Source organism: Vitis riparia, chromosome 3 (genome assembly GCF_004353265.1).
Source record: "Vitis riparia cultivar Riparia Gloire de Montpellier isolate 1030 chromosome 3, EGFV_Vit.rip_1.0, whole genome shotgun sequence".
NCBI classification, from domain to species: domain Eukaryota; kingdom Viridiplantae; phylum Streptophyta; class Magnoliopsida; order Vitales; family Vitaceae; genus Vitis; species Vitis riparia.
In genome coordinates this window covers 12893953-12966041 of record NC_048433.1, presented here as the reverse complement: position 1 = coordinate 12966041, position 72089 = coordinate 12893953, and the positions used below count along the sequence as shown (strand labels likewise).

At 33.5% G+C, this 72089-nt stretch overlaps 1 protein-coding gene across 1 annotated transcript; it reads left to right on the top strand.

Annotated features, from left to right (window-relative positions):
- The first annotated feature begins 35604 nt into the window (after positions 1–35604).
- On the top strand, positions 35605–44565 carry LOC117911876. Its single transcript, XM_034826301.1, has 4 exons — positions 35605–36181; positions 37518–37715; positions 38341–38400; positions 44304–44565. Exons 1-3 carry the CDS (start codon positions 35653–35655, stop codon positions 38382–38384), a joined length of 771 nt encoding a protein of 256 aa, XP_034682192.1. The 5' UTR covers positions 35605–35652; the 3' UTR covers positions 38385–38400; positions 44304–44565.
- The last annotated feature ends 27524 nt before the right edge of the window (positions 44566–72089 follow it).

Sequence of the window (72089 nt, the reverse complement as noted above, 5' to 3'; positions counted from 1 at the left end):
AAAACAAGAAGATGCAACATGCTAAGATAGGAACGAGAATCAACCAATATAATCAATAGGTCAAGATCTCAAATGAATATAACAATTGAGCAAGCATCATAGATAATCATCATATCAAAGTTTTTAATGTGTTATCAACACTCAAGTATACAAAAGCGTAAAGTGGGGTATCCACTGATTGAATAACCAAACACCATATTTTCCTCAACTAGAGTTCAAACTTGAACCTTTATGATCCCCAATGGAGTGCCATTTTGTGAACCCATATTTTTCACATGCATCCCCACTCGATAGCAAGACTGCTTTTTAGTGAAAATTTGACTTTTGTAAAAAATTAGAGTTACCACTTATTTTTATTTATTTTTTTAAAAGGAAAATAAAGTAAGAAATAAAACCTTAAAAAATGACTCTTTATTTGAAAAAACATGTCTTTAAAAACTAAGTCTAAATCCAAGGGTCAGGTTACTTATTTGGAAGCTACCATAAGGTAGCATCCCTTTAAGCCTTAAATAAAGGTCTTTACTAATCAAGTTGAGGTAATTATGATAATTGATTTGTAAATTAGTAGATACCAAGAAACAAGAATAAGGTAAAGGTGATAGTAACAAAAGCCTAGTAAAATACTAGTCATACGAGACATGCATATCAAGTGAAATCAAGCATACAAGAAAAGAGAATGAACGTATCTTAATTGCAAGCCAAAGCGTTTCCATAAAACAATAAGGATAGTTCAATAAGCATAATATAACAAATGTCCTATAATACATATTTCCACTCAAATCAAGAATTGAATAAGTGACCAAGGAAGATGTAATCAAGCATAAGAATATATAAAAATAAAAAAAAACAAGGCATACATGTCAATGGAATTAAATAAATAAGGGATAAAGGAAGCAAACCTTAATAGCATATAAATTACTTTCATAAGATCAATAGTTTTAGCTTAATGAATGAAATAGTGAATGAAATATCATAGGCAATGTCTCATATCATATACAATCAAATCCAAAATAAAGAGCAAAGAAATGAAACAAGATGAAATAATACACAACAATCAGATTTAAGAATTCAACCTAGATTCATTCAAAATTTAATTCCAAATAACATGTCAAGAGAAGGATAGAAACATGTCAAGAGAAGGATAGAAACATGAAAAATAACTTAACTAGTACATATAATTTATCTACAATGTATGATAAAAGTCAAACCAACCTATAAAACACGCCTATTGAAGCTAAATTATCAATAAAAAACAAGACCTTTAGCAACATGGCAAAACAAGGGCATTCAAAAACTAAATACTAAAAAAAAATACCTAGAAGGACACTATATAGAATAATCAACATACGATTATAATAGAGAGACTTGCAAAATAAATCCTAAACAAATATCTAGAAAATTAATTTCATTGTGAAAAATATTGGACAACATTTCTTATGTCCAAATTATAACCCCAAAAGACCAAATTATTTAATTATATCTTGATAAATACCAAATTAATTCAAAATAGAGCAAATTTCAATGACATATCAAATTGAATTTATTTGACTAACTTAGAAGCATAATAAAATCAAATAAAAACTTTTACAATACATTCAATATGTCTATTTTACATGAATAATAACAACATGATAAAATTTCACAAATAGCATATTTAAATTAAGCCAATCAACCTCTACTATAGAACGGGGTTTATGCAACAAGTGCAAGAAAAAAAAATCTCCTACTTGAGGAATTCATTTTCAATGAACTAGGGTCCTAAAATTAACTTTGAGAAGTGTAGATTAAGGAAAAAAAATATAAAATTAAATTAAATAAATCAAGAAATAATTTAATTTTTTAGAATCAGTTCAAGTGTTTAGAATAGAGTTAAAATTGAACCTATGTAAAAATTGATTTAGATCTCTCAATTTTAAAAAGATTTTAAGCCCAAATTAATTTTTTTTGACAAGTTTAAGAAATCATGAACATCATATAATTAAAAAAATATTTTTAGAAAAAACCCTAGGTGCCTCATTTCCAATTTTTCATTTCAACTATCAATGAGTCAATCAAAGTGATAGTGGGCTTTCATAAATAATCAATTATCTTCAATAATCATCTAATCAATAGATACCAACAATCGGTATGGCCTATTGATCATTATTCTTTATTATCCAAAATACTAAGCCTTGTACGTAGCAACTCTGGCTAAGAAAAACTAAAGAAAGAGTCACTATGACTTTTATAGTACTCTAGGTATTATTACTACTCAAAAAGTGCTATTTTATAACTTGTAATGAACTCTTTTAAAAACTTTTGAGTAGTAGTTATTACCTTTTAACTCAATTGGCATGTTAAGGACCCTTGCAATCGTTTCTAATCAAATTGTGTTAAGTTTTGGTGTTTTTCACAACTTTTTTATCACCAAAGCAATCCAAGAATGAGGGAGATCTTTGTATAGTTCATGGCAAAGCAAGTTGAAGCTCAAATTCATGAAGAAACTAAGCTTTGGAGCTTCATAACCCTTTGCCAAAGCCAAATGAGGATGCAAGGAAGAAAATCATAGAAGAAATCAACCATCCAGCAATTTCGCAAGTTGTGAAATCCAACTTGTGAAATTTTTGCAACTTGCAAAATAGGAAGAGGAAAGGAATCGCTGCAGGACAAAGAGCTGATTAGTTGTAGGACAATTTCACAACTTGCGAAACCACAATTTCAACTTGCGAAATCTTCGCAAGTTGCGTTTGAACTTGCGAAATCCACCTGTAATCTGAGATATTTGCACACCAACTCCATTTGATATTTATTTTTAGATATTTGTGTGTAAATCCCTATTTTCTCCTTGTAACCCACCAATGACAAGTTTTCTTGGTTGGGAAGTTAGCAGGAGGGGTGAATAGCCTCTTTATATAATATCTATTGTAATTTTCTTTTAAGAGATCTCTCGGGGAGTTTTTCTCAGAGACGGAACTTTGTATAGGTTTTTTTCAGAAAGTAATACACAGAGCTCTGCTCTGCCTTACCTTCTCATTTTGTTTTCTCTTTTATTTTTATTTCTAGCAAATCAAACTCTGAGGATGTTTTCCCAGAGGATGAGTGGCTAGGCTTTTTTGTTTCTCGGAGTGAAGGAAGCTAGGTAAGGTTCCGGATACTTATGTTTTCTTTTAAAGCTAACATTGAAAAGAAAAAGCACCAATTCAGTTTTTGAACTAATATCAGTTGTAATTTGAAAACCTATCCCTATGGACAATCCTAGAGCCACTATGCTATGCTAGCTAATGCTACCCTAGTATATGGTGAAATAGGTTTATAAATTTTGTTGATTACTTCCGTCTGAGGACTGAAATCAAAGTACACCAGTTGATTGAACACCAATCAACAGGGCATACACTAGCTGAGCACGAATCGGTATCATTATCAGAGATTAGCTAATGGGATTTTTCAAACTAGGTCTAAAGGATTACTTTAATTAAATTATTTAAATTAAAAACATTTGAAAATCTATTTGAATAAAAATGAGTTTGCTAAATAAATCTAAATTAAAATGCATGATTATATTGATTTTTGATTCAAATGTTTAAGAATGGGGTTTCCACAATCCAACTTTAGGCTTAAGGCTTTAGGTGAAACAAGGGTATTTATTTGTATAAATCTAGTGATATTAAAAAAAAAAAGGCTAAATAAGATCAACCTAAATAACTTAGAGTTGCATCCATCTCCTTAGTGTAACATTAAATTTTATTTTGAATTATCTATTAGATGAATGAAATTGAGATCCTAGTTTAGGTCTAGGATTTGTAGGCCTTTACCAATTCATATGGGTTTTCCTTAGGGAAGATAACAATGGTTAAACCTTAGATAACTAAAGGTCAAGAATTACCAAGAATCCCTAGTATCATGGAATGGACAATTGTACTTCCCCTAATTCAAACCAATCTTGGAGGGCATCTCCATTCTCATTAATTATGCCTTTAACCAATCATTCATTCCACTATTAAATTCAATTTCCCATTGTTTCCTTACAAGCCTTAACCCTAGGTTTTCATGTTTCACCTTAAGATGGCTTTTTAGCCTCTTATAGGCATGTCCTCACATACATAAGCCATAAAAGAATAAGAAAGAATTATTCTTGATTTCAAAGAAATTAAAAACAATAATTTATTCAATAACAAAAGAAGAAGAAAACAAACTAAGAAAAACCTTCAAGGTCTTATCTCTCCTAACAATGCATCAGAAATTCTTGAAGTGTTGAGGCAAGTGAAGGTCAACATCCCATTGCTAGACATGGTCAAACAAGTGCCGACTTATGCAAAATTCCTTAAGGACTTGTGCCTATCAAAAAAGGATTAATGTGAATAAGAAAGCCTTCTTGACTGAGCAAGTAAGTGCCATCATATAGTGCAAGTCTCTAGTGAAGTACAAAGATCTGGGCTGCCCTACCATCTTAATGATGATTGGAGGGAAGTTATTAGAGAAAGCTTTGTTGGACTTGGGGGCAAGTGTGAATTTGCTACCATACTCTGTCTACAAGCAATTGGGACTTGGTGAATTGAAGCCAAAATCAATCATTCTATCTCTAGTAGATAGATCAGTGAAGATTCCAAGAGGGATGATTGACGATGTCTTAGTTCAAGTTGACAATTTCTACTATCCAGTGGATTTTGTTGTTCTTCCCAAGTGTCAAAGGAACTAATAATGTTCCTATCATACTAGGAAGACCATTCCTAGCTACATCAAATGCAATCATCAATTGTAGGAATGGACTCATGCAACTCACATTTGGCAACATGACAATGGAGCTCAATATCTTCTATATGTGCAAGAAGCCAACCAATCCGGAAGAAGAAGACGGTCCAGAAGAGGTGTGCATCATTGGCACTTTAGTGAAGGAGCATTGTAATCAGAAAATACAATAGGAGTTGAATGAAAGTCTTGGGGATCTTGATGAAGGGTTACCTGAACCCTCAGATTTGCTTGCTACTCTACCACCTTGGAGGAGGATAGAAGAAATTCTATCTTTGTTCAATGATGAGGAGACACAAGAAGCTATTAAAGAGGAGACCCCAAAGCTTATTCTGAAGCCACTACCCATGGAGTTAAAGTATGCATACCTAGAAGAGAATAAGAAGTGCCCTGTTGTTATATCTTCATCTTTTACCACTCCTCAAGAGAAGTGTTTACTTGAAGTTCTCAAGAGATGTAAGAAAGCAATAGGATAGCAAATATCCAACTTGAATGGTATTAGCCCTTTAGTTTGTACACATCATATATACATGGAAGAAGAAGCTAAGCCAGTTTGTCAACCTCAAAGAAGATTGAATCCTCATAAGCAAGAGGTGGTGCGAGCTGAGGTTCTTAAGCTACTTCAGGCTGATATTATCTACAATATATCATATAGCCCATGGGTGAGTCCTACTCAAGTAATGCCAAAGAAATCAAGGATCACAGTGGTGCAAAATGATAAGGGAGAAGAAGTTGCTACACGCCTCACTTCAGGTTGGAGGGTGTGTATTGATTATAGAAAATTGAATGTTGTGACAAGGAAGGATCATTTTCCATTGCCATTTATTGATCAAGTGTTGGAGAGAGTCTCAGGCCATCCTTTCTATTGTTTCTTGGACCGCTACTCCAGGTATTTTGAAATAGAAATTGATGTTGAAGACCAGGAGAAGACCACTTTCACATGTCCATTTGGAGCATATGCCTATAGAAGAATGCCTTTTGGTTTATGCAATGCACCTGTAGCATTCCAACGATGTATGTTAAGCATTTTCAGTGATATGGTGGAGCGTATTATGGAAGTTTTTATGAATGATATCACCATATATGGAAGCGCATTCGAGGAATGCATAGTCAACTTGGAAGCTGTTCTGAACTGATGCATTGAAAATGACTTAGTGCTTAATTGGGAGAAATGCCATTTTGTGGTACATCAAGGAATTGTCCTTGGCCACATCATCTCCAAGAAAGGCATTGAAGTTGATAAAGTAAAAGTGGAACTTATGGTCAAATTGCCATCCCCAACAACCGTAAAAGGAGTAAGGCAATTCCTTGGCTATGTTGGGTTCTACAGGAGGTTTGTTAAAGATTTCTCTAAACTTTCAAAGCCTCTTTGTGAACGATTGGTGAAGGATGCTAAATTTGTATGGGATGAGACATGTCAAAAGAGTTTTGAGCAACTGAAGCAGTTCTTGACAACCGTTCCAATAGTGAGGGCTCCTAACTAGAAACTACCTTTTGAAGTGATGTGGGATGTCAGTGACTTTGCTATAGGAGTTGTTCTTGGTCAAAGAGAAGATGGAAAGCCCTATGTGATCTACTATGCAAGAAAAACCTTGAACGAAGGGCAAAAAAACTACACAACCACAGAAAAAGAATTGTTGGCTGTAGTTTTTGCCTTGGACAAATTTTGTGCTTATCTGGTAGGGTCTTTCATTGTGGTTTTCACTGACCACTCAGCTTTGAAGTACTTATTGACAAGAGTTCAATCTATTAATAATGATAGATGGATTCTCTTACTACAAGAGTTCAATCTCTAAATCAAAGACAAGAAAGGAGTAGAAAATGTGGTAACTGACCACCTTTCAAGGCTGGCTATAACGCATAATTCCCATGGTTTACCTATTAATAATGATTTTCCAGAGAAGTCACTCATGTTGTTTGAAGATGCTTCTTGGTATGCTCATATTGCTAACTATCTAGTTATTGGTGAAGTTCCAAGTGAGTGGAAAGCACAAGATAGGAAACACTTCTTTGCAAAAATTCATGCCTACTATTGGGAAGAACCTTTTCTTTTCAAGTATTGTTCAGATCAAATAATAAGAAAGTGTGTCCCTGAACTACAACAATAGGGGATCCTCAGTCATTGCCATGAAAGTGCATGTGGAGGCCACTTTGCCTCTCAGAAAACAACCATTAAGGTGTTGCAATCAAGTTTCAGTTAGCCCTCACTTTTTAAAAATGCTCACACCATGTATAGAAGCTGTGATAGATGCCAAAGGCTTGGGAAGTTAACACGTAGGAACCAAATGCCTATGAACCCCATTTTAATAGTTGATCTTTTCGATGTTTGGAGCATTGACTTCATGGGACCTTTTCCTATGTCTTTTGTTAACTCTTACATTTTGGTGGGGGTAGACTATGTTTCTAAATGGGTTGAGGCAATCCCGTGTAAACACAATGACCATAGAGTTGTTCTCAAGTTTCTCAAAGAGAACATCTTCTCAAGATTTGGGGTGCCCAAGGCCATAATCAGTGATGGAGGTAATCATTTTTGCAACAAGCCTTTTGAAACTCTCTTAGCCAAGTATGGGGTGAAGCACAAGGCAGCTACACCTTACCACCCTCAGACTTTTGGGCAAGTTGAGTTAGTAAACAGGGAAATCAAGAATATATTGATGAAGGTGGTGAACACGAGCAGAAGAGATTGGTCTGTTAAGCTCCATGATTCACTATGGGTATATAGAACAAATTATAAGACTATTCTTGGCATGTCTCCTTATCGCCTAGTCTATGGAAAAGCATGCCATCTCCCTATGGAAGTTGAATACAAGGCTTGGTGGTGTATACCCTCAATTTTGTCCCTTGACACTTGCATTTATCCTATGAGTGTCACATGCACCCATGTTTTCATATGGCACCACTAGGGCCTCCTTTTAGGCTTAGCCGATTTTTTTGAGCCTTGTTTAGGTTCAAATGTGGTTCATTGTGGTGCGAGTATGGTTCATTTTGGAGTGCCATCGTGGCCATTTTTCCTAGTTGTTGGCATCATGCCATCGGAAGGAAGTGGGGTGATTACTACTCAAAAAGTGCTATTTGATAGCTTGTAATTAACTCTTTTAAACACTTTTGAGTAGTAGTTATTACCTTTTAACCCAATTAACATATTAAGGACCTTTGCAATTATTTCTAATCACTTTGTGTAAGTTTTGGTGTTTTTGTTAGTAATTTGATCACCAAAGCAATCCGCGATTGAGGAGAGTTCTTTGAAATCCATGGCAAAAGATGTCCGAGCAGGGCGTCCGGACACACCATCGGAGGGCAGCGGAACGTGGGCTGTGGCAGGCTGTCGGAATGACGTAGCAAGGCTTGCTCACTTTAGTCAATGATCTGGACAACATATCCGAGTAGGATATGTTATCATCCGGGGTATGATGTTCGCGAGTGCCATGTGTTTCTCCCTGAGGGAGTCCGGATAGGGGAGCGCGCCATGTGTCCTCTTGGGGAATCCGGATGGAGTTGCTCCGGACAGCGATGCGCACTCCGTGTCATCAGGGGGAGGGTCCCTACACCTTGCACATGTAGACGGTCCCCTTTGCGGCGCGCGACATAGCTCATTCCACCCGAGGAAGAATTCTGTCCGACCGACGTTTCACCTTCTCTGGATATTTCACATCTGGCGGCTGACGCCAGATGGGAGAGGAGGGTGTTTCAACTTCCCCGGTCAGACATGTCCGGATCATCTGATAGCGCTTACCCGGTCAGACATGCACAGCTGCAGTGTTCTCCTGAAGCTTCCCGACCGACATTTTGAGATATTTTTCTTTAGATATTTGATGTCTAAATCCCCAAACTCTCCTTGTAACCCACCTATCATAGGATTCCTTAGTCTTTAAGTAAGAACAAAGGGTGAATAACCCCTTATATATAGTTGTAATTTTCTTTAAAAAGAAAAAAAGGGAGAGCTTGTTTTGAGACGCATCATTTGTACAGTTTTGCAAGGAAGTAAAATACAGAGCCTTTGCTCTACCTTACCTACTTGTTTTGATTGTTTATATTCATTTAATTTTTCTTACTAGCCAAACAAGCTCTAAGGAAGTTTCCTCAAAGAATGAGTGGCTAGACTTTTAGTTCCTTGGAGCTAAGGTTGCCGGGAAAGGTTCCAAGTGCAGGAATTGGTAGCTTTGTGGTTTCAGCCATTAATGAAGAGAAAGTGTGATCCTTTAATGATTTCTATGTTTTTAGTTAACTTAAAACACCTTCAATTCACTTGAACCAACACTTGGTAAGGCAAGTGATCTCCGTCCATGGAGATGCACTAGTTTACCCCTTGTGAGTTTTTGGGAAGTGACTTGAAGGTAGGATTTTCTAGAATTGCCAACACTTGGTAAGCTTTTGGACTCCAAGGAGACATCCATTAGTTATCTCTTGCGAGCTTGAGAAGGGAAGTCCAAAGTTAAAGATCACCTTGAGTGGCAAATGCTAGGTGAGAGGCACGAGCCATTGCAAGTTGCATCAGTGAGAGGGAATTAGAGCTGAAATCCATTTAAAGGATACATCTGTACAGCACCGGTTAGAGAATTGACTATATGTTAATTCTCTAATGCGAGGAAATGAACCAAATGACCAAAGCTCTGTTTTTGCATGAGGAACCTCCCCTGTGAACCGAAACCTCCAAGGAATGTTTTTCTTCATAATTAATTTCCATTACTTTCTTTTTAGTTAGCTTGAAACAAAACCTCGTTTAACCAAAGTTTGTGTTTTATTTCTTAAGCTAACCTTGAAATGAAAAAACACCAATTTAACTCTGAATTGGTATCAGTTGTGAGTTGAAAACCCTTCCCAGAGAACGATCCTAGAGCCACTATGCTATATTAGCTAAAGCTATCCTAATGCATGGTGATATAGGTTATAAATTTTGTTGATTATTCTCTCAATCAAAGAGCGCCAGCTGGACATGAATTAGCTGAGACACCAATTGGGAACGAATCATGGGGCTATCCCGAAGTTTTAGCTCAGTTGGAGTTTATTGGAGTGTGTCTGAGCTCGGAGCACTTGGGCCTGTTTTGGCCATATCTCCCTCATCCGAACTTGGAATTGTGCACCATTTTTTTTTCATGGACTCCTTGTTCTTCAGGGAAAATTCTTGCAAAATTTCATAATTTTTCTCAACTGGCTCAACCGGTCCCCAAAGTTTCAGTTTAGGCAGAACGCATGGGCGCAAGTCCGAATTCGGAGCACTTGGGCTTGTTTTGGCCATATCTCCCTCATCTGACCTTGGAATTGTGCAGCATTTTTTTTATGGACTCCTTATTCTTCAGGGAAAATTATATCAAATTTTCATAATTTTTATCAACCGACTCGACTGGTCCCCAAAGTTTCAGTTTAGGTAGAATGCATAGGAGCAAGTCCGAATTCGGAGCACTTGGGCTTGTTTTAGCCATATCTCCTTCATACGACCTCAAAATTGTGCACCATTTTTTTTTCATGGAATCCTTATTCTTCAGGGAAAATTATATCAAAATTTCATGATTTTTATCAACCGGCTCGACCGGTCCCCAAAGTTTCAGTTTAGACAGAATGCATGGGAGCAAGTCCGAATTCGGAGCACTCGGTCTTGTTTTGGACATATCTCCCTCATCCGACCTCGGAATCGTGCACCATTTTTTTTCATGGACTCCTTATTCTTCAGGGAACCTTCTTTCAAAATTTCATAATTTTTCTCAACCGGTTCAACCAGTTGGCGTCTGGTTTAGCCGGTTCATCGAGCTAGCTTGTATGGAGCACTGGTTTTGATGATTTTGAAGCCCAATTCCTACATGGCTTGGGCCCATAAGCTCTAGATCGGTATTGGGCTATATTATGGGTCCATTTTGGGCCTTGGTTTGGGTTCCTTAAAGCCCACCATGAATCCATATGGATCCCTGGTGGTGAAGCAAGCTGAAAACTTAAAGGAGTCAGCTTGCATGGAGAATTGGTGAGGAGAGTTATTGGGGAGTGTGGTTTTGAGGTTGAAGGGCTGTTTTCCAGAGCTGAATGCATGGGAAAATGAATGAAAGCTGGAGAAACAAAGGGGTCTGATATAAAAGCCAAAAAAAGGGAAGAAGAGGTGAGACTTCTCTCTGGATTCTAGGAGGAAACTTTGTCAAAAAGATGAAAGCCAAAGGAGAAGAGGGTGAGAGCTTAAAAAAGAGAGAGAGAGAGTGGGGGAAGAGTTTTGGACCTAAGAAAGTTCTATGTGTTGGGAGAGAAAGGAAAAGAAAGAAGAAAGGAAAAAAATAGAAAAAAGAAATAGAGGAAAGAGTGAAGGAGACGGAGGTTTTGAGAGATTTTATGGTTGTAAAGGGAGTGGTTTCTTGTTCGTGCTGTTGAAGGGGAAGGCCTTGATTTCTGGAAGCAGAACTTGGACATTTGCTACCCCAGTGATTTCATTTCTACCTCGGCATCTTCAACGCATGCATAGGTAACTCTTTGATCCTACTTTTTGCTATTTTATATTCTCATTCTTTCTGAGGTTTGTTGCAATAATCTGTTTAGACAAGAAAATGAGGGCCTTTTCTGATTAGTCTTTGGGTCAAGTTTGTAAGTTGTTTGAGACTATGCATGTCTGATTCAACTGAGAGTGAGTCTGTTATTTTTTTAGCATTCGAAATGGTCATTGGAGGTATATGAAAGATAAGGCTGGGATCCTTGCATTTTCGTTATTGCATGCCTAAGCTCCCATGTATGGTGTGATTTGTTTTGTGAACAAAGCAAGTATTTCTATCATTAGAAACCAGTTTTGATTTGCTTTGAGTAAGCAAAGGTCTCTGGTGCTCGGATTCAGGTTTGGAATGAGGGTTCCTTAGCCCTTAATTTAGGTTTGTTTTGCTTCCTTCATAAGGCCTTTGTGGTTCCCCTTGTCATTGCATCTAGAGGACCTTTAGGGTTTTAATACCCATTTGTGGGTAAGGTTCTGGGTTTTAGAATTAAACTGATCTCTTATATGATTTGGTTGCTACTGGAGATCCTCTGTTTTTTCCTTTATTTCTTTTTTATGCTATTATTTTCTTCTACTGTTACTTGTGTGTGGTTTTCTTGGCTAATTGATCATTGATTGGGTTTGAAAGGCTGTCCAAGTTTAGTTCTTTTTATATTTGCCCCTGAGGCCTTGACCTTAGTAGTTTGCAAATAAAAATGGGGCATTGGTTGACTATTTGATGCATTCGTTTATTTTAAGCCTGAATGTGGAAAGAGAATTAATAGTCCTAATGGCTTATAAGGCAATTGTTTAAAGCTTTGGTCATATCTGATTGCTTATGAAGGCAAAGCTTTTGTGCTCATTAAATGGCATTCTTTGGGATCTTGGTTGCATGTATGTTTGGGGTAAGGACTCCATTGTTTGGTTGCATAGTGAGGATGGAATTTGCATTCTGCTTGTGGCATTCAAGTAAGGTCCTTGTTGCGTTATTGGCTTCAGGTTTGGAAGTGCAATCAATTTTTATTTTTTTGGGTTGCCATTGGGCTTTCATGCTAGGTTCCAAAATACCAAAAAGGGGCTTGCACCTTTAGTTTAGGGAACCATTCCCTTTAGTTTTGATTTGAGAAAAAGTCTCTTTGGACTATTTTGTTTGGAATTTGGGGTAGACCATTTTGGTTTTTCAATTAGGATTAGAGGTTATGGCATATTGGCTGAGCCACTGTGCTCATCATTCAGCCATTGGGGCCTCGTTGGTCCTAGATTTGGCAAGGAAGGGGACATGGTGTTCATTTCCTTTGATTGTAGGAAATATGGTTAATTTATTTGGGAAGTAGGCCCTTTCATTCGTGGCCTTGTCCTTTTAGGCATGCATGCTAAAGTCTTATGGAAAAATTGCATCTACTAAAGCATTGGCTTAGTGGCAAATTTTAAAGAAAACAATGCAATTTGGGTGGCTCGGATTTGGCCTTTTATGGAACACATTGCATTGTTTCGGCCGATTCTCCCTCATCCAGGTCGGAATTGAGTGCCGTTTTTATTGTTGGATTCCTTATTCTCTAAGGAATATTATGGTAAAGTTTCAAATCTTTTCTCAATCAGATGGACTAGTTGGGAAACGGTTCAACAGATGGCTTGGTGGCAGCCCTGTTTTATAAATGCTTTTCATTGTTTCAGCCTGTTCTCCCTCATCCAGGCTCGGAATTGAGTTTCGTTTATTTTTTTAGATTCCTTATTCTCTGAGAAATATTCTAGTAAAGTTTTAGATTTTTTCTCAATTGGTTGTGCCAGTTGGGAACTGGTTCAACCGGTTCTACTAGGTAGTTCCAGTTTCAGCGTGTTTTGACCCCCATTTTTGTTATGGTTTGGGCACTTAGGCTCCAAGGCACTTGTAGGCCACCTTTAGGGTCTGAATCCAGATTTGGTTTGAATTAATGTGGGCCCACGTATGAGTTAAGGGTATTATTGGCTAGGAAGGTCGGGGGGTTTATTGTGAATGTTTGGCTTGGGCACATTTTAATGTTTGTTTAAAAAATGCTTGTCATGTGTTGACTAAGCCCTCATTGCAGTGCTTGGCTAGGGACCCAAGGTACTCACTTTGACCCATGGTTTGAGCTCATTTGTGGGCCTTGGTATTTAGTGATTGATGTTTTGACATGTGATTGCCATGCATGCTTGTTGAGTATTTATTCTTATTGACTGATCTTTTCTGCAGCGCATGGCTAGGGACCTCAAGTACACCATTTATTGATTTATTGAGTACCTATGCATGCTAGATATCAAGTAGGTTTGTGTGATTCGTTTTGTCTATGATTAGCCTAAGAGGCTATTTGATCCTTGACCCATAGACTCCCACATGCCCAATTCAATAGTAGAGACCGAGTTCTAGGCCTAGAGGGATGCTACCTCACATGAGGTACCTTCCCGATAGGTAACCTGATCCCCGGACCCAGACTCAAGTTTCGTAGACCGCTTTTTCCATTCTGTAGTCATCAGGGGTTTTTGTTGTTACTTAATTTTTCCCCTTTAAAAAATAAAAATAAGAAGTAAGTGGCAACTCCAAACAAAACTGTTCCTCATCGGGGACGAATTTTTCAAAACTCAAAAACCACATTTCCATTCCATTCCACACTACTTTTTTTTTAAAAAAAAGATAGCGAATCGCGCCATCCAAGTGGATCGGGTGAGGGTCCACAGGTGGGCAATTAAGAAGGTAAACATGGACTTGAACAGAGCCGAGATGAAGAGGTGCTTAGACCTTAATGAGATGGAGGAATTGAGAAATGATGCCTACATCAATTCCAAAATTGCAAAATAGAGGATGAAGAGGTGACATGATCAGTTAATCTCCAACAAAGAATTTCAAAATGGACAAAGAGTCTTACTCTATGACTTTAGGCTCCACATCTTTCTAGGAAAGCTAAAATCAAGGTGGATAGGCCCTTTCATTATTCACTAAGTGCATTTCAATGGAGTAATGGAACTACTCAATTCCAACAACACAAACACTTTCAAAGTCAATGGCCACCGTCTCAAGCCATTCATGGAGCCTTTCAATCAAGACAAGGGGGAGTTAGTCTCCTTAAGCCACAACAATCTTAACCAAAAAGGGGTAGATGGACTTAGTCTTTCTGGAGACTAACCAAAGTCCATGTTTTTTGTTTCAATTTTGTTGATTTAAAAGCTTTATTATTTGTTTTAATTTTAATTCTAGCTTTAATTTATTTTATTTTGATCTAACTTAGACTTTTTGGATGATCAAAATCAGGAGGAACTTCAAAGGAATTGGAGGAAAGCCTTAAAGAACCAAAGAAGGAGAAAAAGTCTAAAAAATATAGCAATATTTCAACTTTCGAAAATTTCACAAGTTGTGAAATTTCAACTTGCGAAAATGGGGGTCAACTTGCGAAATTCTCAAAGCTCAAATTCGCAAGTCCACTATTCAACTTGCAAAAATTTTCGTAGCTTACGAAAGCATCTCTAGGCACACATGTGCCATTTCGCAAGTTCACTTTCCATTTTCGCAGCCTACAAATCAATTTTTGAATCAAGTTGCGAAATGGGGCAACTTGTGAATCAACTTGTGAATTCCAGGAAACTTGCGAAAATGCCAGCCATTGTTTAAATCCATATTTAAACCCCTAATTTCTTCCATTTTCATTTTGCACAACCATTCCAAGTTATGAAAAAAACCTATCAAATTCCGAAGCCCCAAATTCCAAAGCATCTCCTCCATTGGAAGTCCTGAGGTTGTGTGTCAGAAGAGGAAGCATCTCTGTGCACCTAATACACACCCTATGGAATACAAGCCAAGTAATTCCTCTCCATTTCAGCCATGGCCAAGACAAGAGGAGCCTATGCCGCGTCTCCATCAACTCGTAATCCAAGGCCAAGAGCTTCACCTGCGTGGGATTCCACATCTGAGGCCCCATAGGCCCTTGCCATTCCACTTTTTGAGGGTGGAGTGCCATCTAACCCTCCTCAGCGTAAGTATGAGATAAGGAGACCACCCACTACACCTGGGGTAAGCACTTCGCACCGCAAGAGATTAGTTTGTCGCCCTTCTGTAAAGAAAGCCAAAGTTTCAGGCCCAAGAGAGTCATCTACACCTCCACAGCCTCAGCTGTCTGCTACAGAGTCTCAGATTCCTTCTAAGATGACTCCAGAAGCAATTATCAGGTGACCTATGGTTACACAGCCACCTATTGAGGGAAATTTGGATTATAGAGCCAGGCCATTTCACTCCGAGCTATGTTTTGATATGGAGACTTTTAGACAGCAACCGGAGCTTAGAGATTCATTCTGCCTACTGCAGAGATACCATTTGGAGCACCTGATCACTCCTAGGGACTTCTTCTATCCCAGAGTAGCACTAGATTTCTATCAGTTTATGACTACTCGTCGCATCCGGAATCCTAATGTCATCCACTTTACTAATGATGGATGCCATGGTATACTTGGAGCTAGACACATTGCAGAGGCCCTGCATATTCCATATGAGCTTGTGAGTCTAGCAGATTTCAGAGAGTGGTCCCATTTTTCTCAGAGAGACATGGTTTGCATATTGTCCAGGGGGACCTTTACACACTCATTTCTTATCAGGAAGAAGCTTCCACCTAGGATGCTCCTTGTAGATGTGGTGTTGCGCTCCAACATATTTCCACTTTAGCATATGGTGGAGAGGAGATGAGCTATATTGGGGGCTTTACTCTGGCTATCAGAGGGTTTCTACTTTGGCTCTCATCATTTGATTATGACCTCTCTTCTCCACTTTGAAGAGAAGGTCCACAAGAAAAAGCTTTAGAGAGCATATATATGCCTCATGAGAGCATATTCCATCTGAGGAGGCTACTCCAGCAGAGTAGACTATGCCTCATGAAAAGACTACTATAGCAGAGGTCGAGACTCCTATCCAAAGCACTCAAGAGACCATAGTAGAGCCATTGTCTCCACATGATCCTCCTACCACTACCTGATCATCTATTTACTTTTTGTATTTACTTATTAGAGTAGAATTGTTAATCCCATGTTTTTTATGTTTTATATATTGGGATTGGATGTATTACTTGTGCATATTTCATATTGTACTTTCTTAAAGTAATACATATCCATCATTTTTTAGTATACTTGGCATATTTTTATAAATTTCCCCTACTCATTATTTTTTTTGTTGTTTTTTGAATCATGTGGTTTCTCCTATACAATTCAGACTCTATTCCACTCAGGAGGTACCACTTCCTCTCTTTATTTTCAATTGCTCTTCAAACATTGAGGGCAATGTTCAGAATGGTTGGGGGGAGTTGAGGAAGGAAGTATTGTTTATAATGCTAGGTTATAAATGGTAATTTAGTTACTTTTTGTTTAAATTTAAAATTTTAAAAAAAAATTGAATACTCTTCATGGTTATCAAGGAAAAATTCTCAAAATGAAATGGGAAAATTTGAATTTGTGTCTTTTAACTTGACTTAGAGTTTGTATTATGCTTATTAAAGTTGATGAATTGTTGAAACTTCTATTGAATTCAACCTTATTTCTTCCACTTTAAGCTTACCACACATTGTGCACACTAGGTTCCGATTATAAGATGAAAAACTATTTCACCCCTTGACTTAGGAAATTTTAGACTTGGTACCTTTGACCTCATTTTAATAGTGTTGGGACACCTTAGAAAAGGCCAATGAGCCTTAAAAAAAATGTTTTACTTGCCTTGAAACCCACACAAGGTCTGAGGGGTATATGATGAAAATCTTTAAAACCTAGTGCCCTAAGCCTTCATTGGTTAGGAGTTACCGACCTCAATGCTCGTTACAAGGATGAATAGGTGGAGTTTTAACATACTGTAGGTGCTTGGGTATTGAATTCCAATCTCAAAAGTCCGAGGTAAAATCCGAGGAGTTAGTGGTCAAAAGATCCTTGAAGCTTGATGCCCTAAACCTTAATTGGTTGGGAGTCATCGATGGACCCCCGTTACATGGACAATTTAGAAAAGAATACCTTTAAGCTTTGTACTCCTACAAGAAAAAAAAATGGAAAATAAATGAGGTGCGTTCTTAGCCTATTGGAGGTTGTCAATTTGCTAAGATTTGAAAAAAAGCTAGGTTGGGGGGAGAGATTAGTTCAGCATACTATATTCGGAAACTAATAAGTAACACTTAGATTTTTGTGGAAGAGTAAGGATTAAGCCTTTGGGAGTGGAGATTCTTTTAAAGCTTAAATTTGCATAATGCCTTCTCTTTATGAATTGTGATTAGGCAAGTTATTTGATAACTCTTGTTGAAGTTTGAGTTTTATATCTTTAATGTTCCATGTGAGAGTATGATCATCATGCCACTTGAAATTTTTTGGAGTGATCATCATGATGTTGTAAATTATAGTACTGTTTATTTTTATTTTTCTCTCCTTTATTGCTAAGGGACTAGCAATATGTCGGTTGGGGGGTGATTAATACTCAAAAAGTGCTATTTGATAGCTTGTAATTAACTCTTTTAAACACTTTTGAGTAGTAGTTATTACTTTTTAACTCAATTGGCATGTTAAGGACCCTTACAATTGTTTCTAATCAAATTATGTTAAGTTTTGGTGTTTTTCATAGCTTTTTTATCACCAAAGCAATTCAAGAATGAGGGAGATCTTTGTATAGTTCATGGCAAAGCAAGTTGAAGCTCAAATTCATGAAGAAACTAAGCTTTGGAGCTTTATAACCCTTTGCCAAAGCCAAATGAGGATGTAAGGAAGAAAATCACAGAAGAAATCAACCATCCAGCAATTTCGCAAGTTGTGGAATCCAACTTGTGAAATTTTTGCAACTTGCAAAATAGGAAGAGGAAAGGAATCGTTATAGGACAGAGAGCTGATTAGTTGTAGGATAATTTCGCAACTTGCGAAACCACAATTTCAAATTGTGAAATGGACAATTTCAACTTGCGAAATTTTCGCAACTTGCGTTTGAACTTGTGAAATCCACCTGTAATCTGAGATATTTGCGCACAGACTCCATTTGATATTTATCTTTAGATATTTGTGTGTAAATCCCTATTTTCTCCTTGTAACCCACCAATGACAAGTTTTCTTGGTTGGGAAGTTAGCAGGAGGGGTGAATAGCCTCTCTATATAATATCTATTATAATTTTCTTTTCAGAGATCTCTCGAGGAGTTTTTTTCGGAGACGGAACTTTGTATAGTTTTTTTTCAAAAAGTAGTACATAGAGCTCTGCTCTGCCTTACCTTTTCATTTTGTTTTCTCTTTTATTTTTATTTCTAGCAAATCAAACTCTGAGGATGTTTTCCCAAAGGATGAGTGGCTAGGCTTTTTTGTTTCTCGGAGTGAAGGAAGCTAGGTAAGGTTCCAAATACAAAAATGGAAGTTTCGTTGTTTCAGTTTTTAATGAAGAGAAAGTGTGACCCATTAATGGGTTTTATCTTTTTAGTTAACTTAAAATCCCTTAAAATCACCTGGGCCAACACTTGGTAAGGCAAGTGGACTCTGTCCATTGAGATCTGCTAATTTATCTCTTGCGAGCCTTTGGGAGGTGGTTTAAAGGTAGGATTATCTAGAATAGCCAACACTTGGTAAGCTTTTGGACTCCTATGAGACATCCATTAGTTATCTCTTGCGAGCTTTTGACAGGTAATCCAAGGTTAAGGATCACCTTGAATGGTACCAGGTGAGAGGTATGAAGCATTGCAAAATGATTTAGTGACAGGGATTTACTGTTTGAAACCATTAAGGGGAAGCATCTGTCCCACACCGGTTCGGAAAATAACTATATGTTAAATCCCCAATGCGAGGAAAAGATCTAAGTGACTGAAATTTCCCTTTTTATATAAGGAACCTGAGCTTAGTGATCTAAAACTCCAAGAAGCACTTTTCTTTGTAAGTAATTTCAGTTACTTTATTTTTGGTTTCACTTAAAACCAATCTTTTCACACATACTTATGTTTTCTTTTAAAGCTAGCCTTGAAAAGAAAAAACACCAATTCAATTTTTGAACTAATATCAGTTGTAATTTGAAAACCTATCCCTGTGGACGATCCTAGAGCCACTATGCTATGCTAGCTAATGCTACCCTAGTATATGGTGAAATAGGTTTATAAATTTTGTTGATTACTCCCGTCTAAGGATTGAAATCAAAGTACACTAGTTGATTGAACACCAATAAACAGGGCATACACCAGCTGGGCACGAATCATTATCATTATCAGAGATTGGCCAACGAGATTTTTCAAACTAGGTTTAAAGGATTACTGTAATTAAATTCTTTAAATTAAAAACATTTGAAAATTTATTTGAATAAAAATGAGTTTGCTAAATAAATCTAAATTAAAATGCATGATTATATTGATTTTTGATTCAAATGTTTAAGAATGGGGTTTCCATAATCCAACTTCAGGCTTAGGGCTTTAGGCGAAACAAGGGTATTTATTTGTATAAATCTAGTGATATTTAAAAAAAAGGCTAAATGAGATCAACCTATATAAATTAGAGTTGCATCCATCTCCTTAGTGTAACATTAAATTTTATTTTGAATTATCTATTAGATGAATGAAATTGAGATCCTGGTTTAAGTCTAGGATTTGTAGGCCTTTACCAATTTGTATGGATTTTTCTTAGGGAAGATAACAATGGTTAAACCTTAGATAACTAAAGGTCAAGAATTACCAAGAATCCCTAGTATCATGGAATGGACAATTGTACTTCCCCTAATTCAAACCAATCTTGGAGGGCATCTCCATTCTCATTAATTATGCAGTTGACCAATCATTCATTCCATTATTAAATTCAATTTCCCATTGTTTCCTTGTAAGCCTTAACCCTAGGTTTTCATGTTTCACCTTAAGATGGCTTTTTAGCCTCTTATAGGGATGTCCTCACATACATAAGCCAAAAAAGAATAAGAAAGAATTATTCTTGATTTCAAAGAAATTAAAAACAATAATTTATTCAATAACAAAAGAAGAAGAAAACAAACTAAGAAAAACCTTCAAGGTCTTATCTCTCCTAATAATCATCAAGTCATCTCCAATCCCCTAAAAAAATCAAGAATTACCCAGAAAACCTAAAAATTGGTGTTTTATAGTTTTCACAAAAAACCTAACACATGGTAGTTCCCACTGGCCACTTATGTTACAAATAATTACCTAAAAATGATTTTTAAAAAATAAAATCATGATTTCTAGTCTTGTGGGTTCCACGTAGGGTGGATAAAGTGTCTAGGATGTAATTCCCAAGGTGGAGGAGGTGCAACATCAAAGTGTCAATTTGTAATTTCAAAATTTCGGTTATTTCAAAATGGATTTCAAAATCATAAGTTTAATTTAGATATCATTTTGAAATGGTCCTTCAACTCCATGTAGTTGTCTTCAAATGGTCATAACTTCTTCGTTTTAGCTCCAATTTATACACCATTTAAAGAGTTGGACTCCTAGTTTCTTGAGCATCGAAATGATATATAGCTTGCCCAAAGACTTTGGGAAATGCTCTAGATTTTAGCTCAAATTCAAAGTAAGTATTGTTATTAGATTTTGAGTTCCAAATTTTCATGTGCACTTGATTGCATTTGCTTCAAACCTCCTTCATATGGTTGTTTCTCTCTATCTCACTCCATAACATCCATTGCTAGTATTTCATACTATGAGTTGCTCATCACACCCTTGCTTGGACTCTTCATGGTTCACAAGTCTCAAGTCTCTTAATTATGCTTGTTTAAGCCTTTCTACTTTCTTGGTTGATAATGACTTTTACACTTATCATTTTTTTCATCTCTTAAACTTGAAATTAGACTCAAAATAGAAGTTAGATCCATAATCAGGGTCTTAGAATCAATTTGAGTTAAGTTAGATGATTTGAGTTTTTTATATTGTATAAATCATATCATATATGTGCTATTATTGGAGTACATATTTTGGCTCGAATCACCTATTCATCCACACCAACCAAAGATAATTCCTATATTCAAGCAAGATGCAAGGAGAAAAAAAGGATGAAGATATGATCATTAATAGAATATGCAAAAAATTTAAAAAGAACATGTCTCTCCTCTAAAAAAATAAAGTTTGTTTCTTCTTCTTGTTTCTTCACTATTCCATATTCTCTAACCCTTCAAGACTTCACACCTTTTAAGATACCATCTTTTCTTCTCAAGAGGCCACTTTTTCTTCTCAAGATGTCAACATTTTCTCCCCAAGACTTTACCTTTTCTTTAAGATGTCACTTTTTGTCTCAAGATGTTGCCTTTTCTTCTCAAGATACCACATTTTCTCCCAACTCAAATAGTAGCAGTCCTATTCTTTGACTTTTGATAATCGTGAGTCTTCTATTCTTCAATGGTGTGATCTCTATCCTTTAATGGTCACAAATCCTTTAACTTTCAATGGCTGCAAGTCCTCTAAATCTCAGTAGTTGTGAGTGTCCTCCATGGCATCTTCCAATTCCTTTTCAATATTATGGTAGCCACTTCCTCTCTATCCGAAGTCTCAATGCTCTCTAATGTATGAGTCTCTAAGAGAAGCCCTCTTATGTGTGTTTTATAGACTCCTCCTCTCCCTAAATCTCTAATGTCACTCCCTAAAGAGATATTGCAATCATGTGTGCATCACCTATAAAAAATTCTTTCCCAAAGAGAGTCCTTCTCTCTCTAAATGTCAATCTCAATCTTAATGTGCCATCCATCCAAAAAGCCCCTTTATGTGGTGTGAATATATTTTTTTTTATCTCTTATCAATATCCAAAACTCCATTTTTCCTAATCCCAAAATCTCCTATGTCATGAGTCTTATTCAAGGACAGTCATTTCCTTTTTAAATTTCTTCATGTCCTGAATATCACAAAGAGACTCCTTAATATCCCACTCTCCAAACCGTGTACACCTACTTTCTAATCTCAATATGGCATAGATCCTCTCTCAAAATCTCCTTATGTTGTGTATACCTTGTCTTCCAAATCTCCTTACCTTATTATTATTATTATTATTTTCTAAAATCCCCTTCTTTCCTTAACAACCTCCTTATGATTGTGTATATCAAAGACTCCTTAATGGCAAAGTCTCCAATGTCATGTACAATCTTACAGAGAGTCATTTCTTCCTAAAAAAAAAAAAAAATGGTAGTCGTATCTCAAAGAAAAATCCTCTTTATCCAAAAATTCTATTCATGTCGTCTACCCAAAGGAAGACTCCTCTCTAATCTAAAAAAAATCTCAATGTTATCCATATCTAAATAAAGTCCTATTTTCTTCCAAAAATATCTCCATGTCTCAATGCCTTCCTTGTTTTCCCAAACAAGCCCCCATGCACATGCCATGCAAGGTGACAATGAAATACTATCCTAAAATACAACTAAGAATTTTCCTAAAATGCATCTAGATGAACTATCCTAAAATTCACCTAGATGAATTAACCTAAAATACACCTAAATGAAATAAACTAAGAATGTATCTAGATGAACTATCCTAAAGTGCACCTAAATTGAATTAACTAAATATGCATCTAGATGAACTATCCTAAAGTACACCTACATGGAATGAATTACAATGCATCTAGATGAACTATCCTAAAATGTAAATAAACTAAAGTACAACTATGAATTTTACTAAAATGCAACAAAATGAATTAGGCTAAGTAAATAAAACCTAAAATGCAACTAAGTAAGCTAGACTAAGAATGTAACTAAGTGAGCTAAACAAAAAGGCAACTAAGTGAGCTGAACTAAAATGCAACTAAGTGATCCAAACCTAAAATGCAACTAAGTAAGCTAAACTAAAATGCAACTAAGTGGGCTAAACCTAAAATGCAACTAAGTGGGCTAAACCTAAACTGTAACTAAGTGAGCTAAACTAAAATGCAACTAAGTGATAAACTAAGTGAGCTAAACCTAAAATGTAACTAAGTGAGCTAAACCTAAAATGCAACTAAGTGAGCTGATTCGCGTAAATTGATCCAGTCGGGTCATTTAATCAAAAACATTTATAAAACCTATGACCTCATACTAGTGTAGCAAAGCTACTATAGTGTAGTGGCTCTAGGGTCGAACTCTGGGATGGGTTTTCATTCTACCAGTGATATACTCATGATTAGAAATTAAATTTAATGATTTCCTTTATCAAAAACTTAAAGCTTAAAAAGAAAATAAAATTTGTTTTGAAAGTATTTGAACCTAAATTAACATAAACTAATTAAAAATGGAAGAAAGGAAGTTTCTCGGAGCTAAGGATTGCTAGGATCAAGTTTAGAATGCAAAGTGGAAAATTCCGGATTTTTCTCCTCGCATTGGGGATTTAACCTATAGTTATTTCCCGAATCGGTATAGGTTTAACAATGAAGATTTAATCCATAAAAATCAATAGAAATGGTAGTTAAGGTCCATTAATGGCTTTAGACACTATATAGGTCTTCACCTTAAACCACTTTCCAATGGCTCGTACATGATAACTAATGGACTAATATGGATCTAGCAATAAGCATCCATAAAGACCTGAAGCTTACCATGTATTAGCCATTCAAAGTGATTCTAAGGGATTTAAAGCAAAACTTTGGATTAAAAAGCCATTTATGAACTTCAACTACCTGAATTTAATGCACGAGCATTTTCCACCTTTGCATCTGGACTTTTCACCTAGCTTCCTTCACTCCAAGAAACCAAGAGTTTAGCCTCTCATCCTCTGAGAAAACATCCTCAGAGGTTGTTTGGCTTCCAAGAAAGAGAAAATAGTAAAGAGAAAATAGAAAATAAGAGTGCTCTGTATATTGCTAAGTGTTAAGCTTAACACTCGGGTTACATGTCTTCAAGAGGTGATTTCCACCCCTTATATAGTTTTTACAAAAGCAAAGCTTTTCATTGGCTTGTTACAAGGAGAAAAAAGGAAATTACATCAAAAATTACTTAAGAAAATATCTAGAGTGGAGTCGGCAAACACAGAGGAGATTTCGCACCACACATGGGGTGTGCGAAATTTTCGCACACCTGAAGGGGGTGTGCGAAATTCGCACACCATTCGCACACCTGAAGGGGGGTGTGCGAAATTTTCGCACACCTGAAGCAGTTTTCTTCCGAAGGTCATAACTTCCTCGTTTCAGCTCCAAATTGTGCACGGTTTGAAGCGTTGGATTCTTGACTTCTTGAGCTTTGAAACGGTATATAGCATGTAGAAAATGGACTTCGGGAAGTGCTCCAAAAGTGCCAAAGAACACTGCAGCTGCTGTCCTCAGATTTCCTCCTTGCTTCTCTTTGCTTTTCTTCTTTGGTTGGCTTGTCTTAATGATCCAAAAAGATGTCAAAACACTAAAACTAGCCACAAATATGATTAGAAGTCATTTCTAGGTCCTTAACATGCCAATTGGAATAAAGGTGAAGAATTACTACACAAAAGTGCTTAAAACATAATGACTTAAAGGTGTAAAATGGCACTTTTGGGTAGTAATCATGAGCTAGACTAAAGTGCCACTAAGTTCACATTTGGAATTCATAAAAACCCCCCTCTATACTGAATCTCCAAAATGAATCAAAAAATAATAAACCAAATGAGTGATAATAGACCACCATGGGATGGATATAAGGCATCAAGAAGTGAAGGAGAACATATAGAAAAACATGTGCTATTAGGACAAAATGGAGGGTCTACAATCATAGCATCTCATTTTCTTGTTTTTGTTATAGTTGTTTTCGATTGTAGACAACGTCCTTTGCTTCCCTAGTGTTTTAGTTGTTTTCAGTTGTAGACTATGTTCCTTCATTCTTGTCTATTCGTTTTAGTTTTTTTTTTTCAATCATGGACATTTTTCTTTAGCTTGACTTTTTATCTTTGTGAGCTTGCATTAGGCCTTTCCTTCTTCTTTACGATTACCAAGGCATTCTCATTCTTTAAGATTGTCATATTATCTTCATCTCAGTCACCTTTTAATGGTTTACCTTCGAGTCTTTATCTAGTGTATCCCCTCTTCATTGAGTTTATTTGGGGTTTTCCTTTTCCTCTCATTTTGGTTGCCTTTGAGTTAGTTTTCTCCTAGAGTCGTGGATTCCGACCTCCCTTTCAATAGATTTTTGACATTTAGAGCCCTTAGTCATGAGTTGTGCATCAAATCATTGTCTTGAATTTATCATCATTTTAATTTTTATTACCACATCCTCCTTTCATTGAGTTTTATTACAACGTCTTTTTTTTTTTTTAGTTTTATGAGGGCATCCCTCTTTTTTCTAAGTATTATTTAATCCATCCCTCATTTCTGTGAGTTGATCACTTTGTTTTAGTCACTCTTTAGTTGTTTCACTCAAAGTCGTGGATTGCAATCTCCTTTAGGCCCACCCTATAGCCTAGAGTCGTTCCTCTCATTCACAGCCTTAAGTTGTTCATTGTATCACAATTCTAAGTTGTTTATTTCATCATAGACTTGAGTCTTCATTGTTTTGATCAACCTTTGAGTGGTTTAACCTAGAGTTTTGAATTGTAATCATTATTTTTAGTTGATTTTGAGGCATTCAAAGCCCATAACCCAGAGTTGGCCATTATATCACCTTCTTGATTTTCTCATTGCATCATAACCTTAAGTTGTTCATTGCATCACATCCCTGAGTTGTTCATAGTATCATAGCTCGAATTTGTTCCTTACATCCCATCCTTGAGTTGTTCATAGTATCACCTCTTGAAGTTGTTCACTACATCTCATTCTTATCATTTTAGCCACCTTTGAGTGACTAGACTTAGCATCATGAACCGAGACATCATTTTTTGTTAGCCTTTGAGTGGTTTGACCTAGAGTTGTGGATCATAATCTCCCATTTTGGCTGATTTTGAGGTGTTTAGAGCCCACAACATTGGTATGCAAAGCTCATAGCTTGGAGCTCTTCATTGCATTCATGATAACCTAGACTTGTTCATTGCTTTCATTATAACCTTGAGCTATTCATTATATCCACAACCTAGAGTTTTTTTATTACATATGCATTCTCATATAACATATCCTCCCTTATTATATGTGATGGACCTTTGAGCTCATTGTGTTATGTGCTAGGACAAAATTTTGGTCTTTCTGTTCTTTGGTATAATCACTTCATTCTACCCAATGCTTACATTTGTTACTCACGTTTTCCCACTCACATTCCTTACACTTGTGATCTTTACCAAAGCGATACATATTTGTAGACCCTTAATTTTTCCTCATAGAACATGTTATTCATCTTACTAGATACCTCTTGCCTTATGCTTTCTTGTAGTACATGCATAAAATCCTCTTTTTACTTATTACTCAACTTTGGAACTAACTCTTAGACTACCTTTCGAGACCTTTTGGAGGGAGTTACTGGATCCATCATGTGACTTTAGTGGCATCCTAGGTTTCCCTAAAGTTTTGGCATGTTTAAAGCTTGTTTAGGACTTTTTCGCACGACTCAAGACCTTTTTTATGGTTAAACTAATTGAAGTAATTGGTCAATCAATTTCTTTGACCTATTGATCGAGTTTTTGTGTTTTTTGGGTATGTTTCAAATCCTTTTAGAGCCTTATTATCATTATTATTATTATTTTGGTGTTTAGGAGTTCCTAAAGGTGTTTTAAACTAGCTTTTATGAGCCTTAGCCATGTTTTAAAGATCATATGGGGTTTAGTTTTAGTTTAAGAAGGTTTTAGAAGTTTTGAGTTTCAGACTAGATGAGGACAAGTGCCCAAATCTTTACCATCCCTTACCCTATAAAAATGGGCCTTGAGAGCTCGGTTTGAGGAGGAATTACTTAGTATTTTAGGAGGGAAAACTATATGAATTTTCAAAGAGAAAGAAAGAAAAAGAGTTCTTGCTTGATTGAAAATGAATTAAAGGGAGATTTGGATAGCTAGAAGGCAAGTGCTTACTTGTGTGGAGGATCATTGGTAAGCACACTATGATTTCACTTCCTTCTTCTCACTCACTATTCTTTTATCACTTTCTATTGATTATTGGGTTGATTTATATATTGGGTGTGGATATTGGAGGCCACACATTAGGTTGTTAGTTATTTGTTCATGATATATGGTTGTTCTTCTTTCTCTCATTCTCTTGATTCTCCTTGATTTCTTGTGGGATTACTTAATCTTTGATTTATCTTGTTGTACAATGGTTTTGATTTTTGGTTTGATTTGATTTTGACCTCTTTTGGTTATTTTTATCCATTTTCAAGCTCATCGATCTCTCATGAGATGAGACGATTAGGACATTGAGTCATCTTTATATGTTAGCAATTTTGTTTCTTTTTATATTTGACCATAGAGTCTTTTTAGATAGTGACTTACTCTTTATTGAAGATCAAGGGTTTCTATTTGTCTAAATAGGAAGCTACAGGTACATCTAAAAAGGTTTGGCTTATGGCATATTAGGCTACTTTGAGGTATAAAAATGTTCAATATCATTTCTAGGCTTAAAATATTTTAAAATGATTTTTCAAAAGAAGCAAGGGCCACTCAAGTGGTTAATCCCACTCAAGCGGTTAGGCATGCTCAAGCGGACTGCTCAAGTGGCATAAGTTTGCTCAAGCAGTCATAATAGTCCTATTGAGTTTAGAAACGGATTTTGCATGAATTTTACTCAAAATCTATTTTGGAAACTTAAGATACCAAAACTCTTTGTGGTATTCACCTATAAATACCTCATAATAACTCCTAGAGGGTCAAAGATCTTAGAGATCAAGACATTCACATTAGTTGAGAAGGTTTCATTGAGGGGATCGTTCTAACAATCCTAGAGAAAAAGCCTAATGTGTCATAACCTTCTCAATCTCTCATTCAAAGATTTGAACTTTGATTATTGGGTTGAAGACCATGGTCTTTTGAGGGTGGCTGAAGGATTTACTAAGGAGTAACAAGAGGTTGTTGTGTTGTGAATGTGAATCAAGTTGTAGCTACTAGAGAGTAAGTCTTTAGGGTAAAAAGGTCAGGTACATTTGTATAATTTGATTTCAAATAGTAGATTTATACCAGCAGTCTTAGACCTCTTGATTTTTTATCTCCACAAGTAGTGTGAGGGTTTTTCATATAAAAATCTTGTGTCTCATTACATATCTTCTATTTATATTTTGATTTATTATATTGATTTGTTGGGTTTTTATTGAGTTTGTTAGGGTAGTTATTTTGGTAGTTATTATTATCCCCAACATTTCTCAGCATATATTTTGGATATTAATAATTATATTATTTTATCCCTAATTAATCACATGATATTTTTAAAAGATAGAAAAATTAGTTTTTATATATCTAAAGATTTTAGGTATAACCTATTAAGTTATTTGGGCCCTGATATCTATTAGGTTAAAAGAATTAGGTATAATATATAAATATTTATTGAAAATTTTTAATAACCCCTCCTCTCCCCCGGTGGGTATTCCCTATTGGACTTTTCAAAGGCTTTGTTAGGATTTGAAATCCTTGTTTTCTTTTGATTTTCTCTTTTGAGGATTCTATTTTCCCCCTTTGTTTTAACGATTTTGAAAGCCTCTTTAATTGATTTTAAAATCAATTTTGAGAGCCACAAAGTGTTTGTTGGTTTGCCGAAGAGATTTTTCTTAGAAAATACCTTTTAAAGTCTATTTTAGCCTCTCTTTTTTTTTAATAGGTTGTAAAATCCTTTTTTAAACCCTCTTTGGTTGAGTTTCAAGCATCTTTTGATGGTTATTTCATGGTTAAGGTTCAAGTCTCTCACCATAGGCTTTGATCCAACTTTTATCGATTTTTGAAAACATGGATTAATCTTGCAAACCTGAATTTAATGGGATAATCTCTAGCCCTTATAAGCTTCCTTTCATGACCATTAGAGGGTTGGGATTTGAATTCAACCATTGAAATTAATTGGGGCTTATGGGAAAACCCACATTCTTTGATTTTAAAAATTCACTGACTCATTGACTTGTTTTTTATCCCTAAAACATTTTTCTAAATTTGGACTTTTTGACTTATTCTAAAATATTTTTGAGGCTTTGGTGATGTTTTAGACTTCTTAAATGTATCAAAGAGTATATATATATATATATATATATATATATATATATTATATATATATATTGGTTAAAAAAGCCTTCTCCAAGCTTGTCAAATAAATTGGCTTTTCCAAGTGTTTAAATTCTACCCTATTTTTTATACCTGAAATGCTTTTGCAAATCAGTCTTAGCTCATGGGTTTTAATTTTTATTTATATTTTTCTTGTATTATAGACTTCTTAAAAAAGGTTTTGGGCTATGGTTTCATTCAAAAATTATTTTCCAAGGTTGAGTAATTTCATTTTCCCTTGTTGTGTTGACTTGAATCTGGTGTAGTAGGTAATTCTTTAAAATCTAGGATAATTTGTTCATGTTTGAGTCTTATAGAAAATTTTCATATATTATCTATACACTTTAAATATGTTGTAGAATTTTTGGTTTCATTTTATCTTGCTTCTATGTTTGTCAAATAATTTCTTCTTTGCATGACTTGTTATGCCCTATTCTTGAGCATTAATATTATTGGTTAAATTTGGCATAATTGATACTTGTTTATGAACTTTTGTCTTTTGGGTTGTATTTTAGTCACTTTGAATATGTTGTAGAATTTTTTTCTTGATTTTATCTCATCTCTAACTTCATTTTTTTTTTTTTTGTAATTTCTTTTATAACTTCTTATATTCAGTCCAACTTTTGTATATCTTATATTAACTTGCTAATTTGACCCCTTTTAACTTGTTTTTATCTCTCTTTGACTCTTTATTTTTATTTTAGACATCTTGAACATGTTAACCAAGCCCTCCCTTACAACATGATCCTCTTTTTACTATTTTATTTGGATTTATTTTGTGATTGCATATTTCAACCCTTTTCTAATCCCTATGCATGATTAGTGTATATTAACTTATTTTGTTCCCAGATTAGTCATCTTCGCTTCTTCATTTGATAGTATATATCTTGTATATATCGAGTGACTCATGTTTTGATATTGCATCTCTTACTTTGCTTGTAAACTAATGCTCTCTTTCTATATAAGCGCGTTAGCCCATTTTAGACATTTTTTAGGTATGCTTCCTTTTTTCTTATTTATTTGATTCCTTTCATCTACATGTAATGCTTTGAGTGCTCTTTATCCCTTGATCTACATCACCATTACCTTGTTGCATATTCTTATTCTTGTCTTAGGTTTCTATTGGTCTATTAGTCAATTGCCTTAGTTCCCTTTACTTGTTTAGTGAAGACCTCTTTAGGGTTTAGAGGGACACCTTTGTTGGGAACCCTAGATTGCTCAATTCCCATGCCTTGGATCATGTAGGGTGCATGAAAATCTTACCTAGGCTCTCTAAATCTATTGTAGCAAATAAACAAGTATTCAAAAACAACAAGAATACTATAAAAAGCATAGATCTAGAGAATAAAGCCACATACCTTTGATCTGAATGTTCTCAGATCAATTTCAATTGATGTAGATAACTTCAAAGTCACAGTAGATCTCGCAAACACCATGATCTTTCCCTCAATGACTCTTCCTTGTGTCTAAGCACTAAGATGGTGGAAATCTCAAGGGTAGAGACTAAGGTTCTCTCTCTAAACTAAAGAGAAGAATGACAAGACTTAGAAACCCTAACCCCTAAGGGGGTATTTATAAACTTCCTACTAGGCTTAAATGACTTAAGCCTATTATGGGCTAAGGTCATTAAATCTAGCTAAAAAAGATTGCTAATTGATTACTTAACCATAAAAGCCCTAATTAATCAATTAGCCCAATCCAAAGATGTCACCCACTTATCCCTGTGTAACCTTATGTAATTACCAAAAGGCCCTTATGCACAAAAGTGAACTAAAAACTCATCCAACACTCATAACCGTGTCATCAAGGAATATGAGCTCAAAGCAAGGACCACTGAGACCCATAGGAGTACTGAATCCTTCATAATCAAATTTTGAAACTGACTTAACATCCCACTACAAAGAGTCAACTAGACTCCAATACCCTACATCGAGACACTAAGTGCTTGAGTCCATGACTACTATCCACTACATGTAGACTCTCCATGAACTGGGGTATCCATAGTCTAACAAGGTAGTTCTATCACCAATCAAGATTTCCTCTCAAATCCTTCACTTACATATCCCACTTATTATGTGATCAAATGACATACTCTAACTTCAAGGAGCATATATCAAATTCCACTAAAGGAATTACTGTGGCCATAGATTTCATGATCATATGTCCTTTGGATCACCCAAGGGGACACATTGCCTCAATCCCATGAGATATCATGGTACCTTTATTGAGAATACTTGTTGCCACCAGCTTCTGTCAACAATAACGCAATCCATAGAGATATATGACCACTTTAGGGTTTCACCCAAAAGTCAAAGCCTCCCATTGATTTTGGCACGGGCTCAATATCCTCTCAAGGTTGAGAGTCCACGCAGTATAGTAGCTTGGTGAATCATGACAATTAATAGCCTTGTGTCATGATTCACCTTAAGTCCTATCCAGTGTGCATCACATACACTAGTGCACTCACCATGAGAAAGCCATCCCAAAGGCCAAGACAAGTCATCCCTCCAATTAGGAGGTGGTGCACATAGTCTCTATTGGATTGCTCAAATCCATGAACCAACTATGGACAACTTATCTACTTACAAGGAACCCATGACTTATATCTTCTGTGCAACTCCTAATGCACCTAAATCATGTACAATGTAAGAGACATGGCATGAATACTCAAATCAATGTAATATACCAAAGGGATAGCAAGAGGATAGTTAAGTTTAACTTTGTTACATCATGTCTTGCTTTTTAGGGCTCAATCCTAACAACCTCTTCAATAAGTAACTTGACCCCTAGACTTATACTTGGTTTTCGTAAACATGTTTTTCCTTTCACAAGGAGTCACTCTTAGGGTTTTAATCCTTACTTTGTTTCCCTTTTTTAAAATAAACAAAAATAAGTGATGACTTCAATTTTTTCAAAAAATCAAATTTTCACAATAAAAAGAAAGTCTTGTCATCGAGTAGGCATGCACGTGAAAAATGCAAGTCCACACTAGCCATCCCTCTAATTAGGAAGTTGTACACTACAACCTTGAATGGATTGCTTAAGCCCACAAAAGCAACTATGAACAAAGCATCTACTTGCAAGGAATCTATGACTTGGATCTTCTGTGCAAATCCTAATGCACCTAAGTCATGTATAATATAAGAAATGTTAGGTCAGAATGCTAATAAAGTATAATGCATAAAATAAAGATAGATAAATTTAAACCTAGAATATCATTATACTAATAATGAATTCCAAACCTATTACATCATGCCATGCTTTTTAAGGGCTATCTTAACAATCTCTCGCTAGCCCTCAAAGCATTATACTATCTATGCATATTAGATACTCATATGAAACCTATGCTATCCTTATGACCAATAAAGACACCCCTTGTCAATTTCATGGTTAAGGGATCTGCTAGGTTGTCCATAGAAGGTATCTTTTCAACCCTTACATCACATCTTTGAACTATCTCAACACTTTGGGACACAAGTACATAATCTTTGATTCTTCTAAGATACTTGAGTATGTGCTTGAAACTTTCTAGTGTTTTGGACCTATATTTGACTGTACCTACAATAAAGTAAATATTTAATCTAGTACGTAGCATCACATATATAAGGCTACCCATTGCAAAGGCATAGGGTACCAACTCAATGCAATCTTAGCTTTGAAATGTTTTTAACCCCTGAAGTGTTTTTGCAGATCAATCTTAGCATGACAGTTTTAATTATTTTTTATATTTTTTCTGTATTTAAATAATCTTGTAGGATTTTTTTATTTTGGCTCAAAAATCATTTTCTAAGATTGTGAATTAATTTCATCCTTTCATGCTTGTTGTGTTGATATAAACCTGAATCTACAATTTGTTCTTTGAAATCTAGGATAATTGATTTATTTTTAACGTGTTCTAAACATCTTGAACATGCTATAGGATATTTCAAATGAATTAGAACAAAATCTTCATTTTTCATCAAGCATGATATTAAAAAATTCATAATACAATTTTTTTTTAAAAAAAATCATTCATGTCATTAAATCAAAATAGTATATTCTATCAATCTCAAATCTTCAAAAATTCTAAAATATGTCAATCTAGATATTCTTGTACAAGATCTTATGAAATGATATATATTTTCTAAGATATACCAAAAATAATACATATTTTCAATATTATAATATTCAAAATGAGATCTTTTCATATTAAATTGAGATCTTTTCATATTCAAATATGTATCTTGAAGATTCAAAAAAAGAAAAAACAAATATGTTATTGTGTCTAAAAGTAGACGAAATTTTAAAATCTCTCCTTATAAATATAATACTTTCTTTCCATATTATTGATAAATATTATCCATAAAAATGAAAATCACACCATAATAAATGATGTGTTATGAAAACAAAGGGCATAATTGTTAATTATTTTTTAAAATTATTTTATGTTTTTCAGAATGAAAAAATAGGAAAACATTTTTGGTAATAAAAAGTAGAAAACTTTTTTCTATTCTTATAAATATAAAGTGGGGTGTTTCAAATAACATCTTTTAGTTGTTTTGAGTTATTTTCACTTATTTTCTGAGGACTGTTTTAAAAAATAATATACAAGTATAAAAAATGATTAAAAATAAAGCACCATATATATAAAAATATTTCTAAGACATACTTAACAACTTAAATTTATAAACAAATAGATTTTAAATAATGTGTATATTTATTTTTAATTGTTAAGGTACTGCATTTTATCACATGAAATAGCAGTTTCATTATCTCAAATTTTTATATTTAAATTAGAGAAAATATTAAATTTCTTAAATATCACAAACCAATTATTTGCATTTTAAAATCTCTTTGCTTGCAAACTTGAGTTGTTAGGTAAAGTTGTATTCGTTCGAAGTATATGATGGGATGCCTTACCCAACAACTTAAATTTATAAACAAATAGATTTTAAATAATATGTATTATTTTTAATTATTAAGGTATTGTATTTTAAATATAAGAAACAACGGTTTCATTCTCACAGATTTTTATATTCATCTTAAGTCAAAGAAAATATTAAATTTCTTAAATACCATCCACTAATTGTTCCCATTTTACAAAGTTGAGTTGTTAGGTAAAGTCTCATTCATTTAGAGGATGTGATGTGATATTCATGTTAGGTTAAACATTGACTTTCTTACTTATTCAAGGGAGAAAAATAAGGCATGTGCATGCCATGAACCACATCACGTGGAAATGGCAAATTGGCAAATAGGCAGGACCCAAGTTATTAAATAAAAATGCATAGTGGCTCTGCAGTCCCCATGCCTCCCCTCATTGCATTCATTCACGTTCGTATACTATATTTCAACAACTTGTACGCATGATTAATCACTATTATTGATCTTAAATCCACAACCCATGAATCGGTTTGATTATTTTATCTAAAAATTATTTGATATATAAATTACATGATCTATGACATTTGGTATCACACCGACATATCTATTCTAAGAATTATCATTTTTATTTTGATATTATCTAAAAAGTAATCAACATCTAATGAGGATAAATGATATAATTTATGATGCTCGAGATGAAACCAATAAGTTTGTTATAGGAATTAATTGATATATAGATATAACACGGAACAATTTGTTTAATTGATATTCGATGAAAATAGGTTAAATATTTTATGATATTAATATCATGTTTTTAGAACTATTATTTGGGCAAATTGTCCCATAAGCTTAAAATCGATATTTTTGCACCCGAATACACATTTGGAGTCTAATTTGAACAAAAAATAAAAAAGAAGTCAGAGATGATAATAATGTTTTATATTTGATTTTATTATAAAAAATAGAAAAAAAAATGAAATATAATTAAAATTAATTAAAAATTTATGTATTTTTAAATTATTTAATATTTAAGTAAAAAAATTAAAATGAGTTTAAAATAATATATAAAATTAATTTATTAACTTATTTATTTAGTTAATGTCTTATTGGTTTTGAGGATAAGATGGGATGTATTACCTAACAACTACAATTTGTAATAAGCAAATAGAGTTTAAATAATGTGTATATTCACTTTTATATTATTTTAGTTATTAAGGTACTATATTTTAAATATATTAAATAATGATTTCATCGTCTCAAGTTTTTATATTCATGTCCGGTTAGAGAAAATATGTAGTCAACGGTTTTTGAAGCTTGAAACGGTTCGATTAGCAAATGGAATCCGATAGAAGACCGGTCAACGGTTTGTTTGGCCACTCCCATCCAAGTTTTATAAGATTGCTTATAACCTTATGAATTGGGAAAACGTGATGAAAAGATTATTAATACTCATCATTGCGGAGTGACTCCAAGCATGATTGAGATTTGAGACTCCTCCGGCAACCGGCACCAACCATATCTTCGTAAACCCTGTGGCATCATCATGCTTATGGGCATCCTCAAATTATATTAAAGGGATTTTGCAGTGACTGTGGAACACTGTAAGAACCCCATCCCTCTCCAAAGACGCTCTCATGGCCGACACCAATTCTACCAACCAACAGGAACTCCAAGCTCAATTGTTCTTTCACTTGATCAGCAAAGACGACAAGGAGGTGACCGACCTCTGCAGTTCTCATCGTGAAGGCCCGCTACGGAGAATAAGTGTTTACAATGACACAGTCCTCCACATGGCCTCTCGCTTCAAACGAAGTAGACTGGTACGCGACTTACTGGAAATGTTGCCTGAAGAATGCAACCATAAACTTGCCGTTACAGAAAACAACGCCGGCAGCAATATACTCCACGAAGTAGCCGCCAGTGATACTATGATAAATGTGGCGGAGGAGATGTTGAAGAGAGATCCAGAGTTGCTAATTGCGCGTAACGACTTAGGAGAGACGCCTATTTTTTGTGCAGCCCGCTACGGCCAAACTGAAATGTTTAAGTTTCTGGCTGGGGAAATGAAACTAACGGAACGAAATCCAGAAGATGGTAAACAGTATTTGCAGAGGAATGATAGAACAACAGTTCTTCATATTTCCATCTTCACCGAGTGTTTCGGTGAGTTCTTCTCTCAATTCATCTGCAAGTTTTTTCCTATAATATCCATTTCTATTATTAAATATAGAAATGATAGGCTATCCCAAGTGTAGGTTAAGGAAGGCTAACCCCCAACCAATCTAGGTACGTTAGGTGAGGATGTTTCGAGTTCTTGCAAGATGTGACAAAATAGGAGGATGATGGAAAATACGTTTGAGAAATGGAAAAATAAAAATAAGAAAAAGTCCAAAAAGAAAATTTTGAATAAATATTAAAAAAAAAGTTCAAGCATAATAGATTTTTCTTATATCATTCTCCCAATTTATTTTTCTTCTTTTGCTCTCCTGTATATATAAGCTTTAAATATTTTTCATTTCATTTCTATTTTTAAAATTACTAAATAATAATAATTTCGTATAAAATACCAAAATTTTTTAGATACTTACATTGAAAAGCAATGAATGATTTATAAAAAGAAAAAAGAAAAAAAAAGAAAAGAAAAATGGTTTACAAATTAAGGTATCAAAATATTTAATTTATCTACCTCAAGTTGCAAATTTTTTAAAGATATAAGGTTCTATTTTTTTTATAAATATTGATACAATTTTTTAAATAAACTTTTAAAGAAATATTAGCTTCCCAACGCCCTTTTTGGCCAAAAGTTACTATAATGTGTAACTTTTGCTACTTTTAAGTCTTAATATTTTTCTCCAAACAACTTCTTAAATGTAATCAAAATATACAACAAAAGAGTTTGTATTATTCAAAACCTCTTTTTTAGGCCTAAAAATGGTACCCAAAACTATGTTGGTTAAGAAAATTCATAACCCACTTAAAATCATTTAAAAACTTCAAATTTAATTGGTTAAGCTTGAAAGGCATGTGATGGGTTTGTACAAAGGGAGTTTATACTTTAAGGGGACATATCATGTCATATCTTCTTTCCAAAGTTCAAAACATAAATGTTACTAGTAAAAAAAATATTAAGTTACACGTTTTAGATAATTTGCATATGCCCTTTAGTCTAGGTGCATGCCATGTGGATCTTAGAAATGGAGAAAGTATCAAGGAAAGCAAATAAAGAAAAATTAAAAATTAAAAAGTTAATAATAAGTTTAAAATCAATAAGCTTTACTTAAATATCATCTTCAATTTTATTTTTCTTTGTTTATAAAAATTAAATAGTTTATAAAAATTTATAAATTTTAAATAATTTTGATTTTATTTAATTAATCAAATAAGATAATTTAAGTATATTTTCTTTTTCAAATATTTTTTGGGATGCAAAGACAACATTAGGTCACTAATCTAACATTTTTGTTTTCTGTGTTATCTCTACAAAATTAACATGAAATAGAATTGGCCCATTTTATTGCGGAGAGCTACTTATATTTAATTGAAGAAAGAGATCAAGATTCAATGACTGCTCTTCAATATCTTGCATGCAATCCAACTGCATTTGAAAAGAAGATAAAAACAAGACGAGGATTCATGGACGAACTCATGATCTCAACAGTACCGACACAAGGACTCATGGAGATGCTCATTAACTCCAGTATAGTACATTTAACTCCTTCCTCATCAATATCTATTCTTCATTTACTCAATTACTCTTGTTGTTTTTTTTTTTTTTAGATAATAACATTTTTTAGAAATTGGGTATGGCCATTAACATAATTTTGGAATGCTAAATATAGTTTTATATATTTTCTCCTTTTTTTTTTTTTGAAAAATATAGTTTGGAAACAAATTAATTAGCTATCTTATAAAACAATGTATGGTTTACATTCAAGCTTTCAAGTTAATTCAACTCAATTGAACATATTTTAATGGATTTAATATTTATTTGCTCAATAAATAGAATAGAACCCATGCATGGTGTAGAATGGAACTTGAGCAAGTAAAATTTAATGTTTATAATTTCTTCCATATTACAAAATGGGGCTCTAATGGATGTAATTTTTTTTTCTCTCAAATTTTCCTGCCCAGTAAAATAAGGATTTGGTCTGATGGATTTGTTTAATAAAATTTGGTTCTTTTTTATATCCATTCACCATTAATCATTTACCTCAACTTCTTACAATTGTTAAGTAGTGCTTCTTTCCTTTTTTTGTTACATATGTTTTTTTTTTCCTAACGAATAGTGGCCTAAACATCTCATAATTGAAGTTCTTTTCCAGAGTGGCCCTCGAAGGACAACATCAAGACAAGTGATGAAATGTGAGATATTAAAAGTTTTGGTAAGCACCATACTTATTTATTTTGAAGGTTAATGTTCTTAAAAGCTCTTGCATAAGAAATTTAAAATATAATTAGAAATTTAAATTTTAGTGCTACATTTGAACATACTTCCTAAGTAAAAGATTTTGTTTCAATTTAATGCATCTAGCCAAGAGGAGGAAGAATAGGATCAATCTTTTGTAAAAATGCCCCACCCATGGTCTGACCAAGAAAACCTCCTTTCTTAATTCTAATCTCAGTTTTAAAAATTATATCTATTGTACCGGTCTCATCCCAATTGTGTAGATATTATTTACTTTGGGCTTAAATGGACTCTTACAACTTTAAAATGTCTATGAGATTAAGAGGAATTCATATATATATATATATATATATATATATATATATATATATATTCTCCTATTCCATGTGAGACATTAATAACCCAACCCCTCCTCCGTCATATAGATACAAGATCCTCATTGTGTCTCATGAGATTGTAGGGTCAAATAGAGAAACACTTCTCATGAAGCCAAAAGAAACCCCCATATAGGAGTCGAGGATCAACTTTGATACATTTATAATGGCTCACTTTCAATCGTGTAGATATTAACCACTATGAACCTGAAAGGGCCATCGCGACTTTAAAACGTGTCTACAAGGTTAAAAGAAGTATATATATAGTACTAAAAACATTTTCCCTTATCCAATGTAGGATATCACATTTATTATTTAGTGGCCTTCAAACCACCCACTGTTTCCATTTCCTATATGTATAATATGAGACATCTAAATAAAAGTAGAAACTCTAAAAGGTAAACGTACATATCTTATGTCTTTAAAAATTACTTTAACAAATTTTATAATTTGAGATAGTAAACTTTTTTATTATCTCAATTTTCAATCGATTTTTAAATCCATAACATTTTCAATATAAACCTCTAAGAAATCCTATATATATATATATATATATATATATATAGAAACTATTACTATTTTCTACATTTAAAAATAAAAAATAATAAGTGTCTCCAATAGACAATAAGGTGTAATTTGGATAAACTTTTTGTTTCTCTTTTCTAAAATAGAAAGTAATAATAATACCTCTATAAAATATAAGAACTCTTTGAAACTTAATTCAAAAATAGAATATTTTTAAAAATTGTTAAAAATATGAGATTTAAAAAAAAAATTACTACTTCAAATTTTAGAAAATTTAAAAGTAATTTTAAAAAATGTAAGTTAAGTTTATATTTTTAAGAACATAAGTTAAGTTTGTACTTTTTATATAAAAGTTATTGTATTTTATATATTTTATAGAATTTATTATTATTTTCTACCCTTCAAAATAAAAACCAAGAAGCATATCTAAATGAGCACTAAGGTATCAATTGGATATACTTCTTATTTTTTATTTTTAAAGTTGAAACATAGTAGTTATTTACAAAGATTAAAATTTCTAGAAATATAATCAAAATTTCGATATATCATACTAGCCTTGATAGAAAAAAAAAAAAAAAAAGTTGAAATCTTTGCTTGCCAAAAATTGGTCAATATTGTCGAATATGTCGATAGAATATTGGTCCACCAAGAGAAAGACCAACTGTTGATATTTATGATATTTCAACATCCCATGCAAAAAAGAAATATTAAAATAAAACTTGATTAAATTAATTAATTTGAATTATTTTAACTTACTTAATTTGAGAAAATAAAGGCTAATCTTAATAGAGAAAAACACCCAAGAGGCGAGGTCAATTGGGGTTTAAAAAATTCTTTTTCAAACACAATAAATTTATGCACAAGAAGCACAAATATAAATAGATAAGGTTAAAGAAAGCAAACTTAGATTTTATAGTAGTTCAATACTTCCTTGCCTACGTCCACTCTCCTCAAGCTCCTAACCAAGTAAGGGTTCCACTATACTTGAAGTTTCAACCAAGCTTCTAATCACCTTTACACTTGGATTCTGGATCCAATGGATTCTTACATAATCCCTTCAAATCTCTACTCACTTGAAGCTTTTAACACTCAAATAGTAAGCTTAAATCTCTCAACCAAACTCAACAAGGGCTCAAACACAACTTAAAAGCTAAGAAAAATCACAAGGGTGCATTAAGGAATATGCAAATGAAGGTTTAATGCACCAAAGAAAGAATAAGAGCTTTTGCGGCAAGAACAAGTAGGTAAACAAATAAATGTAGGTGTTCTCTTACTCATAAATGAAGTGTAGGTCTCAGTTTATAGGTTTCTAGCATTGGGAGCCAAAATGCCAAAAAGCAGCCTTGGTCGATTGAGTTAGGGGTCAATCGGTTCACTAGCCGTTGGGCATTAAATGCATGGCAGGTGACGGTTAGGCCTCAATCGGACCTCGATCGGGAAGACATGTCCCTCAATCGGGAAAGAAAGGAGAGAAAATATTTTTTGCATCTCTCGATTGAAACTTGATCGGGAAAGTGTAATTGATAGACCGATACCCTAGTCGATTGAGCCCGTTAGCCACTACCTCAGCTGGCTCACCTTTTTTGGCCCAAAAACCCATCTTTTTCTTTTTCTTTTTCTCTTCTAACACTTGGCAAGGTCTTTAAGTAAATTAATATGCCAATTTTTAAAAGATTTGCCTAAGGTTTATTTGATAAAACTCGGGTTTTTGATGAAAATGTAACTTTAATGCATAAACCGAGTTTTTAAAAATGTATGAAAAGATATGAAAATCCCAAGTGCACTCATGCATTCATCTTACATATGTTTCTTATGATTAAAGGTCTCCCAAATGTCTTGATCTTGCATCCATTGAGTCTTTTGACGAATTTCCAAACAAACACCTAAAATTCTTTATAATTCAAATCAATTAGCCACTTAACCATGATCTACTATCATCAAAACATGATTAAGAGAACCCTTGGGCTAACAATATCTCCCTTTTTTATGATGAAAAACCTTGGTTATCTAGGAGGAAAAAAATCTTCTCCTTAAACCAATCATGGATTAACAATCAAAATTTAAGAATTGAAAACAAAAAGATCAAGACATGTTAGAGAGTATTGCAACAAAAAACAATACAAGTCATCAAATATATAGGCATATCATATATCATAAGTCAAATGTATCAGTTAGTACATCATATGTCCAATCAAACTAACATAACTAAACATAAGTAATGTATGATCCAATAAAGATGATATGCATGTATGAGTCTCCTATATCTAGCCTCCTAGATCATAACATATCTTCCCCTTTGGCAACATAAAAAAAAGAACAAGGGAGGTGCCCAATGAATCAAGGTTGAGGAGGTGGAGGTGGAAACACGAAACTCAAGTAGGCCATAATGTCCTCATGCTATGCACCATGCAATCCTTAATGCAACCAATTCTCTATTGGAGATACTTAAACTGAGAAGTGAACCCAGTTTGATACTTGTCCATCCTATCCTCTATAGAATAAAATCGTGTGTCACTGACCATTGCAAGCTCCACCATGCAAGTACCAAGAAAGCTAATTTGAGCAAATATATCCATCCAAAGAGCATGGTCAGGAGTATAAGGTACCTGAGGTTGTGGTATCTTAGTATAGGTGGCCTTAGTGAATGTTGGTCTAGAGAAAGAGGGCTTGGTGTATAATGGTTGAGTAGATGGTCCGTCTATAAAAGCCGACTAAGTCATCACCGGCTCAAAAAAGTGGACTCAAACTAAACACCCCCGATCTATAAAGGAATTTCTGTCTGAAGTGAGGGAATATTAAGCTTGAGCCCTCTCTGCTAGTAACCACTTGGAGGGTCTAGTCCACCCTGAGGGTCTACTCCACTCTTCATCTCCTTAGTCCTTGCCTCCTTCTTAACTCTAAGGTGTGTCTATCTTGTCCTCGTGGCTATGTTCTCTTTACTTTTCTAATCCAAAAACCATTTAGAGTCTCCTCAAATTTCATTCGCCCCATGGATTGATCATCATATGTATCATATGTATTGGGATCCTCAAAGTTCGTCTCTCTGCTAAGGTCAATGCTAGTGTCCTTGAATACTTGGGAAAGGAAGCGACCATAGGGGAGCACTCGAGTGGTGCTCTCGCAACATGCAATCATATGCATCATATAGAACATCATATAGATATATACTTAGAAAATGATCAATTTTGTTTTTTATTTACCAAAAATCAAAATTCCCTTGGCATTGGCCATAAAAAATTGGGGAATTCAGAAAAAATCCTAAGTACACCCATGCATTCATCTTACATACGTTTCTTATGATTAAAGGACTTCAAATGTCTTGATCTTGCATCCATTAAGTCATTTGATGAATTTCCAAACAAACACCTGAAATTCTTTATAATTCAAACCAATTAGCCACATAACCATGGTTTGTTATCATCAAAACGCGATTAGGAGAACCCTTGGGCTAACAAATTTTATTTGTAAATTTCATTGCCTTATCATCCAAAATATAAAAACTATCATAATAATCTTCTTAATGAATATGATTATATCTTTTTTTTGTATAATAATTAAATATCAAAAAACTAAAATTTATAAATAAAATTATAAAAATTTTTAAATTAAAATATTATGCATATATCATTATTTCTTTTATATCCTTAAATATATTCAAACTAAATACTTCATAAATTTTATCATACATAATTCCTTAAAGGAAAACAAATTAAAAAAACACACATGGGTAGCTTCTCACTACAATTTGTAACTACACAAATGTTATTAATAGGTTTTGCAAATTGCTTCTCAAGCTACATGAATTCTTTCTTGAACATACAACGATTCTTGATTGATCAACATCTAAAATGCTCAAAAGACTCAATACTCAACACAAGCCTATTGCTAGGCTAAAAAAGGCTTCAATTGTTCTTTTACATTTCATAGAAGAAAAATTTAGGATACCGATTTATTATTTTATTGAATTTTGAATTTGAGTCATTGATGTGTATGGGTAAATCTAGACCATTGAATAAAGAAATGAAGAAACAAAACTTAGTTATAGAAAGGAATGAGAGTTAAATATGTAAATCATAATAATCAAGTACAAAGTAATGATGTTTTCTAAACCATATGATGCCAATTTCTAATGGATGACAAAAAATCCCTCATAAATCTATATTTAAACTCAAATTTATTAAGTGATTATTGAAAATGGTAATTAAAAATTTTATAAGTTATATATATAATTTTTTGTTCAAAAACATTTGGTTCTATAAATTAAGTTATGATAGTTTACATAAGTTATATAGGAGATTATTAAATAATTTAGGTATATAACTTTCAGCCACGCTATGTGAAATTTTTGGTAGATAAATAATTATATGATTAGGAGTGACCAAAAGGGGAATCCTTGACATGCACATATTCTAGAACCCATTTTTATTTTACTCAAAGTGAAAGAAGGAAAATTTTAAAAATAAATATTTTCATACAAAGATCACACTTTTAAAGAACAACTCTAAGGTATAAACAAATAGATATCATACCAAAGCAATGTTGAATAAATTAAATATATATATATAAATGATATTTCAATACAAAGGCAATGTAGAAAAGAAATGAAACTATTTTTCCTTGTGACTATTTCTCATTTTTGGCAATTACCCAATTTTTAATAACTTTAAAAGGCCTTTAGAAAATATTAAAAAAAAAAAAGAAAAGGAAAAAAAAATCTTTTTTGTAGATCCATCTATGCACTACTAGTAAAAAAATTGTAAAATATTCCTCACCCTTTATAACCGATTAAATTACAAATGTATTATTGAAAGCTATTGTGGTTGGATTAATATGTACTATTAGACTTCAATTACCCTCTTCAATAGAATAATATTCCATACCTAAACATTATATAATGCTAGATTATTTACTTGTGATACATTTTTATATTTCAATATATTATGTAAAAGTAATCCACTATGTCTCATATTACTGAAAGCAGATTCTATTCACTTCAAGGACTCGTTAAGCTTTTGGTAAAGAATGATATATCATGGCATGCAAGTGTTAATTCTCAACAAGTTGGCTTAGGTGAGACTAAGGAGTTGGATATAGAAAATGAAGAAAAAATATCCCAAGAAATTGAAGGACAAAACTCCCAAGAAAAGAAAGGATAAAATTTCCAAGAAAATGAAGGGCGAAACTACCAAGAAAGTTCAACCAACTACGAGTACAAGAAGAGCGATGAAGCTCCATTATTTTTGGCAACAATGTCAAACATTCAAGACATTGTTGATGAAACATTGGTTTGTCATCCTCAAGCACTTTAGCATATTAATAAGGAAGGAATGAACATACTACATGTGGCAATCCTTCACCGTCATATTGAAATTTTTGATATAGTGGCAAAATCTGAATTGCTTGCAAGAAGTCTATTATCAGCTACAGATAACAAAGGGAACTCCTTACTACATATGGTTGGCCTAAAAAGAAAAAGTCAAGCTAGTGAAAAGATGCAAAGCCCTGCATTCCAGCTACAAAAAGAGTTGCTGTTGTTTAAGGTGCACTTCTACTTACCCATTAATGATAACCATAAACATAGTGCTCATGCATACACTTGGGGCAAGTCATTTGATTATTAATCTTCATTACTAATAATAATAATAATAATAATAATAAGTTATTAAGTAATGGATGAAAAATATGCATCCAAGTTAGGAAAATGACAAGGTACTTATTAGGTACTAAATTTCAAATTTGAGTCATTAATGTATTTAATAAATTTTATATCATTAGATTCCAAATAAAATCAAGGTACGAAGAAATAAAACCTAGATGCAATAAATAAGTCTTAATTAAATAGTGTTAGGGTTTTAACTATACCAACCTAAGATAATTGCTCGGGGGAGGGTGAATAGGATGATGGTTACTTTTAACAAATTTAAATATAAAGAGCAAGTGACAATTGTATGTAATAATATAACAAGTATAATGAAATGCAATTGAATATAAAGTAAAGAAAGTAAAGGAAAAGAGAAATGCAAACTTAAGATTTTATAGTGGTTAAAGCAACCTAGCATATATCCACTCTCTTTAAGGTTCAATCCCAAGCTTGAGATTCCACTATTCCAAAGCTTCCAAATAAAGCCTTCAAGGTTTACACTTGGATTAATTAGCTTCAGTGGGCACTTATATTTTTCCTCAAGAAATGCCTTACTCTTAAAGATCTCTAAGAGATACCTCACACTTGGTAGACCTTAAGTGATACCTCACACTTAAATTTTTCCCTCAAGTGATACCCTACAATTGAGCCCAACTCACAAGTTATATAAAATAATATTCAATAAGAATAAAACTTCTATTTTACAATTTTTGCATAATGGATTATAAGGAAAATAAGGTTGAATGGTGCACTAAGATGAACTCTTTAAGTACACTTTAAAAACACTCCTTCAAGCTTAAATAATATTTAAGAATCATTTAGAAGTCTTTCCCATTAATACAAGAATCTTGGGGCCTTTAAATAAGAGTTGGAAACCTAAACTAGTAATGCTTGTCAAGCACAGTTTAGGTTTAACAAGTTGATGAATCGATCGACCAACTACTAGCCATTGTGATTATTATTGACCAATTGGGTCAACTAGTTGAGGCTTAACCTCAATGGTTGAACACATGCTATTAAAAGAAACAAAGTGCAAGTGCACCTCAACTGAACATGTTCCTCCTTACCTCAACCAATTGCATTGTAAAGTGTATAAAAGACCTAGTTTGAGGCTTGGAACCTCTAACAACTTATATTCAACTTCATAAATCTTTTAAAACAAGTATAGAAAGAATTAGATTCATAGTTTTAATCAAGAACATGAAATCATTTAGTTTATAAGAGAATAAAATCAATTTTGATAGTTAGATGAATTTATGTGCTTCAATAAAAAAAAGTAATGTAATATGAACCTAGTGCACTAGCAACTTTACAAAAAGATCCTAGATAATAGGTCTTTATTCCTCTTCTCTTTGAAGTTTTCTCCTTCTTCTTGATTTTCCTCCGACTTGATATATCTTTTATTGCTTCTTTAGATATCTTTTCGTCTAAATATACTTAGAATAAATCATTAGTGTCAAACTTGTTTTATTATCATCAAAACCAAAATTAACCAAACTTTAGTTTCACAATCTCCTCTTTTTTGAGATGACAAAATCAAAGTTGCTCAAATACTTCCCCCTTAATATATGCTCCTTGATTTTTAGAAAATGTTCAATTTTAAGAATCTTAAGGATTAAATTTAAGGTGCTAAAAAATAATATAACCAAATATTAACAACACAAAGAGCAATTAGCAATTGGTAAGATAACAAATAGGATGCATGCATGTATATAATAATTGAAGTATGAAGCATCAATATTCAAGATTGTTGAAACAAATATTATCATCCTAGTACTATAATAACCTATTACTAATTTTCCTCCTTTTTGTCATCAACAAAAAGTCTCAATTAAGTATGATAAGAGAATTTATTAATCAATCATAAATGATGTCACAAAAAATAAATAATAAGCATAACATCATTTTTCCTCTTCTTTTTCTTTTTCATTTGAAAAAGTATTTCAAATAAAAATTTTCTCAATCTTAGAGCATTTTCCAATTTAAAGAATGATTTGCTAAAACTGGTAAGGGAATGAAATATTTTTCATTTAAAGCATATCGTTATTTCCCAACATATGCAATTTAAAAGATGCAACACATAACATGCATAATTTAACATCATTAAAACATGCAAGCATGTGATCATTTTATTTCATGTAAGGTTTTCATAAATGATGACTTCTTAATACAAGCCTTGGGATAGCAATTATGTCAATTTCATTAAAATGATTTTTCTTTGTATGATCATAATTCAATACATTTTCAATTGTTCTTTATGAAAAAAATTCAAACCAATAGGATAAGATAGTAAAAACAATTTGAAGCATTTCTAAAGTTCTTATGCCAATTTGATAATCCTTTTCATGATGATTGACACTATATCCATTCCTTTAGAAGAGTTTTTGATTCTTTAGAAATGAAAAAAATCATTTAGGAATTTAATTCTAAATCTAATTACATCATGTCATGCTTATAAGGACTCTATTCTAGTAGATGACGTATAGTTTTAGCATTTAATTACACATTTTTCTTTTCTTACTCATTTCACTCATGGATTGACGTTGGAATGGATACCTCATTTTCAATTTTAGTTGGAATATTATATCTATTTTGAATGACTTTCCATAAATCAAAATCAATAGACTTTAAACACCAAGTCATTTTTGTTTTTGAATACCTATAATCAAATCTGAAAAATAATATGATATCTATTTTTGTTTTCAATTTTAGTTGGAATATGACATCTGTTTTGAAACTGAAAAACCTCCCATGAGTAGAGACTTAGGCTGATTTGTTATTCCTTACATATTATTAAGTTTTAAGCAAAAGGCCTTGCTTTGATATCAATTGTTATGATTCTAGTTATACCAACTTAAGGTAATCACCCTAAAAGAGAGAGGGAGGGGAGGAGAGGTTGAATAAGGTGATGATCACTTTTTATAAATTTAAACTTACAAAGCAAGTGACAATTGTAGCAATTGCGTATAAAGTAAAGAGAGTAAGGGAAGAAAGAAATGTGAACTTAAGATTTTATAGTGATTTGAAGCAACTCAACTTATATCCATTCTCCTCAAATTTCAATCCAAGCTTAAGGTTCCACTATATTTATGCTTCCAAACCAAGCCTTTATACTTTATTGTTGGATTTACTAGTTCTAATGGGCACTTATAATTTTTCTTTAGTGATACCTCACTCTTTAATAGATGTCTCTAATAGGCACTTATAATTTTTCTTAAGTGATACCTCATTGTTTAAGAGATGTCTCACTCTTAAAGATCCCTAAGTGACACTCCAAACTTGGACAACCCTAAGTGATACCTCACACTTAAATTTTTCAGTAAATTGATACCTTATACAATGAAGCCTAACTCACAAGATGTATAAGAAAAAATTTGATAAGAATAAAACTTCTAGTTTACAATTTTGGTACAATGGAATATACAAATTCTAGAATTGAATGGTGTACTTGTTAGGATTGAGCCCTATAAATCATGACATAAAGTAACAAATTGAGATTCATTTATAAATTTATTTATCTATGTTTTTTGGCTTCCCATATGCATTAATTGGTTATTTGAGCATACATGCTCACATCACTTGCATTGTATATGACTTGGGTGCATTAGGAGTTGCACAAAAGATCCATGTCATGGGTTCCTTGTAAAGTGATAAGTAGTCCACAATCAGTTCATGGATTTGGGAAATCCATGTGAGACTGTAATGCACTATCTCCTAATTGGAGGGATGACTTGTCTTGGTTATCAGGATGGTTTTTCGATAGTGAGTGTTCTAGTGTATGCAATGCACACTGGATAGGACTAATGGTGAATCATGATGTAAGACTATTAATTAATTATCATGATTCACCAAGCTACTATACTGCATAGACTCTCAACCTTGAGAAGGTATTAAGTCTTTGACCCATGGGTGAGACCCTAAGGTGGTCACGTATCCTTATGGATGGAGTCACTATTGATGGAGGCTAGTGGTGGTAATAGGTATTCTCAATAGAGGTGCCATAATATCTTATGGGTTTGAGACAGTGTGTCCCTTAGGTGATTCAAAGGACACGTGATCTAGAAGACTTTGGTTATAACATTTCCATTAGTGGAAATTTGACATATGCTTTTTGAAGGTAGAGTATGTCAATTAATCATATAATAAGTGAGATACGTAATTCAAGGATTAGAAGGGTAATCTTGATAGGTGATATAACATTAACTTATTAGATTATAGACACCAGTTCATGGGGAGTACTCTACATGCAATGGACAGTAGGTCACAAACCCAAGTTTTGTCTCATTGTTATTTACATAGGATACTAAAATGTAGTTGATTCTCTATCAAGGGATCTTTAATCAACTTCAAAAGTGAATTCTTATGGAATTAACTCTCTTATGGATTTCAATGGTTCCCGCTTAAGCTCATATACCTTGATGACATTGTCTATGAGAGTTGGATTGGCTCTAGGTTCATTTTTATGCATACAAACATTTGGATAATTACATAAGATTGCACATGAGTTACTGAACAAGGTCTCTAAATTGGGTTAATTAATTTATTAGATAGCCTTATTAGGTAAATTAATCAATTAGGAAGCTTTTTAGTCTAGATTAAATGACTTGAGCCCCTAATGGGCTCAAGTCACTTAAGCTTATGGAGAACCTTATAAATGCTCATTTAGGGAGGGTTTCTAGAGACTTGTCTTCCATCTTCAAAGAAAAAGTCATAGCCTCTACCCTCATTTTCTTTCCATCGATTGAGTGCCAAGATTTAAGGAAGAGCCATCGAGCGGATAACTGTGGGTCTATGAGACTTCCAACGACTTCATTCAAATACTTCACTGCATGGATTTGATTTGAAAATATTCAAATATTTGATATCTAAATCTTATTATTGTTTAAAATTGCTTGTTTTCTCTAAATGTAGGATTTAGATAAAGCCTAGGAAAGATTTGCATGTACCTAAACTGATTTAGGTGTAGGGAACAGAGAAATATGGGTTTTCCTATAGTACTAAGATGAAATACAAGTTTGAAAGCAAGTCACTTTGAAAACACTTTAAAAAAGCTTAAATAATATTTAAGAATGATTTAAAACTTTTTCCTAATCAATATAAGAAATTTTAAATGTTTAAATAGGATTTAGAAACTCAAACTAGTTGTTAGACACAATCTAGGTTCGACCAATCAATTGGCTACTAGTTATTGGGGTTACTAAATCAAGCCTGATTGGCTTAATCGGTTCCTCTCTACTTCAACCAATCATATTGTGAAGTGTATAAAAGACCCTAGCTAGTTTGAGGCCTGGAATTCCTGGAAACTTTTATTCAACTTCATAAACCCTTTAAAAAAAGCTTGATTAGGAAGGATTAGATTCAAGAAAATAAAATCTATTTAGACATTTGGATGATTTTATGTACTTCAATAAAAATGTAATGTGCTATGAACCTAGTGCACCAACATTTTTACAAAGAGATCCTAGGGAATAGGTCTTGACTCTTCTTCTCTTTGAGGTTTTTTTCCTTTTTCTTAATTTTTATTTGATTTAGTATATCTTTTATTGCTTTTTTGAAAATCTTCTTACCTAAACATACTTAGGATAAATTATTAGTTTTAAATTTTGTTTTATTATTATCAAAACCGAGATTAGTTTCACAAATAGAGATAAATAGAACCTTTTTAACAAATATAAATATAAATAAGATCATCTTTACCACCTATCAATTTTTCTTTGGCCATCACTTTTGTGTATGATGTGAAAATTAGCTTTTCAATGTTGTAAAATGATCCTTCAAGTTATCACTATAGGCTTTTTTAGGCTTGCACAAGGTAAATTAATGCATAGAGAAAATAAACAATACACCAATGAGATTCAAACTCAAGACCAAGCTACTCTTACCATGTTAAAATCCACTAATTGACCTTAAAGTTTAAGTTATTAGAAAATTACTAAAGAAAGAAAAAAGTATTAAAAAATAATTTTCTCATTTTTTGTTTTAATATATAAAATATAAAATGTAAGAATAAAATATAATTAAAATTAAAAAAAAAACTTGAATATTTTGAAATTATTTAATCCTTAGATAAGAGTTAAAATAAGTACAATGAGTTTAAAGTAATATGTAAAAATGATTTTTGATTTAAAATTTTTTCACTTTTTATTTCCTTCTACTTTTCTCTCTATTTTTCTCCACTTCCCTCAAATTATTTAAGAATCGTCTAAGAATCAAACACAACCTAAAAGTTCATGAATAATTACTTTGAAGGTTTTTTTTTTCCTTAATATTTTTAATTTAGTCTAATGATAAATGGAGGGATTAGAAAGAACAAAAATGCTTGTATGTGTTACATTAGAATAACGGTGCTACTTGTGATTGTATGTGTGGGTGCGGAAAGTGAAGTCAGCCTGTTAGATGCATTTGACCAAGCCTCTCAACAAAGATAACCAGACTGCTGAAGAATTATTTGCTGCTAGGAATGAGAGACTCCATCGAGATGCCAAGGAATGGCTAATGCGCACCACTGAGAATTGCACCATTCTTTCTATTTGCATAGCCACTATTGCCTTTGCAGCAGCCTACACGGTACTAGGAGGTCCTAATCAAGACACCGGTATTCCAATCCTTAACTCTAAACCCTTCTTTGTGGTTTTCATATTAGCTGATGTGTTCTCCCTCACTTTGGCTTTGACATCTGTGGGTATATTTCTCTCCATCCTTACATCCTCATTTCCACTACAAGACTTCGAAACATATCTTTTTAAGAAGCTGACACAGGGAATTATATGTATGATCCTCTCGGTCTCAATAATGGCGGTGGCGTTTGGAGCAACAATCATCCTAATCATGATGACACATAATTGGAAAAATGTTGTTTGGAGTGTGGTTGGATTTCTTCTTGTCCCCATTTTTTTTCTCTCATATTCACCTCTATGTTCAGCAGTCCTGGGACGTTGCACAGAATCTTCCAAAAATTTTGTTGCAAAATTCCTCAAAGGTGTTGCCATTGGGGTTGCAATATTCGTCTTTGTCCTCTTTTATTGTTTATATCTAGCTTTCAAAGGACTGTTCTGGACCGTGAAAAAGGCTTTTCGTTGGATTTGTGGGAATAAATCCGATACCCATTCTCCACAGCCAACTACAGCTCCTATTACTCAAGTTTGAAAGAAGAAACATAATTTCGTTTCAGAACTTTTTTCAGAGCATGTTGTCCTCTCTTCTTTTTCTATAAAGTAACAGAACTTGCCTGTGTAAGGTTAATAATTAGCATATTGAGAGTGTAGTATTAGTTGCTTACTCATTCTGATGCATGTATGTTTTAAATTTTAATTTTAGAGACTATATATATATATATATATATATATATATATATAGAGAGAGAGAGAGAGAGAGAGAGAGAGAGAGAGAAGGTTTTCTTACTCCTTCCAAGCATTTCTCTTAGCAAAATGTTCATTTGTTCATTTGTATCAAAACACCCTTTTAGTATCGAAAATACCAAAAAATTGAAGTTCATTTGTTCTAATTTTCTCTTCATTCTACCTATATATGATAGCGAACATGTTGGTCATGGGTACTAAAACCAACAAGTGGGTTATCAGTCATGACTTTTCCTTTGCAAGCTTATCCACCTCTTCCTGAGCCTTATATTCTATTACAAGTAGTGGCATTCATATTACTTGTTTTGTAGGTGCAATTCATTTGCATGATCATGTTACTGTGGTTTTCTTTTAGTTGCCTTATTATTTGTTTTGTAAGATAATTACTTATTGTGCATTTAAAATTGTTAAATCATATTAATTTGATTATATTTAGTGTGAACCCTTTTTGTAGAAGATGTTGGTCTAAGTTGTGAAAAGGTTCTTATGGTTCCATCTTAAATGTTACATATTTAAGATAAACATGATATAATGAGAGTTATGTTGCTATATTATAATAATTTAATAAATCATTATAATGTTTTAATTTTAATCAAACATGCATGTATGAAACCTTAGAGTTCCCATTCAAGTATCATTGGAAGAAAAAAGTTTCTCTTATTACATAATAAAGACATTTAAGTTGTCAAATGGTGAAAATGGTATATCTAGGCCATTTTCAAGTTGATAACTTTTAAATTTGTCTAGCATGTGATAAAGATCTTTTCTCTACAAATGATGCTTGAATTGTCCAATTGGACAGTATAGGAAAACATAATATCTATGAAGTTAATTGTTTGTTCTTAAATCTTTTTTTAGAAAGTTTGGTAGTCTTTTCTCTTGTTCTTTAGGTGCATATTTGGACAAGGTTACATATTGTGCCTTGTCCATTTTGTGCACATGGAGAACTATAGGAAAATGCAGCCGAAATTTCTTTAAAATTAAATTGAGTACATTGGCAATTGATACATAGGGATTATGTATTCCTATATGGGATAGAAACCACTACCTAATTAAGGATGTTGTAAATGTCAGAATGCATAAATCACTTGCTTCTACTCATTGAAAGCTTAGCCACATTAGTTCACCTTTTTAGTTCATGGTATCATTGTCTCATTGGGAGCAAATTCAATGAAACTGTTGAAAGCTTTATCATTGAGTATCATCCTTCTACTTACCTTTCTTATTTTGTGCTTCATCAAACAAGCGAACTTTTAAGTCTCATTTTAAGTACTCTATCAAATTTTGATGGAGTAAGCCCATTTTTTCCTATTAATTGAAACATTTAAAGACTTTTGTTGTTTTCCATAGTAATATTTATGTATTGGTATTATCTCAACTATTACTCTTTCATATGTCTATGTTTGATACTATTCAACAATCAAGATGATGTTAAGAAGATACTTAGATTTAAAAGAAATGATTTTCAACCCATAATTAAAAAGATATTTCCATCCATATGTCTTGCTCATCTTGTGGCATTATAGAAATTATGTGTTTTTTTATTTTTCAAACTTTTTAAAATTTCAAACTTAGTGTACTTGAGAATAGAACACAAGATTGAGAGTTACATCTAATTTTTTATTCCTATTCATGCACAAACCAAACATAATGATGGAATTCATATCCATTTTTTATTCTAATTTTTTAATAACACCATATACTAATTATATTTGTTGTCATATTGCTTATAGCTAGATGACTTACACATTGTTGTTTTTTGGATTGGTAAAAGTTTTTGTGAAAATGTTTGAAATTTGAAATTGGTGGATCATATATTTTGAGGCTATTAATAGGATAGTTATTAATAACTTTAGTGGTTGGTGGTATCTAGGAGCTTTGTTTCTCTCTTGTACATCAAATGGATCGTTCTTGGATGTCAAAGGATAGGAGATCAAAGGATTATGCGGATGGGGTAGAAAGTTTTATTGCATTCGCATTAAAACATTCCGCATATAAAAACTCCATCTAATGCCCTTGCCTTCAATGTGGTAATATGATATTCCATACTTCTCCAAAAATTAGAGAGCATTTATTTTTCTATGGAATTGATCAGAGTTACCATACATGGTATTGGTATGGAGATGCTACTCCAAGTGGACCACCAATTAGTAGGGTATAATGTCATCATAAGGTTCAATTTACTGATGTGGATAGTATAGTAGAAATGGTTCAAGCTGCACATGATGATTGTAAGAATGACCCAGAATTTTATGAAACATTACTTGAAGATGCCCAAAAACCTTTATATTCTAGTTGTAGAAACTTTACAAAGTTGTTTGCATTCGTGAAATTATACAACCTGAAAGCACAATATGGATGGTCTAATAAAAGTTTTTAGAGCTTTTGGGAATTGTTGGAGATATGTTACCTTTAAACAATGAGTTACCTTTGTCTATGTATGAAGCAAAAAAGACATTGAATGCATTGAGAATGGAATTTGAGAAAATGCATGCTTTTCCAAATGATTGCATATTGTATAGGAATGATTTAAAGGATGCATCTTCATGTCCAACTTGTGGAACTTCATGATGAAAGTTAGATAGAACAAAAACTAAAAAGAGAAATGGTGTCCCTGCAAAAGTAATGTGGTATTTTCCTCCAATTCCAAGATTTAGAAGATTGTTTCGATCCCCAAAAGTTGCAAAAGACCTCATATGGCATGCCCAAGAAAGAGAATTTGATGGCAAATTGCGTCATCCATCTGATTCCCCATCATGGAAACTAGTTGATCACAGATGGCCTGATTTTGCTTCAGAACCTAAAAACCTTAAACTTAGCATTTTAGCAGATGGTATAAATCCTCACAATTCAATGAGTAGTAGACACAATTGTTGGCCTATTATAATGGTCATTTATAACCTTCCGCCTTGGTTATGCGTGAAAAGGAAGTTTATGATGATGTCTTTGTTAATATCAGTTCCACAACAACCTAGAAATGACATTAATGTTTATTTAGCACCATTATTGGATGACCAAAAAATGTTGTGGGAGGTGGGGTTGAATCTTATGATGCACGTCAACAAGAGCTCTTTACATTAAGAGTTGTTCTATTATGGACAATCAATGATTTTCCTACGTATGAAAACTTATCTGGTTGCATAGTTAAAAGATATTTTGCATGCCGCATATATGGGGAAGATACATACTCTCATAGATTGAAGCATGGGAAAAAGAACTCATATACATGTCATAGACGATTTCTTCCTTGCAATTATCCTTTTAGGAAACAGAAAAAGGCATTTAATATGGAACAAGAGTTTCGATCACCTCCACAACCATTGAGTGGAGAAGAAATTCTAAGGAAAATTGATGTCATTTGTAATTCATGGGGAAAAAATAAGATCACTCGAGATAAGTTGAATATCAAAACTAGAAATTGTTAGAAGAGAAAGTTCATATTCTTTGATCTTGAGTATTGAAAATACCTACATGTTCGTCATAACTTGGATGTAATGCACATAGAGAAAAATGATTGTGAAAGCATCATCGGTACCTTACTTAACATTCTAAGTAAGACAAATGATGGACTTAATTCTAGTTTAAACCTTATGGAGATGGGCTTAAGGTGTGAATTAGGGCCAAGGTTTGAATCAAATTGAACTTATCTCTCACCTACATGTTACACACTATCTTAAGTGGAGAAGAAGCTTTTTTTGCCAAGCTTTATCACAATTAAAGGTTCTTGAAGGTTGATTACTACTCAAAAAGTGCTATTTGATAGCTTGTAATTAACTCTTTCAAACACTTTTGAGTAGTAGTTATTGCCTTTTAACTCAATTGACATGTTAAGGACCCTTGCAATCGTTTCTAATCAAATTGTGTTAAGTTTTGGTGTTTTGATAGCTTTTTGATCACCAAAGCAATCCAAGATTGAGGAGAGTTATTTGGAATCCATGGCAAAGCAATGAAGAGCTCAGAAACATGAAGAACCAAAGCTTTGAAGTCCTTTGCCATAAGCAAATCCGGAATGCAAGGAGAGAATCAAAGAGGAGAAAAGCAAAAAGGAAAACAGAGGACAGCAGCTGCAGTCTTCCTTCGCACTTTTGGAGCACTTCCCGAAGTCCATTTTCTACATGCTATATACCATTTCAAAGCTCAGGAAGTCAATAATCCAACGCTTCAAACCGTGTACGATTTGGAGCTGAAATGAGGAAGTTACAGCCATTGGAAGCCGATCACTCCAAGCTGAAGGAAGAATTTTGCACAGCATTGCGAAATCACCCTTTTGTTGCGAAATGATTTCGCAGCCTTTTTGCACAGTGCTGTGGAATTCCCCCTGAAGTTTCACGGCAAGTTGGAAGGTGACCACCGCAAGCTGAAAGACCACTTTGCAGCGGTGCGAAATTAACCGGTTGCTGTGAAGTAATTTCGCAACCTTTTTGTGCATCTGCGAAATCTCGCAGACCTCGTTTTCACCTGCGAAATGGTCCTTAGTGCTTCCCGATATTTGTGACCGACTCTTTTAGATCTTTTCTTCAGATATTTTTGTCTAAATTTCCATTTTCTCCTTGTAACCCACCAATTATAGGATTCCTTAGTTATTAAGTTTGGAAAAGGGGTGAATAACCTCAGATATTTTGTTTTGTAATTTTCTTTATATATAGCTCTCGGGAACTTGTTCTCGAGACGGTGGGAGGACGGATCCTTTGTACAAATTTGCAAGGAAGTAAAATACAGAGCACTTGCTCTGCTTTTCATTTATATTTTTGTTCTTTTTCTTTCTAGCCAATCAAACTCTGAGGATTTTTCCTCAGAGGATGAGAGGTTAGGCTTTTCGTCTCTTGGAGCTAAGGTACCGGGTAAGTTTCCGAATGATAAATTGGAAGTTTTGTTGTTTTAGTTTTTAATGAAGAGAAAGTGTGACCCGTTAATGGTTTTTATCTTTTTAGTTAACTTAAAACGCCATTAAATCACCTGGGCCAACACTTGGTAAGGCAAGTGATCTCCATCCATGGAGATTCACTAGTTTACCCCTTGCGAGCCTCTGGGAGGTGACTTGAAGGTAGGATTTTCTAGAATAGCCAACACTTGGTAAGCTTTTGGACTCTAAGGAGACATCCATTAGTTATCTCTTGCGAGCTTTTGACGGGTAATCCAAGGTTAAAGATCACCTTGAATGGCAAGTGCTAGGTGAGAGGTATGAGCCATTGCAAGATGCATCGGTGAGAGGGATTTAGTGTTTGAACCCATTAATGGGAAGCATCTGTACAACACCGGTTGGAGAAGGAACTATATGTTAATTCTCTAATGCGAGAAAAAGAAACAAGTGACCGGAACTCCCTTTTTGTACAAGGAATCTGAGCCCAGTGATCTAAACTCCAAGAAACACTTTTCTTTGTAATTAAAATCAGCTATTATTTTTGGTTAGCTTAAAACCAATCTTTGTTCAAACATCTTTATGTTTTCTTTTAAAGCTAACCTTGAAATGAAAATGCACCAATTCAGCTTTGAATTAATATCATTTGTGAAATGAAAACCCATCCCAGTGAACGATCCTAGAGCCACTATGCTATAGTAGCTTTGTCTTTGCTACCCTAGTATATGGTGTAATAGGTTATAAATTTTGTTGATTACTTCCTCAATCAAGGAGCACCAGCTGGACATGAATCAGCTGAGACACCAACTGGGCACGAATCAAAGGTTATTGCTCTAACATGAGAAACCTTGTGTCAATGGAAGACTTGAAGCTTTATGGTCTTAAATCTCATGACTATCATGCATTAATGCAACAGTTATTGCCAGTGTCATTATGATCAGTTTTGCCAAAGCATGTAAGACATGTTATTTATAGATTGAGTTTTTTTTTTCAATGCTCTTTGTATCAAAGTGGTTGATGTGCCTGCATTGGATAAGTTGCAAGATGATGTAGTGGTGACATTATGCTTACTTGAGAAGTAATTCCCACCTTCCTTCTTTAATATCATGTTTCATCTTACTATGCATCTTGTAAGAGAGGTCAGACTTTGTGGACCAGTTTACTTAAGGTGGATGTACCCCTTTGAAGGATTCATGAAAATTTTTAAAGGGTATGTATGAAATCGTAACCAACCCGAAGGTTGCATAGTCGAATGTTATATTAGGGAGGAAGCTATTGAATTTTGTACAAGGTAATTATCAAATGTAGATGCAATTGGGATTCCTGTTAGTGTAAAAATTAACCAAAAAGTTAGGGCACCCATACCTGGAGGTCAAGTTGTGATTGTTGATTTTAATTTTTGATTCCATGCACATCATTATGTTTTAGAGAACACAACTATTGTCCAACCTTATATCGAGTAAGAACTACTAACACTTAATATTTATCTGTTATACTTAAATTAACTATAGGACAATAACTTTGAACTTCTTATAAATAATTGCATAGAGAGCACATGGAATGGTTGAAATTGAAAAATCATTGTCAATCTAAAAGATAAAAGTGGCTCCAGGATGAACACATGCGAACATTTACTTATTGGTTTCGAAAAAAGGTATTGGATTGGTGCTAAAATTTGAACTATTCTTTTTTCTAATGTTGAACATGCATAGTAACTATTATTTATAATTATAAATTGAAGCTGCAATTGATAACAATGAACCTATATCTGAAACCCTTAACTGGATAGCTCATGGTCCTAGCCACTATGTCTCGAAATATCATAGATATGTCATTAATGGATGTCGATACCATAGCAAGAAGTGTGATGACTTATGAGCTACCAAAAATAGCGTAGTTAGTATTGTAGATTCAATAATACAAATTTCAAGAGCCAAGGATCAAAAGCTAGTGTTTGGCGAGCTTTGTTTCTACAGGATTATTAACGAGATCTGGGACCTTGATTATACCATGTTTAGGATACCAGTTTTCAAGTGTGATTGGGTTGATAATAAGAATGACATAAAAGTTAATGATCTTGGCTTTACATTAGTTAACTTTAACAAAATTGCTCATAAATTAGATCCTTTCATTTTGTCATCTCAAGCCAAGCAAGTATTTTATGTGTAAGACCAACTTGATCCAATATGGTTAGTTGTTTTGTCAACTCCTCAAAAAGATTTCTTGGATAAGGAAGGAGGAGATGACCTTGTGGACAATTCTTTTGAACACCATCCCTTTATAAGGATATTGCCAGAAGTTGAAGCGTTTGATGCAATGGCTAACTCAGATGCAATATTTATAAGAGGTGATTGTGAGGGGTTTGGATTGAGAACAAATCCTCTATGTAGCTGAATTGTAAACTTATAATAATGATGTACAAATAAAGGATGTCGAGAGGGTTGCAGATCCCACAAAATAGGTAATTTTTATTCTTTTTGTTTCCAAAGAACATCAAGTTGATTGCCTAAGTTGAGCCATTTTGATGTTATTATTATTATTATTATTATTATTAGTATTATTATTTTTGCTTCTACATTTGACATTTCTTGTCATTAAAATTCGATGTACTACAGCAAATATCAAGTATGATTCTTGTAAAATTCTTGTTTGTAAAAAATAAAATGTAATCATTTAGTTATTTGCAATTTTTAGTCTTCATATGAACAAGTTAACAATTCAGTAAGTTAAATATGCAATTCTAAAAGGCTCTCATAGGAAAATGCAAAAGAAATGACAATGGATTAGCAAAAATAATAAGAGAAACACATACTAGAATATACAAGTTCATAAAATAAAACAAATTTAAATTAAAATAAATCAAATGAGCAAGAAAGAAGGAGAAAAAATAGCTAAACTAAAATGTCAACTTTGTTATGTGATGAACCATTCCAAAAAAGGTTTATGAAATTTATGATCTGAATACATACAATTCACTAAAAAAAAAAAAATATTTGAAACAACAAAAAGTATAAATAACTGATTACTACTCAAAAAGTGCTATTTGATAGCTTTTAATTAATCCTTTTAAACACTTTTGAGTAGTAGTTAGTGCCTTTTAACCCAATTAGCATGTTAAGGCCCCTTTCAATCAATTCTAATCAAATTGTGTAAGTTTTGGTGTTTTTGTTAGTATTTTGATCACCAAAGCATTATGAGATTGAGGAGAGTTATATGGAATCCTTGGCAAGCAATGGGAAGCTTAGAGGCATGAAGAATCAAAGCCTTGAAGCACTTTTGCCATAAGCAAAGTGGAAATGTAAAGGGGAAGCAAAGAGAATCCAGCCATGAAGCATTTTTTATGACAGTCACTGCAGCCACTTTTGGAGCACTTCCTGAAGTCCAAATTATGCATGCTATATGTCATTTGAAAGCTTAGGAAGTCAACAATCCAATGCTTCAAACCGTGTATGATTTGGAGCTGAAATGAGGAAGTTACAGCCTTTGGAAGATAACTGCTCCAAGCTAAAGGAAGGATTCAGAAAAGTGCTGCGGAATCAGCCTTTTGTTGCGAGATATTTCGCAACACTTTTGTACAGTGCTATGGATTTCCCCTGAAGCTTCACGCCGCGATGGAAGCCAAACACCACAAGATGGAAGTCCACTTCGCGGAGATGTTGAATCAGCCTTTTGCTGCAAAGAAATTTCGCAGCCCTTCTTATGCACCTGCGAAATTTCGCAGACCTCATCTTTTACCTGCGAAATGGTCCTTAGTGCTTCCCGATATTTGTAACCGACACTTGGAGATATTTTTCATTAGATTTTTGTTGCCTAAATGCCCAAATTCTCCTTGTAAGTCACCAATGATAGGATTCCTTAGTTTATAAGTTAGGAATTTGGCAAAAATATCTATGTAATAGCTATCAATGTAATTTTGGTTTAAATAGAGCCCGAGGAGCCTGTTCTGAGGGTGATGAACCTTTTGTAAAAGTTTCAAAGTAAAATACGGAGCTTGAGCTCTGCTTTACCTTCTCACTTTGATTGTGTTTTTACTTATTTTACTAAGTTATGCACTCTCTGAGGAGCTTTCCCCAGAGAATGAGTAACTAAACTTTTTAGTTCCTTGGAGTTAAGGTTGCCGGGAAAGGTTCCAAGTGCAAGAATCAGAAACTTTGTGGTTTCAGCTATGAATGAAGAGAAAGTGTGTCCCGTGAATGGTTTCTAATGTTTTTAGTTAACTTAAAACGCCTTGGAGTCACCTGGGCCAACACTTGGTAAGGCAAGTGATCTCTAACCATGGAGATGCACTAGTTTACCCCTTGCGAGCCTCTGGGAGGTGACTTGAAGGTAGGATTTTCTAGAATAGCCAACACTTGATAAGCTTTTGGACTCTAAGGAGACATACATTAGTTATCTCTTGCGAGCTTTTGACGGGTAATCCAAGGTTAAAGATCACCTTGAATGGTAAAGGCTAAGTGAGAGGCTTGAACCATTGCAAGTTGCATCAGTGAGAGAATTAAAGCTGAAATCCAATTAAGGGATGCATTTGTGCAGCACCTGTTAGAGAATTGACTTTATGTTAATTCTCTAATGTGAGAAATTGAACCAACTGACCGGAGCTATGCTTTTGCATGAGGAACCTCCCCTGTATACCTGAATCTCCAAGGAATGCTTTTCTTCTTAAGTAATTTTCATCACTTGCCGTGTTGTTAACTTAAGCTTAACCCTTTTCCAACCAAAGTTTGTGTTTTATTTCTTAAGCTAATCTTGAAATGAAACAGCACCAATTCACTTTGAATTGGTATCATTTTCAACTTGAGTACCCTTCCCAGTGGAACGATCCTAGAGCCACTATGCTATAGTAGCTTTTTATTTGCTACCCTAGTTCATGGTGTTATAGGTTAAAAATTTTGTTGATTACTCCCGCCATCAAGGAGCACCAGCTGGACACGAATTAGCTGAGACACCAATTAGGCATGAATCAATAACTGAAGCACACAACTAAATTAAGCTAATTAAAGATTGTCTTTGTCTCACTTTTATGGCACTAGTGAACAAGAAATTGAGAATAGATTAAGTCCTTTCATTGGTGGCATTTCATTATGCAATGATGAGGGATTGTTTTGTCTAAAATTTTCTTTTTACAACTCTTCTCTAACAAGGTTATATCTAATATAATGTAAACTAATCTTTGTTAGTTTTTTTTTTTTTTTGTTACAAAAATGGATCCAGAGAAATGAGAAAAACCCACAAAAAGGAAGTATAGAGGAATGACACGAAAGTTCATGATTACCAAGAACATAAGCAAAGGGATCAAATTGCAGGTTAAGTACAATCTCAATGGCATTTTCATAGGAAAATCGATAGTCCATCTAACAAGCTATTTAGGTGTATTAGCATGCACTATGGTGCCAATAAGATATCAAACTTGGCATGTTGTACCTAAATACTTGAAGGATAAGTTATAGGACAACATTGAGGTAACACATTCTTACTTGTATCACCTTTATGCAAAACATCAATCATTCCTAACCACATGAAGTTACTAACACATATACTATTAATGTGTAGGGTGCTTTTTCATTAAATCACAAATGTAGGAGGAATTGTATGCTAACAATTGGAAAATGTTTTCGATTACTTAAGAATATGCTAACAGTGAAGTACATTCTTCATTTCAAAGACCAACCGGAGCTCCTTAAAAAAACCGCCAATTTAATATATTTTTATTAAGGATGAAGATTGGATAATGTTTGTTAAAGATCAATCGTCTAATTGCTTTAAGGTATAATTACAAGTCTTTACATATCTTGTGTTCACATTCATTAATTATATATTTTTTATTTATAGGAATATCGAGAAGTTCAAAAAGAAAGAAGAAAGAAACACATTTATAATCACCATCTAACTAGGAAAGGATATGTTGGTCTTGAGGAAGAGATGGTAAGTTTGTACTAATTTATAGTTTTTTGATTTATTTTATACATAATACATAATAGTGTTATATGCTTATTACATTATACATTGTCTCCTTTTAAAAGATGGTTGCAAGTGGGTCAATTGAAACTATTGATCAAAGCATATTATGGAAGAAAACAAGAGAAAAAAATGATGGCACCTTTGATGAAGTGGCCATACTAGTGATTGAGAAAATAGTAGGTGGATATTTTCAACCTTAATTTCATTTATTTATAATAGCTAATTTATGATAACAAATTTGTAATTGGACTTCATAATTAACATTTTTTAAGGATAAGCTATTGAAAGAGTCTTAAGAGAATGGTAGGAGTGTCAGTGGGAGTAATGATATATTTGTAGAAGCATTGGGTACTCCTGAGTATAGTGGTCAAGTTAGGGCCAAAGGGAAGCACCACACACCTCATCAATATTTTAATAATGTTGTAGATCGTGCTATCAAGGATTTTATAGTAGCATCTAAAGAAGAACAAAGAAACTTTTAGGTAGAAGTGCTAGAAAAATTGTCTCAAATGGGAGTAGTCCCTCCCCAATCTGATGTTAGCAGTTTGAACATGAAACAAAAACAATTTCTCCTACCAGAAGTAGTGGAGAAGCCAATCCCTAGAGGTGAAGATGCAGCCCCACCAATGACAATAGAACCAAAGAACAAGGTATTTTATCTAGTTAAGCTAATTTGATGATAATGTTTGTTGTAATAGGAGATATAATTTATGCAAATTTTGTTTTTTGAATTTAATTCAATTGTTGGTGGCACATATATGGTCTTCTTTTATGTAGTGCAATATAAGAAAATAAAAAAGTTGTCAAAAAAATATTTTAGCATTTTGTGCATTCACAAAATAGATAATATAATTTTGTTGTCTACATAACTAGATCATATGGGATTTTTATTTCATATATTATGAAACTTTTTAACATTCAGTAATTATTTTGATTTGCTATGCATTACTAACCTCTTTTATTTTAAGAATAGCTATTCTTTATATAACCACATAATAATTTGCATGCCTCAATTCAATCTTTCCAATGTTATCTAAAATGACTTCATATCTCAAATTTTTGCTTGTACCTTATAGATGGTTTTCAATATTCACCAATGTTAATTTGAAGATATAGACTTGAAAGAATGAAATAGAGAAATATTGGCTCATATCTAATAATATAACTTCATTTTTTAGGTTAGAAAATGTGAGTTGGCCATGGAGACCAAGGAAAAAATAGTGGTCGGTGGCACAATTATACTTGAATGTGGTCCCAACTATCTAGTAGTTGTTGATGCTCCTTATGATTCAAGTGCACCCCTTCCCATTCCTATTCTTGGACAAACTACTATTGTTGAGGCTACAATTGGTTACCAAGTTTTGTGGCTAGCTTATTTAGTCATCATTCATACTCCTATCTCGGTAAGTAAATTTAATTACCAAGCTTTATGATAACCTTCATTTTTGTTTTCATTTTTTTTTGCATATTCAACTAGTTGATTTGATTTATATCATGATTCTTAATTGTATAGACATCTAAGAAAGGAAAGAAACAAAAAGAAAATGAAGTTGAAGTCAAATCTAAGGGTGAAAAAACACAAGATATCAAGAATTTTGAGGCATTGGTTGGCCTCATGTTGAGCACCTCAAGAGTACAACCTATTGACTTCCCAGATGATGTTTTTGGTGAGAGTTTCAAGAGCTTCCTAATGAAAGAAGATATGGACATGATTATATCATCAAAAGAAGTGTCATCCGATTGTATCTTATACTACATCTGGTGAGGGATTTTATAATTTTTTTAATTACTCTTCACACTTTTTTTAGGTAAAAGTTTATTTGCTAATCACCTATAATGATTATTTGATTCGTTCCCAATTGGTGTCTCAACTGATTCATGTCCAGCTGGTGCTCTTTGATTGAGAGAGTAATCAACAAAATTTATAACCTATATCACCATGCATTAGGATAGCTTTAGCTAATATAGCATAGTGGCTCTAGGATCGTTCTCTGGGAAGGGTTTTCAACTCACAAGTGATACCAATTCAAAGTTAAATTGGTGCTTTTTTTTTTTTTTTCAAGGTTAGCTTAAGAAATAAAACACAAACTTTGGTTAAACGAGGTTTTGTTTCAAGCTAACTAAAAAGAAAGTAATGGAAATTACTTATGAAGAAAAACATTCCTTGGAGGTTTGGGTTCACAGGGGAGGTTCCTCATGCAAAAACAGAGCTCCGGTCATTTGGTTCATTTCCTCGCATTAGAGAATTAACATATAGTCAATTCTCTAACCGGTGTTGTACAGATGTATCCTTTAAATGGATTTTAGCTCTAATTCCCTCTCACTGATGCAACTTGCAATGGCTCGTGCCTCTCACCTAGCATTTGCCATTCAAGGTGATCTTTAACTTTGGACTTCCCTTCTCAAGCTCGCAAGAGATAACTAATGGATGTCTCCTTGGAGTCCAAAAGCTTACCAAGTGTTGGCAATTCTAGAAAATCCTACATTCAAGTCACTTCCCAAAAGCTCGCAAGAGGTAAACTAGTGCATCTCCATGGACGGAGATCACTTGCCTTACCAAGTGTTGGCTCAAGTGAATTGAAGGTGTTTTAAGTTAACTAAAAAACATAGAAATCATTGAAGGATCACACTTTCTCTTCATTAATGGCTGAAACCACAAAGCTATAAATTCTTGCATTTGGAACCTTTCCCGGCAACCTTAGCTCCAAGGAACTAAAAGTCTAGCCACTCATTCTCTGAGGAAACTTCCTCAGAGCTTGTTTGGCTAGTAAGAAAAATTAAATGAATATAAACAATCAAAACAAGTAGGTAAGGTAGAGCAAAGGCTCTGTATTTTACTTCCTTCCAAAACTGTACAAAAAGATCTTTGTCTCAGAACAAGCTCCCCCTTTAAATATTGGTTTATTTACCCTTTCTTTTTACTTAAAGACTAAGGAATCCTATGATAGGTGGGTTACAAGGAGACTTTGGGGATTTAGACAACAAATATCTAAAGAAAAATATCTCAAAATGTCGGTCGCACATATCGGGAAGCTTCGGGAGAACATCGCGGCACTGTGCAAAATGGCTGCGAAACTCTCCAGGTAAGCGCTCTCAGAGGATCCAGATATGTCTGACCGGGGAAGTTGAAACGCCCTCCTCTCCCATCCGGTGTCAGGCGTCGGATGTGAAATATCCGAAGAAGGTGCCGGATGTGAAATATCCAGAGAAGGTGGAACGTCAGCCGGACAGAATTCCGGTTGTGAGATATCCGGAGAAGGTGGAACGTCGCAAGGGGGACCGTCTGCATGTGCAAGGTGTAGGGACCCCTCCCCCTGATGACACGGAGCGCGCATCGCTATCCGGAGCAACTCCATCCGGATTCCCCAAGAGGACACATGGCGCGCTCCCCTATCCGGACTCCCTCAGAGAGAAGCACACGGCACTCGCGATCATCACACCCCGGACGATAGCATATCCTATCCGGATATGTTGTCCGGATCATTGACTAAAGTGCATAAGCCTTGCTACGTCATTCCGACAGCCTGCCACAGCCCATGTTCCGCCGCCCTCCGATGGTGTGTCCTGACGCCCTGTCCGGACATCTTTTGCAGGGAAGACTGAACCAGAACTCAATCTGGGTTGAAAGCGTGCGTCCACTTGGCAGCTACGTGGATCACTGGGACGCAAGGCATCAACACAAGGGAGAGAGAGCCACGTGGCATTTTTTTATGGAGGATCCCATACTCCTTGCATTCCGGATTTGCTTATGGCAAAGGACTTCAAAGCTTCGGTTCTTCATGTTTCTGAGCTTTCCATTGCTTTTCCATGGATTCCAAAGAACTCTCCTCAATCTCGGATTGCTTTGGTGATCAAAAAGCTATCAAAACACCAAAACTTAACACAATTTGATTAGAATTGATTGCAAAGGTCCTTAATATGTTAATTGGGTTAAAAGGTGATAACTACTACTCAAAAGTGTTTAAAAGAGTTAATTACAAGCTATGAAATAGCACTTTTTGAGTAGTAATCATTGTTGATAACTTATTATGTGGGATTTAATTAGGCACCTACATAGAAAGTTGATTGATGGAAAGCAGGTTGAACAATATGTTTTTATCAATCCAGCATTGGTTTCAAAATCTGGAATGGGAGAGGGAAGTAAAGAAAACAGGTCAAGGGTCATTGCAGATCGACTAAGGAATGCAAAACATACTGAATATATGCTTATTCCATACAATCCAGAGTAACCTTTTATCCCAAATCTTGATATGGTGTATATAAGTTAGTTTGTGATGTATTAATTTGTGGATATTATATTACAAAATTAATTTCTTTTTCTTTTTTCTTTAGTTTCCACTGGGTCTTAGTGGCACTAGAGATGAAGAGAATGATCGCATATTACCTTGATCCAATGGCTTGTCAACCATGTGATGATCTTAGGGAGATAGTTAACATGTAAGTGTGTACTTCTCGTATTTTAGTACAATGAATATTGTCTATAGAACATCATTTCTCTTTTATAGGGCAATTATAATCAACTCACCAGAAAAATAAAAAACATCAAAGAGAGAGCCGACTTGGGTGAAAGTGGTTGTAAGTACTTATTCCTTTAGATTAAAATATATTGTTTGACCACTTTATTCACTACACAAAATTAGGAAATGGATGGTTATTAATATGATGATTAGTCAGATACTAAAGAAGTAAGAACATATATCATTCTACATTTGTTGTAATTGTTGATACTTTTGCCATAGTGTCCAAGACAACCAGGTAGTGTGGAATGTGGGTATTAAGTGATGAGATACATGAAAGAAATCATTGCTAATCCAAACTAACTAACATCAAAGGTTTGTACACAATGCAATTCATAGGTTGGTCATTTTACTATAGCATTTGATTTGTCAATTCAACTTAGTGAAGGTGTATGTTATTCCATTTCAGTTTAATGGGAGAAAAACATATAGTGAAATGGAGATTAATGAAGTTCGCTCATATTGGGTTATGTTAATGACTCAATTAATCATTACTAATATAACTTCATATTATTCTAAAAATCTAATGAATATTTTGTTAATGTTAATTTTATAATTTATTCTTACTCATGATTTGTTAATGTATATCTTGGTACTCCTAGTTGGCATGTTTTCAATATGGATCATGCAATGGTTTCTTTATTTTGATGGATGTGTAATTGGCAAATTGAGAGGTAAAGCTTAGTAGACATGGTAGGTGTCACAACCTTTGTGTATTTCCCACACACATCCTTATTAGTTGGATTTGTAGAAGTCCTAGTGTTGTAATGGTACAAAAATTCACCCATTTTCAAACTCTTTTTTGTAAAGTCTTTAGTCTCATTACATGTGCATGCATTAGGAATATGTCTATCCTAAAAAAAACCATTTTGGATCCTTAAGATCACTTGCTTTATAACTTTTTCAATCTAAATTTGTAGAGGCCTCCTCCTAAACTAATGGGCTTAAAGTTTAAAATATCTTGTACTTATATTTTCTTTGACATTAAAAAAATAGGAAGTTAGATTAAGACTTCTTACAAATAAGCCTATGGGAAAAATAAATAAATAACAACTCCTTCTCCCTAAATAAGCCTCTAATGCCTCTTTGTCTAAAATAGGGTGTCAACGTGAATACTAGCTCCTCAATCTAAATACAATTGTAAGGAAAGAAACCAGTCATTCTAACATAATAGTTTTTTCCTCCACCAAGGCCTTTTTACTTTTAGTCTGCTGATCATTGTTACAAAAATAAACCTTTTGTCCCTATCATTTAGTTTTTGCTATATTTGGTGTTATTTTACTCTTTTAATCAATAAAGTATTGCCAATGTATTATTTTTCATGGATTCATAACATGTCAAGTTAAAATATCAATTTAATTATAATGTTTTAGCTTAAATTAATTTCTCTTCATTCCTAGTTTGTTTATCTCAATTATTCTACTACCTTTGGCTACCAACCTTCTTTGAAATTAATAAGCTTATTGAATTTAATGTGTTAAAAATTTTAAGAATCTAATTTGTTGCTAAATTGTTTATTGTATATTCTTTAGGTTGTATTGAAATACATAGGTCATTCTCTTAAGTACGTCACTACTACTCTTGCTTATTCAGACCTGAACATGAAGGACACCCTGCAATAGTTGAAAATTTTCATAAAAGAATATTGAGGTAAGATGTTTAGGTTATTGTTAGTTTTATGAATAAATTTCATGTTTAGAAAATCATTTCATGTAAGTTTCATATTTAGGATTTATACTTAGGATAATAGATATCCTCACATGATTAGATGTTAATGTGCCCTTGCAAGCTAGCTCTTCTCTTGACATTATACTTCATATCGACTACATTAATTGGTTAAATAGATAGAACCAATAAATTGTAAATTTTATGTATAATAGATATTAACAATAGGAAGAACATAGATAATTTGACATACAATTTCATAATTTTACATAGATATTTTAACTTATAATTTCAGAATTTTTCAGACTTAAAGTTTTTTTCCTTTTAACTCCTTTCTTGCTTCCTTTGCAAAACATCCAGTGTCTTGTAGGACCTATAAGAAGGATGAAAAGATGTTAATGGTTGAAGTTTCATATATAAGATACAAATCATACCAAAATAGTCACTAAGATCAAAACTTTTCTTTTTTTTAAGTTTTTTAAGAGTCAAAGACATTTGTTTATACATATAATTGATGACTTGTAAAGGCCAATTGGGTGAAAGGGCTAAAAGACCATTATATAATGGAGATAGTTGATGAACAATGGGTCCTTTAGTTAATTGTAGTTCATAATCATACCTAATTAGGGAAGAAAGCAACCACATGGATATACCATCTTCATTGATGAAGGGAAAACACTTAACCTAGTTATTTAATTGGTTCAGTTCTATCCATAATGAGTTAGTCCAAGTAAATGATTAAGTGTATACATGCTTTAAATTTAAGACCTACTTGGACTTATGGTAAGCCCCAATATGTTGATAGCATATTTTGATAACCCTAGGTGCAAGTCACCATCCACTCATGGTTACAGCATGAATGATAACATGAGTTTGACAAAATTAATTATTGCATTCAACCAAAGTTAGATATACTTATAACATATTTTGATAACCATGTGCAAGTCATCATTCACTCATGATTACAATAAGAATGATAATATGAGTTGCACAAAATTAATTATTGCATTCAACCTAAGTTAGACAAAATCAAATATTGCATTTGGGAAAATACTCGAAAGTGGTTTATTGTTTGCTTTCTTAAACACATAACAAGAGTTCAAGGAATATTTGGAAATTTGGTGTAACAAAATTATTGAGGTTTGTTTAGTTCTTCAAACATGTTGAAATTTATTATAGTGGAAGAAATCTATCTTGGAAATTTTAAAAATTGGTATATACACATTTCATTTATAAAGTTGTATTTTTCTTTACTATTTGTCAATATTAGTTATATGTAACCTCTCAAATATTTCTGCAAGTTGAGCATCTAGAACATGAGTTGTAACCATCCTTATGCATTTTGAAGAAATATGATGTAGAACAAGATGCATCAAAAGACTATGAACAACTCAAAGTTGAAAAAAAAGTTGTAAATTTTTTTTTTTTAAACAATTTCAACTAAATTTAATGCTAAGCAAATTCATAATTGATTATGTGTGACATTTATTGGTAAATTTTAATAGTGAAAGAGAAACACCATAATTAGTACTTTTTCTCCTAGGACTTTCTTAAATTAACTTTTTATTACTCATTCATTGTTTGTGGAAAGTTATAAAACAGGGCATAATTAGGACTTTTATGGGTTATTAAAATTTCGAATGAGATAAGATGACACTTTTTTAAAGCGTCATGCTTTGTTCTCATAGGATATTAAAGGTAGAAGATGACACTTATTATGAGTGTCAACGTCACTTTAACCTATACAATGACATTTTTCATAAGCATCAAGGTTGAGGATTTTAGAACATGATACTTTTTTCGAGCATCAGGGTTGAAAATTGCTATAAGATGGCACTTATCATGAGTGTCGATGTTGCTCCTACCCGTACAATGACGCTTTATCGAGTGTCAATATTGAGATGAATGAAATTGCAGACCTCTAATGACACTTATAGAGCTCCAAGGTTTAGAATAATGACGCTTTCTATGAGCGTCATGGTTAACCGCCAAAGAAGATGACGCTTGTGAAAAGCATCAACTCTTGGAAATTCATAAGATGACAGTCTAAGATATGACGCTTTTGGAAAGCGTCATCTTATATCTATCTTAATGCTTAAAAAGCGTCATCTTTTGAAATTTTCCTTGTAGTGAATTAACAAATGTTTACTCATAACAATCATTCAAATAACATTCATATTAAGTCTACAAATGATATAAACTTATTGAAGACCAGGCGTAAAAAAAATTTAAGCATGAAAAAACAAACCACTAAGCTATCTTTTAGATATACTTTCCATTTTCTATTTTTTAAAAACCAAAAGTAGTAATAAATTCCACATAAAATGTAAGATCTCTTATACAAAAAGTACAATCTTATGTAATGCTCTTAAAATTCACTTTAAAAATTCTTAAAATTTGAACAATTTTTAAAAATTGTCTCGAAAGTTCTTGTATTTTACATAAAAGTTACTATTATTTTCTATCTTTTAAAAAAATAATGTTTTAAGATGATATCTAAATTGAAAGAAAAAAAAAAGTTAGAAAATTATTCACGAGATAGACCATAAAATTCATAAATGTCTTTTCAAGGTAAAAATGTTTCTAGAAGAATTAACACTTTCTCTATAAAAGCATGAATTCTAAACTATAGACTATGATTTTGTGGGGTCTGGGTCATTTTTATTGTTGGATTGCGTCAGAAGAACTTTTCATGCCAACTTATATGAAGGGAAATAAGGTGGAAGCTTCACAAATCTTCCATGTTTTCATTTCTAATTTACTAGAAGTA

Excerpts from the sequence above, each read along its gene's own strand:
- LOC117911876 (XM_034826301.1), top strand. The coding sequence starts at position 35,653 with ATGGCCGACACCAATTCTACCAACCAACAGGAACTCCAAGCTCAATTG. Across the intron at positions 36,182-37,517 it reads CATCTTCACCGAGTGTTTCG|AATTGGCCCATTTTATTGCG; the intron begins GTGAGTTCTTCT and ends AACATGAAATAG. Across the intron at positions 37,716-38,340 it reads GGAGATGCTCATTAACTCCA|AGTGGCCCTCGAAGGACAAC; the intron begins GTATAGTACATT and ends GTTCTTTTCCAG.